The sequence below is a fragment of the Tamandua tetradactyla genome, chromosome 23 (genome assembly GCF_023851605.1).
Source record: "Tamandua tetradactyla isolate mTamTet1 chromosome 23, mTamTet1.pri, whole genome shotgun sequence".
NCBI lineage: Eukaryota > Metazoa > Chordata > Mammalia > Pilosa > Myrmecophagidae > Tamandua > Tamandua tetradactyla.
Genome location: NC_135349.1, coordinates 45,798,368 through 45,869,755, shown reverse-complemented (window position 1 = coordinate 45,869,755; position 71,388 = coordinate 45,798,368). Strand labels below are relative to the sequence as shown.

Sequence of the window (71,388 nt, the reverse complement as noted above, 5' to 3'; positions counted from 1 at the left end):
CACAGCTGCCAAGTGCCCAAAAACCCACAAAGAAATAAAGGGCTCTATTCAGAGTGTGCGCCCCTCGGGTTTCAGGAGATATTTGGTTTAGGAAATGCAACCCCACACCCCCTCCCGGGTGCCCCTTTAAGCTCAGGCTCACCACCTCGGCCTAAAACCAAAGTTAACGAAAGAGCAAAATCAGGCAGGAGCTAAGCCAGGTCCCTGCTTGCTGCCCGGGGTGAAGCAGGGCGGGCCGGCCAGCCCCGGTCCTCCTCTGCTCTGGGTAGCTATGAATGAACCCTGTGCACACAGCTTGGGCTCGGCCAGACACAGGCTGCAAACCAGGCTTGGCCCTGGGCTGGCCAGCTCACCCGCTCTCTCCGCCCCTCAGCAGTGCCCTGCCCCCAGCACACAGGCAGCCTTCTCCTAAGGTGCCTTCTCCGGGTGGAGCTGGCCCTCCACAGTGCTGCATTCACTTCCTCCGGCACTGCACACCTGGCTGCAAATCATGCAGGCTGTGTGCGGCTGTGGCCCCTGGCCCTGCCAGCTCTGTGGCCCCAATTTGGGGCAGCTACCCCCTGAACTGGAGGGTCCAGCGCAGCACGACCCTCCCTCCTTGCATGTGTTCAGCTGTGTTTCCCCACAGCTGGTGGCTGTGGTGCGTCCCCCCCGGGGCCCAGAACACATGGTGCCTCTAAGATAGGCTGCCAATCCACGAGAGCCTGTGCCCCCGCCGGGGCACGGAGCAGCACGCGCCTGGAGCACTCCCCCGGCCCTGGGGAGGCCGCTGGCCACAGGCTGGGCTTCAGAATCAGCTTTCCAGAGCCAGGCCTGGCAGGAGGGAGCACAGGCAGCTCCTCCTCGCTCCCCTTCAGCAGGGAGGGAAGAAATTCAGAACCGAAAAACTGGCAGAGGTGGGAAGGATGTGGGATGGAGGCAGAGTGGGGCCGGTTCCTGGCTAGGCACCTTGGCGAGAACCCTGTCATCACTATGGCCACAAACAACAACTAATAATAATAATAGCCATAATAATAATATGCCCAGTTACTTTGTATTGTGCCTTAACTATATACCAGGCACTGCTCTAAGCATTTCTCACAGACCATCATATTTTCAACATCAAAACCTCCCTATGGGGAGGGGCTACCATTATCCTCACTTGAAAAGGACACTGGCATTCAGAGAGGTTAAGCCAGTGGCCACTGGCCACACAGCCGAGGGCAGAGCAGTGATTCAAACCCCGCCATCTGTCTCCTAAACCCGCCCTGAACCAGTGCCCTGCACTCCATGGATTGCTCATTGGATATGTCACAATTAGCTCTCCAGAGGGAAATGAAAAGAGTCTTGATTGATTTATAGCATCTGCTCATTTCCATGTTGTAAATATACCCACCATGGCTGATTTCAAGCTGAGTGTGATCTTAGGGGAAAATGCATATTAGCCACATTTTATTTCCACCATACAGATAACACAGACGCAAAAAACCTCACATGGAGTCAAATAACTCACCAGTGATGGTTCTGTTTCCTGCATAACTTAATAGCAAGCTGACAGAACTTTATTTTTAATAATGGCTAGGTTTAACAGCCCATCTGCAGGATTCCTGGAAATCTAATCACTGGCTCTGGTGAGCCTGTATAAACCAGTCATACTGGCACACCCCTGTCTACACTGACTCTGAAATACCTGACTGTACACAGTTGGCATGTAATTAATGCTGGTGATCTGGGCTCCCTATTTGCAGAACACCAAAAGAGATTGTGAGCTGTGTCCTTTCCCAGGGGTTCTCCCAGGCAGGCCAGAGCCAACTGGGGGGCTTGTCTCTGCACCCTCAGATGTGGCTCCCCTTCTCCTTCGCCCCAGCCAGTGCCCTTGGCCACCCCAGCCTGCGACCCCCCACATTGAAATGCTCTGCTCGGGCCTCTCTGTGGATGGCTGGGCGGGGAATTTACTCTCTATTGAGCCCTGGTTTTGTTTACAAACCAAAAAACAAATCTTGTCTCCTGCCCACCAACAATGGGGCGGTGAGCTTGAGTCAAGCTGCAGCAGGAGAGGTCCATCCCCCCCCTCCCCCCAACCCCCCACCCTCACCCCCACCCCCCGGGCAACCAGCCACCACCCCACCCTCCTGGGAGGCTCAAGGGCTGGTAGAGCACACTGGGCATCTGAAAAACGCGTTTCAAAAACAAGTCCTCAGCGACCCCCTCCCCCCAACCCATCACCCTCAACCTGGGAAAGCTCCCGGGTAGGGATAATTTACTTCCTTTTCAGAGCCATAGACACAAGGCAGCCACACCGTGCACTCTGGGGCCGGCACTGCACACCCCACCGCGCTCCTTGCTTGGGGCAGCGTCTGCCAAGGGAAATGCCCGGCCAGGGGTTCAGGGCTTGCTCCTGGCTGGGCAGAAGCAGACAGCTCTACCCCGCAGCTTCCCACCGTTCTACCAAGATTGGCTGCAAAACGGCTGCAGCACAGGCCGCAGCACAGGGCTTCTCCCCCCGGGTGTGGTTCTCAGCCCCAGGGAGCATTTGGCAACCTCTGGGGACACTTCTGGTGGTCGCAGCTTGGAGAGGGGCATCCTACTGGCATCGAGTGGCTAAAGGCCAGGGCTGCTGCTAAACGTCCCACAGAAGGCAGGATGGCTGCCCATGGATCGCGCCCGAGGGGCAGTGGTGCCGGGCTGAGAGACCCTGCCCGGGAGCCAGGCGGCCTGGGTTAGCAGCGCACCCTGCCACCTACCAGCTGGGGAACTTTGAGCACATTTCCCCAATTATGCAAGTCTCCCTTTCCTCCTCTGTAAAGTGGGGGCGATGGTGAGAACTTCACAAGAGCTTTCCATTCACTGAGACGGACGAGGCCCTCCATGCATTATTGCCCGGGCATATAATTAGTGCGGGCTGATGGTGAGCTCCAAAAGGATATGTCCACATCCGAACCCTCGGAACCTATGACTCTCACCTTATTTGGAAAAAGGTTCTTTGCAGATGCCATGTAAGGATCACAAGATCATTCTGGATTATCCAAGTGGGCCCTAAATCCAATGCCAAGTGTCGTTATGAGAGACACACAGAGAAGAAGGCTACATAAAGATGGAAACAGATTGGAGGGATGCTGCCAAAAGCCCAGGATTGCCAGCAGCACCAAAGCTGGAAGAGGCAAGGAAGGGTTCTTCCCTAGAGCCTTTGGAGGGAGCCTGGCCCTGTCGACACTGTAATTTCTGATGCTTTAAAGCCACAGTTTGGAGTAATTTATGTCAGTCACAGGAAGCTAAAACAAAAGTGCATTTATTATTATTATTTCAGCTACTACTCCTCTTATATGGCAGAGTTTAGCAGTGAGAGGTCATGCATTCAATCAACAAACATTTATGGAGCATAACACGTGCCTGGCACTGTTCTAGATGTTGGAGATATAATTGGGGAATAAGAACAGGGTCCCTGCTGTCACAGAGTTCACACTCAGGGTCAGGTGGAGAGGAAGAGACAGACAATAAATAAAGCAAATAGGAAAGAATTTCAGCTAGTGATTATTGTTATGAAGGGAGGAAAAAAATAAAACAATGATGAGGCAGTGAGGGGCAGGGCAAGGCAGCCACTCGACAGTCAGCACAGGACTCTGGGGGAGTGACACTGAACCAGGACTGGGTGGGCAAGGAGGACCCTGCCAGTCAAGCCCTGGGGGAGGAGCTTTCCCTGCAGAGGGAACAGTATATGCAAAGGTCCTGAGGCTGGAAAGAGATTGGGGTATTCAGGCACAGAAAGAGAGGGCGGCTGACCAGCTTAGCTCTCAGCTCCTAAGTCTTCTGCTCTGGGAAGTTTCCCTGACCCCCTCGTCTCAAGTGGCTGGTCACTCTGTTTTCCTCATAGAATCATCATCCGCTGAAATCCTCATTTATTTGATACGGTTATTGTTCGTCTTCTCCACACTCGATTTTAAGCTACCTGAAAGCAGGGACTGATCTTGTCTCAATCATCACAAAGGCTGAGGTGGGGGGCCTGGCGCAGACAAGGCTTCACCTTGCTGCACAAACAGAAGAACTCACAGGTTGACCAGCCAGCCAGCCTGGGCCCTGAGACTGGTATTCTGTGAGCATGGAAGGTTCTATCAGGAGGGCAGTGGTATTAAGAATCAAGAATTAGGAATTAGGACCGAGACGCTTAATTTTCTTTTTCCAGGGAGATTGCCAACCTTCTCTCTTGAGCTCTCCTCTTCTGCCCAGGGGCAGGGCTCCACTTCAGAAGAAAACGGGGGGGGGGGGGGGGGGCACATTGTCACCCATTGTGACAGCCTGGCCTCGGTAGTCTCAGAGAGACAGCCAACAATCATGAAGGAGGGAGTCAGCCAGACTTCTCAGAGCCTTCTGAGGCTCTCCAGGCAATGACCTCCATGTTGTGTCCATCCTTCACTTTAACCAGCCGGAGTTCCAGGGGAGGCCTGCACCACGTGTTTCTGGCGTGGGAAGCCCTTCCACACTGAGGCCTGAACATGGCTAGAGGATTCCCAAGAGAGGTCCAGGACAGGGCAAGCCAGATCCAGAAGATTCGAGGTGTGGGTCCAACAGAGCTGCTAAATGCCCACAGACAGAGGAGAAGCAAATCTCTCCTCTGTCTGCCCCCAACCCACATCAGAGCGCATGGCTTGGCGAGTGAAACTCCAGCTAGATTTCCTCCCCCTTCATTGCCTTTGCAACCAGGCACATTGTGCAGTGCACAACCTGCCCAACTGTACACAGCAGGTTTGACGCCAAACATCTGGGAGGCTGGCCATAAAGTGGGGACCTGGGCAGGAAGAAGAGGGCATCCCAGGGACCCAGACCCAAGACAGAGTCTGGCCTGGGACTGGAAAAGCCGTTTACCCCAAAACTCATGGTCTGAGCCAGACACGGCATTGTGCTGGGGGCACTGTGGCCCAAGGAGCATCTCCTCCCACTTACTTACCAGGCTGCTCAGAGTCAGGTCTCCATCGTCCGGATCTGAGACGGGACGCGCTGGAGTGGGGTGACCACATGGAGGAACACCTCCTGCAGCATGCCGTGGGCAATGGGTGAGACGGGTCTGCACATGGAAAATTATGGAAACACTGCTGCTAACAGCCAAAGATGGGGAAACAACCTATGTACCCATCAATAGGGGATGGCCAAATAAACTGTGGTCCACTCATGCCACGGGACCTTGAGCACCCTTTAATGAGAGCAGATCAGCTAGACACAGTCCACCGTGGAAAGATCTCCAAGCAGTAAAGTGGACAAAGCAAGAGGCAGCAGAGCGCGTGGTGCCATAGGAAACAAAGTCCTAAACAGACACCTAAACGCATCTCTCTGTACATGCGCGGACTCTGTGTTGATTCTCATTCTTTGCAGTTTGTGGACTATAAAGTCCCGGCCAACACTGAATTAGCAAATACTGAACTGTTGCCCTGAGGTTTAGCTTCCTGTGAGTCTCTGGCCACAATATTTTTGTCAACTGATCAATACATAACCTTGTTGTATGGGTTTCTGTGTAAAGACACGGTCATTAATATTCATCGTTGGCTCATTAACATTGAACTCAACAGCCAATAGCGCTATGACTCACTCCCCAAACAAGCTCATTCAACACTCATCTCTTCTGAAAGGCACCTTCGGCCTCCTTGCACTCAGGAACACTGGCTGTTACTAAGCTTAGAGGCCATTTTAAACTGCAAAATCACCAACAGAAAGCACAGAAGCGTGGAACACGTGGCACTAAATACACCATGGAAAGGACACTTGTTTGGAGCACGAGAGCTGAAGCAAGAAGGCGGCGCCTTGTTCAAGCACAGCTGGGCAAATGCACGTCCGGAGCCCCAAACCCGCCACGCTCCGTGCACACAGGCGTGTGACCGCAAAGCGCCCACGCGAGTATTGATTTGGGGGTTACAAATAAATTTTAGAATGCAGGCAAATTCACTAATGTGAAAGCTGCAGATAATGAAGTTCAGCTGTATCTGGAAGAATACTCTAGAAACTAGGAATGGTGCCAGACTCTGGGGGATGGGGGGAGCAGAGTGGCTGGTGAACAGGACGGAAGGAATCTTAATTTTCTGTTCTGGGCCCTTCTGTACCAGGTAATACATCCCCTTGTTAAAAAAGAAATTAAATCTCTCGAGCACTCAGCCCTGTGGCCACTTCCCTAATGCACATGGATTACTGCAGAATCAGCTCCACTCTGTGCAGTCAGGATGCTAGTCTTTCCCAAGGCTTGCTCTTACCCTCTCGCCCCCACACCCCCACCAAAGACCTCCTCCGACTCCCCAGTCCACACCTCCTGTGGCCTTAGTAAAGGAGCCATGCCTTCTCCACACTGTACCATATGCCCTCCCTGGTTGCCTCCCAGGCCTGGAGACTTGCCCTCATCTTGTTCAGCTGTCTCCTCCCAGAGGCAGACCTTCCTCTCCTTCTGCAGACCTCTGCTTAGCCCTGCCTGGCTCATTCCTGCCCCAGGGCCTTTGCACTGCCTGCCTCCTCCTGGGATGTGCTTCCCCATGCCTTCCCACAGCTGGCTGCACCTCACCCTTCACCAAAACAGGCACCTCCTCAGAGAGGAATCTAAGTTACCTGCCATCACGTGACTGCTTCCTTTCATTCCTGAGGGTCTGAACCTCAGTGCCCAGACCTGCCTGGCACACAGCTTGTGCTTAGACAAAAGCCTAAGCTTTTGGTTCATGGGTGGCATGAACCAAAGCACAAGCCTGAAGAAGGCCAAGGGTCTTCAGATCTAGGGAGAATTCTCCCACAAAGGCTGGGACCCAGACAGTCCCCTCCCCCTGAGGACACCCAGGGAGAAAGGGACAAGGGCTCGTTCCTGAGTTGTGTGCTTTGGGAAATTCAGACTTTGCAAAGAAGGGGGACAAAGCGCATGCGGAGCCTCACCCACAGATGCCAATTGCCACAACCTCTGCTTTAACCACTTCCTTTAGCCCTCCCATGATACTAGGGGGTAAGGATTGGTATGCCCATCTTTTTACAGCTAAGGAAACCGAGGCACAGAAAGACGCTAGCTGCCCAAGTCACAAACCACAGAGCCAGGATTTGAATCTGCTTCAACTCTGTTCTAGTTTGCTAGCTGCCGGAATGCAATATACCAGAAATGGAATGGCTTTTTAAAAGGGGAATTTAATGAGTTGCTAGTTCACAGTTCTAAGGCCGAGAAAATGTCCCAATTAAAACAAGTCTATAGACATGTCCAGTCACAGGCATCCAGGGAAAGATGCCTTGGTTCAAGAAGGCCGATGAAGTTCAGGGTTTCTCTCTCATCTGGAAAGGCACATGGCAAACACAGTCACAGTTTCTCTCTCGGCTGGAAGGGCACATGGCAAATACGGCGCCATCTGCTAGCTTCCTCTCCTGGCTTCCGGTTTCATGAAGCTCCCTGGGAGGCATTTTCCTTCTTCATCTCCAAAGGTCGCTGGCTGGTGGACTCCCTGCTTCGTAGTGTTGCTCTCTCTGAATCTCTATTCTCCAAAATATTTCCTCTTTTATAGGACTTCAGAAACTAATCAAGACCCACTCAAATGGGTGGAGACATGTCATCCCCTAATCCAGTTTAACAACCATTCTTAACTAAATCACATCATCCAGGGAGATGATCTCATCACAGTTTCAAACACACAGCATTGAATAGAGATTATTCTACCTTTATGAAATGGGATTTATATTAAAACATGGCTTTTCTTAGGGGCATACTTCCTTTCAAACCAGCACAAACTCCAACCTTCTGGGGATTGGTAGGGAAAAGGTGAGCAGCTCATCCCTAAAGTGGAATATTACTCAGCCATAAGCAAGGGCTGAAGTTCTTGTTCCAGGCAACAATATGCAGAACCTGGAAAACACTACACTGAGTGAAAGAAGTCAGACACAAAGGACCACATGTTGCTTGAATCCATTTATAGGAAATGACCAGAAAGTGCAAATCCACAGAGAGAGGAAGTAGCTTAGTGGTTGCCTCAGGTTGGGGGAGGGGGGGAGGGGTGATGGCTGAGAGGTGCAAGGTTGCTTTCTAGGGCGATGAAAACCTTCTCAAATCGAGTCTCAAATTGATTGCACAATCCTGAATATATTAAAGCCCCTGAATTACACACTTTAAATGGATGAGTTGTGTGGTATGTGAATTATCTCTCAACAGGCTGAAGAAGGGAGGGAGGGAAAGAAACCTTATACAATTCACTGGGAGCCACCGGGTCCCGCAGGGGGGCAGGGCCAGCTGCAGCCTTGGAAGGTACCCCACCGAGCCAGAGCCAACCGTGGGGAACCCCAAGGCTTCGTTTCCCACCCACAGCGTGCCCCCTCAAGTGGTGCAGTGAGCTCAGCCTCACAAGAGGCAAGCGTGGTCAGCACTGTGGAGCAGAATGCCCGGGTTCAAGTCCCGGCTCTTCCTCTCCCAACCTGGTCCACGCACCTCTGTGAGCTTCAGTCTCTTCCTCTGAGCCATGTAACTGATAACAGGGCGCCCCTCATGGGATCCGGATGAGTGAATCCTTCAAAAAAACGTCAGCAAGAAGAATAACCTTTCTTATTTCATGATTAGGGGAAATAGCTGGGTTTCAAATATGAAAAAAGATCTTTTCATCCTTATGCAGGGCTTGCCTGTTCTTTCCACGCAAAGTTGTAAGATGGAGCTTCGCTGTGTATTGGCAAGAATTTCCTGGAAAATTAGGAAGTCTGAGTGGGTTTGCCCCCTGAATGAGCAGGTTGGGGGATCATCAGTTTAAAAGAAAATTCACCCACAAAATCTGGGGACCAGAAGATTTCTTCACCACTGAGGACAACCAGTGGAAAAGGGGCGAGACCCCAAGCCAGAGCCACCTGAGCCTTCAGAAAGAGCCTGGAGAAACTTCTAAAAGAGCTTGACTTTCCCGACCATGGCCATTTTCGGAAACGGTTCAGGGTGTCCACACAGGACAGGCAGGGGAGGCCAGCACCTGGCCAGGATGGTGGTCACCCAGAGAGGGTTTCAGTCACCTGTGGCGCTCGATGGGGGGCACTCCGGGCAGCAGGGGGGGTGAGGAAGGGGTCCGCACCGGCCCAGCACCGGTCTCCCGGGGGGGGGGGGGGGGCCCACGGTGTCCAGCTGGGTGCACCCGGCCTGGAGGCTGTGGCTGCGGGTCAGGCGGGAGGCCCGGCCCGCCTGCAGGACGAGGGGGAGAGGTGGCTCTGCGGGAACCCGGCCAGGGACCCCTGAAGCCAGGCAGCGAGGTCCCAGCCAGGGGGGCCTGAGGGCCACATTGGAGCTCAGGACCCCTGAGGAAGGCTGACGGGGGTCGAGAAGGACAAGGGGGGGCCGGAAAGTCCAGGCGGCCGTCACCCCAGAGAGAGGAGCGACAAAGCCTCAGCTTGGCGATGAAGGGCGCGGGCTGGCACCCCCCCCAACCCCGCTCCCCACCCCCCCTCAGGGTCCGACTCCCTCAGCAGCAGCCAAGGGGCAGCACGCATCTGGGGCGGGGCGCACAGCAGGGGAGGGGAGAGAGAAGGGGGAGGGGAGAGGGAAAGGGGGAGGGGGAGAAAGAAAGGGGGAGGAGAGACGGAGAGCAAGGGGAAGGCAGAGGAGGGAGGGGAGGGAAATGAGGCAGGTGGGGGAAGGGAAAGGAGGAGGAGGGGCCAGAAGGAGTAGAAGAGAGTGGGGGAGGGTGGGGGAGGGAGGGGGAGGTGTGGGGGAGGGAGGGGGAAGTGGAGTGGAGGGAAGGGGAGGGAAAGAGAAGGAGAGGCTGGAGGAAGAGGTTGGAGAGCCAGGCACGGGACAGAGGGCTCCCAGAGCAGTCTCAAGGTGTCCTGGATATCCCATCTGTTCACGCACCCCCACCCCCACCCCACCTGGAGGGTTCTGCCCCACCACGTGTCAGCCTCCCACCCCACCCCCCACCCCGGACTGCTTCGTCCCAGAGGTGACAGCATCCCTACCAGCTACCCACCCCCCCAAACTCACCTCCCTCCTATAGATCAGCTCCCAAAGGAAGCACCGGGGGAACCCCAAGTCCCTTAAATAGCCTTGCTTGCCTCTTCCCACAAGCTGCCCAGCAACGTGTGAGCCAGGGACCACCCAATACTTTGCTCAAGGCCACCCCATGCCTATCACAGCTTGGATAAAAAACTCAGGTGTAGGGCGGGCTTGCCTGCCATGCCAGAGGACCCGGGTTCAATTCCCGATGCCTGCCCATGTTAAAAAAACAAAACTCATGTGTAAAGTCTCTAAGTAATCCTCAGGTTAAAGAAATACATTTGACATCATTTAGTCCAGAATTTCTCGGATTCATTTGATCCTGGAATCCTTTGTTGGAGGAAGGCCTATCAACAGGATCTGGGAACATGCCAGGCAATATTCTTCAGGAAATTTCAGCTAAAATTACCTGAAGAGGGAAACAACTAATTCTCTTTGGAATTAACTGAAAGTGACTGATTTGATTTTTAAGTCCTCATAAATAAACATTTTTTATTTAAAAAAAAAAATGTGTGTGCATCATTTTTAGCAGAATAGGGCTGAGCTCGGGAGACCTTCCTGAGTGCCAGGTGCCCTGTGACGTGCTCTCCAGGAGCTTCTCATGTAATTGCAGTAACAAGCCCATCAGGACATCCTCCTGCCCAGTCCCCTGCCATTACAGACTTGCTCAGGGGCACAGGTGGGGTTCGAACCCCAGCAAGCTGGCTCCAACCTCCCCGGCCTCAGAAACTCTGAGCTGGAAAAGACTTGAGACAAGTCAAGAAGGCCCAGAGACAGGGAGCCACTGGCCCAGGATCACACAGCAAATCAGCTGAGAAGTTGGGACCAGGATTGAGCTGAATGCTTGTCCCGCCTACCCCTGACCTGGTAGAACAGTGCCTGTGTCTGTATGTCTGGGGGTGTCAGGGATTGGGAGGGTGGGAGGTGGAGTCCCCGCATCCATGTACCCCCAGAAGAGAGGGGTGCTCTAAGATGAAGGACCCTGAGCCCCACCTGACGGCCCCTACTTCTACCACCCCAGGAGGTCACTGTCACCTCTCCAGCCCCAAATAGGGACTGGGGGCCATCCCGGGGTCTCAGGCCTTGACTGGAGAAATGCAAATGGCTCCCTCCCGTTCCAGAATAACAAGTCATTCTAGCCTCAAGAAGCTCTCCAGTCCTGACCCTACTGACTTAGCATTTCTGATGAGGGGCCTGGGGACAATAGCCTCGGCTGCCCCTGGGCGGACATCCTCCCGGAGCCTTTCAGAGCAGATCTGTCTGACCCTCCCCAGCGTCCCTCACCCCAGTATCCCTGGACAAAGGCTTTATTTCTTAACAAATGAATTTGCAATAAAAAAGGAAGAGGAATCTGCGGCGATGGAGTGTCTTTGGGCCAGCTTGACTGGCTTTCAGAGCCACCATCCCCGAGTCCTGGGAAACAAGCTAGCAGGGTAATTCCAGGTAAGGGTCAGTCACAAAAGGGGGCTTAGCAGTGGGGACAACCAAAGCTACAGGCTAAGCCCCCAATCTTGGGGTTTGTTCATATGAAACTTAACCCCACAAAGGATAGGCTAAGCCTACTTAAAATTAGGCCTAAGAGTCACCCCCAAGAGAACCCCTTTTGTTGCTCAGATGTGGCCTCTCTCTCAGCCAATAAGACAAGCAAACTCACCACCCTCCCCCTCTCTACGTGGCACATGACTCCCAGGGGTGTGGACCTTCCTGGCAACATGGGACAGAAATCCTAGAATGAGCTGGAACTCAGCATCAACGGATTGAGAAAACCTTCTCAACAGAAAGGGGAAGAGAGAAATGACACAAAATAAATTGTCGATGGCTGAGAGATTACAAACATAGTCAAGAGGTTATCTCGGAGGTTATTCTTACGCAGTAAATAGATACTACCTTTTTAGCTAAGGCATAACAGAGAGGCTGGAGAGAACTGCCTGAAAATGTAGAGCTGTGTTCCAGTAGCCATGTTTCTTGAAGATGATTGTATAATGATACAGCTTTCGCAACGTGACTGTGTGATTGTGAAAACTTCGTGTCTGATGCTCCTTTTATCTACCTTATAGACAGATGAGTAAAACATGTGGGTTAAAAATAAAATAATAGGAGGAACAAATATCAAAATAAACTTAGTAGATTGAAATGCCAGTGATCAATGAATGGAAGGGGTAAAGGGTTTGGTAGGTATGAATTTTTTTTTTCTGTTTTCTTTTTATTTCTTTTTCTGAATTGATGCAAATGTTCTAAGAAATGATCATGATAATGAATATACAACTATGTGATGAAAAAAAGACCATTCATATTGTATGCTGATTGGTTTTATTTATTAAAAAAAGGGGGTACCTTCCTGGCAACGTGGGGCAGAGATCCTGGAATGAGCTGAGACTCAGCATCAAGGGACTGAGAAAAACCCTAGAATGAGTTGAGAATTAACATCAAGGGGTTGAGAGAACCTCCTCGACCAAAGGGGGAAGAGTGAAATGAGACAAATTAAATGCGAATGGTTGAGAGATTCCAAGCAGAGCTGAGAGGTTATCCTGGGGGTTATTCTTACGCATTAAGTAGATATCACCTTGTTATTCAAGATGTAAGGGAGAGGCTGGAGGGAACTGCCTGAAAATGTAGAGCTGTGTTCCAGTAGCCATGTTTCTTGAAGATGATTGTATTATGATATAGCTTTCACAATGAGACTCTGTGAATGTGAAAACCTTATGTCTGATGCTCCTTTTAGCTACTATATCAACAGAAGAGTAGAACATATGGAATAAAAATAAATAATAGGGGGAACAAATGTTAGAATAAATTTAGTTTGAAATGCTAGTGGTAAATGAAAGCAAGGGGTAAGGGGTATGGTATGTATAATCTTTTTTTTCTCTATTATCGTTTTATTTCTTTTTCTGTTGTCTTTTTATTTCTTTTTCTAAATCGATGCAAATGTTCTAAGAAATGATGAATATGCAACTATGTGATGATATTAAGAATTACTGCTTGTATATGTAGAATGGAATGATATCTTAATGCTTTGTTTGTTAATTTTTTTAATCAATTAAAAAAAAGAAATTGAAAAAAATAATAATAAAAAGGGGGGGCTTAGCTTGAAGAGGGAGAGGACATGGGTCTCCAGGAAAATGTCCATCTTGGCAGAGTGAGGCCTGGCGCCCCATCACCCAGTGTCTTCTGGAATGTTCTCGAAGATGATGCCAAGGGTGTGCTTGGAAGACAGCAAATCCAGAAAGAAGGGAAGAAGCCTGCTGGGTGATAGGGCAATATTGGCAAGAGAAGGCCACCTGAGGCTGTTTGAAGTTACCCAAGGCGCCTACTTCATGACAACTCCCACTGTCCTCATCGGCGGTCCCTGGCCTGGTGTGGATGCTTAACAAGTTCAGTCACAAAGATGGAACCATCTTCAAACTTCAGTCCAAGATGCCGTCCCTCTGGTGGGGCCAGGGGGTGGTCACCTGAACTGGGTTTCTCCGATCTGCCTTGGTGTATTCAGAGACCCCCCAGCCAGTGGAGAAAGTGTGGGTGTCACACCTTCAGCCCCTTCGAGACCCAGCCCCCCAGCTGGGCGTCTTACCTCTAGCCCTCCGACTCCTGTAGACCCCCCACCTTGGACCCCAGGATGGAGGCCACCTGGACGTCTTGGGGCTGCGGCAGAGAGCTCTGTGAGTTGGGGGCCTCCCCAGCAGCCACAAGGAAATTCAGGAGCTGGCATGTGACATGGCCAAGGGAGACGCCTTCCTTGGGCAGAAAGTTCCAGTTCCAGAAAGTCAAATGTCTCCCCTGGAAAATACGTGTAAGTCCATGCATCCACTGCTCCCGCTAAATGCTCAGAATGTTCTCACTGGCTTCTCATTCTGCCCCAAAATGCCCTGGACGTTTGGGTGAAGGATTCAAATGGCCACAACATAACCAACAAAACTACATTAGGACTGTAAAGCGAACCAAAAAAGGCTTTGCCCGTGAGGACTAAAGGTCTTGGGTGTCCTATTGTCATTATGGTCGTGTGTAAGTGTGTGTGTGTGCAAAACAAAAAAAAGATGGACTTTCTAAAGTTGAAAAATACATAAAATCACTCCTAAAACCTGCCTCCCTCACCCAAATGATTGTACTTTTTCAAAGTGACTAATCGATACCCAGTATGCTAAAACTCAATTCCTGTCATCCCCTCCAAACCAGCCCTCCTGCCCCAACAGGGCAGCTGTCATCTCCCCCATCACCAGGCTTGAGGTCTTGGGCTGCAATGTAGGTCCCCTTGGCACTGGCATGTTTTCTTGGACAACGAATCCCTCAGCAGTGTCACCGGTACCACTTACTGTCCGGCCATTTACTTGAAAACCATTCTTTGTACTAACTGATGACTCTTCCTATGGGAGGGTCTACATTTATGTTTCATTCTCCACCAGGGAGCTAGAATATCCATGGCTCAAAACCACTTGCAATTCTGTCTAAGCACAAATTTATGCAAAGGACACGCTTAGCTAACGAGAAAGGCCGATTTCCCAGAAGTTGCAGCTCAATGGCCAGTCAACATTTGGAAAGGTACTCATCTCCGCATTAGTCGGCAGGAAAATGTCAATTAAAATTACAGCAGGAAAAAAAATTAAAGCAACATGCGAAAAAAAAAAAAAAAGGGCAGGCCACAGTGGCTGAACAGGCAGAATTCTCGCCTGCCATGCTGGAGACCCGGGTTCGATTCCCAGTGCCTCTCACCCAAGGAGAACTGGGGTCTCAGAGGATGACAGTAACAATCAGCGCTTAATGAATTTTAGGCCTTCTTCCAAGAAATGTATCCTCACCAGTGTGTCCCCAACTCGGCACTATTGATGTTTGGGACTGGAAAATTCTCTGTTATAGGGAACTGCCCTGTGCATTGCAGGGTGTTTAACAACGCCCTTTACCTCTAACCCCTAGATGCCAGTAGCCATAACCCTCCTCACCCCCCAAGTTGTAACAACCAAAAATGCCTCCAGACATTGCAAAATGCTCCAGGGTCGGACGGGGGATGGGATACTCGTAACCCACCCAGAGGTGGGTATTCTTCTTTCTCATTTTATAGAAGAGGAAACTGAGGTTCAGAAAGGTTAAATAGCTTGTCCAAGGTCACACAGCTGGAATTCGAACCCTGGCAACCTGACTCTCCACCTGCTGCCTCAGTGGACTTGGGGTTGCTCTAGGAAGAGCTGATTTAGGGAGCAAAGAGGTTCTGTAAGTCTGGGTCTTCTACTTCAGCCGGGGAGACTGTGCAGGATTGAAATTGCTATATACACCAGAAAAGCCATGTTCTTTCCATCCTAATCCAATCTTGCAGGGGCAGACCCATCCTTTGAGAGGAGCCTTTTGATTAGATTATTTCCATGGAGATGTGGCCTTGCCCATTCAAGGTGGGTCTTTATTAGTTTACTGCAGTCCTGAAAAGAACCGACATGGCGAACAGAGAGGTGAAGTCAAGTGTAGACATTTGGAGATGTTTGGAGACAGACAGAAGCTCAGAGAGGAGGTCACTGGAACCAGTTGCTGAAAGCAAGGAAACCCAGGAGCAAAGGGCCAGCGGACATCACCACGGGCCTTCCCAGGTGACAGAGAAACCCCAGACGCAATTGGCCTTTCTTGGGAGAAGGTATCCTCTTTTTGATGCCTTAATTTGGACATTTTCATGGCCTTAGAACTGTAAATTTGTAACCTAATAAATCCCCCTTTGTAAAAGTGAGTCCATTTCTGGTATATTGCATTCTGGCAGCTTTAGCAAACCAAAACAGAGATCAGTTAGGAAAAGAACTGAAGTGTTAATTATGATGCCCTGCATATCTTAGGGCAGGCAAGCGAATTAAAATTTTCCTGTCAATTTCTCAAACATAACCATACCCCAAGCTCCCTAGATGCTTCTCTCTTTCCAAATAATTTGCCCCCAGATTCTCTCATCTTCTGTACCCCAAGATGCCAGCAATCATGCTGGCCAAAGATGTTTATTCCCCTGGGTATGTGGGAAAACACCCACCGTTTGAGGGGCTAGGAGGGCTTGAGGCTTTACTTCTGGATTTGGGTTTGCTTCTCTAACAGTTGAGGACTGGTGGCCTTTGCAGAACTGGCCTTGCTTCTCCCAATTGGCCTCTCTTGGGGCCAGCCAAGGGCCCCTGGGATTGTTCCAAATGGCACCTCATCAGCTTCGCCCACCACACAGCCCAGCCCCGTCAGGTCCCAGGCCAGGTCCTTTGCAGGTCCCAGGTTCCTGGCCCAGAGAGGTATGAGACACTTGTTTACCTGCACAGGCAGACATGCAAGGCTGCCTGTCCTGCTGGCGAATCTGGAATTTCTGAAATCACAAATTAGGTGGACCAGGAGGCATGGGGTAGCCCCGTCTCATTGGTCACTGACCTGCTTATGAAAGAGGACATTTAGGGGACCAGGGAGCTGAGGCAACAAGGAGAAAAAATGACAGCAGACCTGCTTTTCTCCATAGGGTGCTGGCACCATCACCCCCCTGATTGCTCAAGCTGGGAGTCATTTTTGCTTCCACCCTGTTCCCTCATCACCACCCCCAAACCCAATACATCAGCAAGTCCTATCAATGCTATCAACAAATACACGTTTCCATCTGTCTGTCCATCCATCCCTCCATTCCTCTATCCACTCATCCCTTGTCCATCCATCCCTCCTTCTAGCCCACCATCATTCCATCCATCCATCCATCCATGTGTCTTCATCTCCATGGCTGACACGCTAGGCTAAGAAACCACATCTTCTCTTGCTCAGATGACTTTCAGGAGCCTCCTAACTATTCTTCCTGTGTCCATGATTCATTCTCCACCCAGAACCAGAATTATTTTTCAAACACACAAAACAAATCATGTCACTGCCCTGCTCAGCGACTCCTGAGTCTTCCCTGCCCCCCGCCCAATGCCCTCAGAATGAAATCCTAACCACAGCCTGCAAGACCCATGCACTGCTTCTCTGCCTACCTCTCACCCCACTCTTGCCCTCTTGCCACGCGGGCAGCTCTGGGCCTTTGCACATGCTGTCTCCCCTTCTGAGAACATTCTTCCTCCTGCTCTCCACATCCCAGGATCCCTGACCACCGAGAGCTAGTGTCAGCCTCTATCTTAGCACCTTGCTTTCTTTATAACTCTTGTAAAGATTTTTAGTGATGTGATTATTTTGATTGTCTGAATTAAGACAGTATTCCTGATTCCTAGTCCCAAATGGAAACTGGAATGAATGACTAAGGAATGAATGCAACAAACATATACATGGCAATTACAGTGTGCCAGACACTGCTCTAAGCAATTTATGCATTCAACTCCCAACAATCCCGTGAGACAAGGGCTATTACTGCTCCCATTTTACAGAAGATGATACTGAGGCACAAAAACTTTGAAAGACTTGTCCAGGGGTCCGAAGCCAGTTAGTGGTGGAGCCAGGGTTTGGACCTCAAGCATTCTGGCTCCAGAGCCCACAGCCTTAACCACCGCATGGCAGTGAATAAATGAATGAGCAAAGGAATGAATGAGTGGATGAACCAACAAAGGCAGGACCCAGATCTGCAGCAGTTGGTGGTAGTGGCAGGTGCCTCTCTGAGTGTCAGTCGCTGCCTGGTAGGCTTGGTGACACCCTCTCATTTCTCCGGCCATCTAAGCTGCCGAGGACAGCCTGCATGTGGACAGGCAAGGACCACAGGCTGCTGAGGACATTCAGACCCTCCCCCCAGGAAGGGTTAATACCTCTCCCTCCTTCCACACATCCCAGCCCCCACCAAGGCTCCTGGATACCCCCCGACGCCGGAGTCCCCCTCACTTCTGTCCACTTCCAGTCCTCGCTTGTCCTGCCTTTCATCTTGGGTCTGGGACTTTCCAGAGCACTGACCATCCCTGAACAGCCTCAGCCAGGGGCCCATCTGCAGCCATTTTCAGATGAAGGCTTCTCAGTAGAACCACCCCCATCCTCAAAATCAACTACGCCTCTGAATTAGTTTGTTAAGCTGCCGGAATGCAATATACCAGAAATGGAACGTCTTTTAAAAAGGGAATTTATTAAGTTGCAAGTTTACAGTTCTAAGCCTATAAAAATGTCCAAACTAAGGCATCCAGGAAAAGATACCTTAATTCAAGGAAGGCTGGTGGGTCAAGAACCTCTGTCAGCTGGGAAGGCACGTGGCTGGCATCTGCTGGTCCCTTGCTCCTGGGTTCCATTCCTTTCAGTCTCTGTTCCTATGGGGGATCCTCACTTTGCTTCTCTGGGGCTGGCTTTCATCTCTCAGCTTCCCTTAGCTCTCTCCAGGTTCGTGCTTGCTTAACATCTCATGGGAAGGCACATGGCCACGTCTGCTGGGCTCCAAGTATCTCCGAACATCCGTGTCTCTGTTCTCTGTATGTCAACTCTGAAGTTTCTGTCAGCTCTCTCTATCCGCTCTGAGGTTTCTCCAAAGTGTTTCCCCCTTATAAAGGACTCCAGCAAACTAATCAAGACCCACCTAGAATGGACGGAGTCACATCTTCATCTAATCAAAAGATCACAGCCACAATTGGGCATGTCATATCTCCATGGCGATAATCTAATCAAATGTTGCCACTCTACAATACCGAATTAGGATTAAAAGAAATGGCTGATCCAAAAGATTGGATTAAGATTAAAACACTTAATCCCAGCTTTTCTGGGATACATAATACTTTCAAAGTGGCACAGCCTCTATAAGTACCCATGACGCCTGCCAACCTGTTTTCATCCCTTGACACAAAAAAAAAAAAAAAAAAAAAAAGGGGAAGAAGAAAAATTGCTTCCCCCTAGTGGGAGTAAAGGCATTTTATACTATTTTTGTTTAGACCCTTAGAAACAATAGAACATGGTAGGATATTTGGCTGCACTTTCTCCCCCATATATCTTGGCACATCTAGCAAAATCCAATTTGCTTTAAAGTACACACCAGTGGATTATACCACATTTCAATGACATTGAACCTGATCGATTTCCCTTCCACCTTTCTTTACCCTTTGAGAGCTTGGGGCCCGGACACCAACTCAAACGTGTTTATGAATGCACAATCACAAAGTCCCTCGGCAAAAACCCAGCATTTTGCTTCTTGTTAACAACCTCTACGTCTGCTTTACTGCCTGCCTAGGCTGAAAGCAGCCAAGTCTGTAAACCACCATCCAGCCTGAGCTCCAGAGGGTGGGAGTATTATCCTAAGAACATTTGGTAGCTCCTTCCCTTCCACTTCTCAAGCATTTAAAAAAAAAAAAGCCATTTATATAATAATGTTAAAAACAGTTTCAGAATACTAGCAGTCAATGAAAGGGAGGGGGATGGGGGATGGTATTATGAGTTTTTTTCTTTTTTCTTTATCTGGAGTGATGCAAATGTTCAAAAAATGATCATGGTGATAAATACACAACTACACGACAATATTGCAGCCACCAACTGTACAAAATGTATGAAATGTTTGTACGTTAAGTTTTAGCCATAAAAATATTGAAAAAAAAAAAAACCAGGAAAGAAGCAAAGATTCTCCAATAATCCTACCTAATAGAGCAATCACAGAGGGGAAAACACAGTTTTGAGAAGCAATCACTCTTTCACCCACTTCTAAAGAGAGATTGGAAATTCACTGAAATTGATGTCATCTCTGGATGAAGTGCAGCTGGGACCCTTTCAGCTTTGCCAGATGCCAGTTCTGACCGCTGCTCCTGCGTTTCTCCGGGCAGCACAGAATTCCCCGGTGCTTAGGCGGCACCAACCACCACGCTGAGTGCAAAGACCCACAGCAGCTCCTGGGCCCCTGAAAACCGGCCAGTGTAGTGGGGGGAACTTCATTTGAATGAAAGCATGGATACTGGTTCAGTTCTTGGGAAGTTTTAGGTATGTTTGAAACAACTGAAGCCTGTGAACCTACTTTTTCAATGGTAACTTTTAGGAACTCCAAATACAGATCGTGTATTTCCAGTGGAAATTTAGTATCCAAATTGAAATATGCTTTAAATGTAAAATACACACACTGGATTTCAAAGAATGTAAAATAATATCTCTAATAATTATTTCTTTTAGGTCGGTTATATTTTCTAATGATATTTTTCCATATATAGGATTAAGTAAAATATATGATTAAAAATGTATTTCACCTGATCCTTTTTTTTTTTTTTAACTTTCATTGACTGCAGCCACCTGAGGATTGGCTCACACTGGATTGTGATTGAACATGCTGCCCTAGACCCTAATGCGGTAAACAGACAATGAATAAAAATTCATACAACGCGTTACCCGTCACCAGAGCGCTGCTAAGTATATATTCAAAAGCCACCTGATAACCCTACGGGCAGCTCAGCATCCCGCAAATAGGCCTGGCGAGCTCAGAAGGCAGCATTCCATCCCCAGGGATTGGAGATCTTGTTTCTGCACCTCCCCAAACCCCACCTTGCCTCAGTTTCCAGATGATGTTGGCGGGAGATGCGCGAATCCACCTGCGATCCCTCCCCCAGGAAAGGCCTGGGCAGAGGAGGTACAGGCGACAGGCGACGGCCTATACAGACGCTGCCACACGTCCCCCCCCCCCCCACAGAGCCAGGGCTGCAGCTGCGTTACTGCTCCCCGCCCCGGAGCCCCTGCGCACCCCCCACCTCCCCCCAGAGCAAGGAGCCCCCCGGGCGCCGGCAAGGGCACCGGTCCCCCAGGGGTCCCACTCCAGGACAGCTCAGAGCAGCTTTCCTTTCTGAGGAGGAGGGCTCGGGGGTGCGAGGAGCTGAGGGGGGAGTGGAGGAGGGGGGAGGGGGATGGAGGGGATTGGAGGAGGGGTAGAGGGAGTGGGGGAGGGGAGTGGAGGAGGGGGCGGAGGAGGGGGGGCGCCCAGGGCAAAGACGCAGCCAATCAGCACTTAGCACCGGACCAGGAGGGAGGAGGCTTCTGACCAATGAAGGGGGACAGTCCCTTTTCGGCCTTGGCAGAAAGGCCAGCGGAGGTCTCAGGGCAGAGGCGTGGTTGCTTTTGGTTTCGTGCTCCCGACTGCTAAGTGGGCAAAGCAAACGAGCGCCTTTGGAAAGGGCTGTTTCCACCAGGGCGGCCCACTGGGCACTTTTTCGGTGCTTGAGGCCGGAAGCCTGGCCACCCCCACCCCCACCCCCACCCCTGAGCACACAGGCAGGTCCTTTGGGAGGCGAGGGGTCCGCTGGTGCAGCGTTCTTGGGCTCCGGCCCACCACCACCCCCCTCCCTTCACTCACCTCCAGCCCCACCTCCCCCGCCATCACCTCTCCAAGCCCTTTTCAGCCCTCAAGGTCCAGCCTCTCCTCCTGTACTCCCCCCTTTAATGTACTTTTTCACAAAACAGCCTCATTGAGATGTAATTCACCCAGCATTCAATTCACCCATTTGAAGTGTACAATTAAATGCTTTGGGTTTTTTTCTTTCCCCTTTTTTTTAGCGTATTCAGGAGTTGTGGGTCTGTTGCCACAGTCAATTTAAGGACATTATCACAACCCCAGAAAGAAACCCGATACCCCTTAGCAGCTCCCCACTCCCCCTCCTCCCAACCCTGGGTAACCACAAATCCATTTTCCATCTCTACGGATCTGCCTATTTTGGACATTTCATATAAATGGAATCATATACTATGAAGCCTTTTACCACTGGCTTCTTCCACTTTGCATAATGTCTTCAAGATTCATCCATGCTGTAGCATTCATCAGAACTTCACTCCTTTTTACGGCTGAATAATATTCTGTTGTAGGGATGTGCCATATTTGTTTATCCATTTATCTTTTGATGGACAGTTCAATGTGCTTTTGTTTTTCTGTAGAGAAACTAAATATATATATTTTTTAACAGTTGAATGCAAAACTGTTTTTTTTCTAATTAGAGAAGTCATGGGTTTACAGAAAAATCATGCATAAAAGAGAGTTCTCAGGTACTGCTCCGTTACTAACACCTTGCATTAGTGTGCTACATTTTTATCGCAATTGATGAAAGAACATTTTTGTAATTGTACTATTAACTATAGTCCATCGTTTACAACAGGATTCACTGTTGGTGTTACAGTGCTATGTTGTTGCTTTTTAAATTTTTATCCTGGTAACTTACATAGAACCTAAAATTTCTCCTTTTAACAGCATTCGCATATATAATTCAGCGCAGTTAGTTACAGTCACAGCGTGCTACCGTCGCCACCATGCATTACCAAAATTTTACAATCAACCCAAATAGAAACTCTGCATGATTAAAGCCTTAACTCCCCATTCCCTACCCCCACCCCAACCCCTGACTCTATGAGATTCTAACTCTGAGTTTACTAATTATTTCATATCAGTGAGCTCACACAATAGTTGCCCTTTTGCATCTAGTTTATTTCACTCAGCACGATGTCTTCAAGTTCATCCATGTCACACGTATCAGGACTTCATTCCTTTTCATGGTTGTATAATATTCCATTGCATTTACATTCCACATCTTATCTATCCTTGCTTCCACTTTTTGGCAATTATGAATAACGCCACCATGAACACTGGTGTGCAAATATCTGTTCAAGTTCCTGCTTTCAGATATTTGGGTTATATACCTAGTAGTGGGATGGCTGGGTCACACGGTAATTCTATACCTAACTTTCTGAGGACTGCACCCTTTTACGTTCCCACCAACAGTGAAGGTGTTCTTATTTTTCCATGTCCTCTCCAACACTTGTAATTTTCTGTTTTTTAAATAGTCCTCATTCTAATAGGCGTGAAATGGTGTCTCGTGTTGGTTTGGGTTTGCATTTCCCTAATAGCTAATGATGTTGAGCATCTTTTCATTTTCTTTTTGCCCATTTGTATATCCCCATTGGAGAAGTGTCTATTCATATCTTTTGCCCATTTTCAAAATGGGTTGTTTGCCTTTTTATTGTTGAGTCGTAGGATTTCTTTATATATTCTGGATATTAAACCCTTATCAGATAGATGGTTACCAAGTATTTTCTCCCAGTGAGTAGGTTGACTTTTCACTTTCATGATAAAATCCTTTGATGCACAAAAGTGTTTGATTTTCACGAGGTCACATTTATCCAGTTTTTCTTGTGTTGCTTGTCCTCTGGATGTATCAGTGTGCTTTTGCTGTAACTTTCTTTGAGTCAAATTAAGACCCAGTGCACTGGTTGATACATCCTATTTTATGGAACTTAATTACACATGTATGCTTTTAGACCTGGGCTATTTTCTTTTCATATTTTGAAACCAATAATTCCCCACCCCATCCCCCAGCTCAAACATGTTTAGCAGTCCTCAAAGAGCCCAGCACCCTGAGCCACGAAAAGCCATGAAAGGCTGAAGACATAAAATGCCCTTTAGCTACAGCTGCTTGAGGACCTACTATGTGTTCTGAGGTACTAACGAGGGAAGCAGAAAACTACAACCTAGAAAGGGCTGGCCTGGAGTTGCTAAAATCCCAGTGGGCAATGAGACCACGTAGGAGCTATGCAACACACCAAGGGACCCTCTGGTTCAGAGAGAGTAAGGGTTATTATGCCAGTGAATCATTGAGAGTAGTTTATGAAGGAGAAACTTTCTAGCAGTCTCAAAGAATAAATAATGTTGACAATAATAATATTGCTACTGAGAAACTGTATCAGGTGCTGGGCACGGCGTGCCATGTATATTAGTTCATTCGACCAACTCCCACTTCCCAGCCACAGTAGTGCAAGATAGAACTAGCATCATCCCTTTGTACAAAGGAGACACAGAGAGGTTAAGTTATGTACCCAAAGACACACAGCTGATGAGGATGTTAACCCAGCCGAGCTCCAGAACGTTTTGACCCAGGCAGCTCTGCACAGGGGGTTATTATTTCATTCTCACAGACCTGGTTTCCTCCAGTTTGCAGTCAGGAAGCTAAGCAAAACCCTTGCCATCTTTGAAATTGGTGGTTCTAACCGACACGGTGATCCCACAGTGGTATTTGCTAAAAACAGGTTCCCAGGACCCCTTCTAGACCCAGTGAATCAGAACCACCCAGGGGAGGCCCCGCTTCTGATGCCTGAATGGGTGTGCCATCACCCCCAGTCCCCCAGTCTGCCAGGGAAGGGCTCCCCATACCCCTGGCCTCTCTTCCCCCCATCAAGGCCTGGCCGGCTGGTCTGGTGAAGCACCGGGACTCCAGGACTCGATTCACACAGCGTCAGACCCTCTGCCTCCCAGAGCTGCTGTAACAAAGGACTGCTATTCACGTGGCTCGCAGAGGCAGCTGTTTCTTCTCCCGCAGTTTGGGAGGCCAGAGGACCACAATCCCAGGGGTCAGCAGGGTTGGCTCCTTCTGGAGGCTTTGAGGGGGAACGTGCTACAGGCCTCTCCAAGCTTTGGTGGCTGCTGCCATCCTTGGCTTGTGGACACACCCCTCCATCCTCTCCCTCTGCCATCCCATGGCCTTTTCCTCGGTGTCTCTGGGTTCTTTCTCTCTTATAGGGCTGCAGGCACTGGACTTGGGGTCCACCTTAATCCAATAGGATCCCATCACCAGCCTTACCTTAATGATGTCTGCAAAGACCCTATGTTCAAATAAGGTCACATTCGGAGGTCCCGGGTGGGCATAGACACGGGGCAGGGGGGACACTACACTACCCAGAACGCCCTTCTAGACACCTTCCACTGCAGCTTCCTCCTCCTCCTCCTCCCACCAAAACTAAGGAGGTTCCTGCTTCTTCTTGAAAGAATTTGCAGGACTGGGTTTGTCAGCAACTGGGACTTGAGCGTCCAGCTAACGTGCATTAATGAGCCAGAGAATGAATTAAGGCCCATCCCACTCAGGTCAGAATTACCAGAATAAAAAAAAATTTCTTTTTAAACCATCGGACGATGGTATTAGTTCTTCTGGAGCCAGCAGAGTGACAGTTTGGAAGCTTTGCAGAGCTGGGGCAACTGGGCAGGGGGTAGGGAGAGACCCTGCAGTACCGGCCAGCAGGGGGCGCACTGAGCTTTGTTTGCCCGGATAAGGGAGTTCACGAGAGAGGCGGATCTGCGTGGACCACTCCTGCCGGACCTTTTTTCTTTTCAAGCATGTCTTTATTTTACTACCCACGCTGGATAAAAGGATAAAGGGAGTGTCCATCACAAGGCTTTTACCATCACACAGTTACATGATGAAAGCTATATAGTTATACAATCATTACCAAACACAAAGGCCACTGGATTACAGTTCACCAATTCTCGGTATTTCCTTTTGGAAAAAAAAAAGAAACATCTGTATAATGATTCCGTAGCCATGCTCATTTGCTAAATACTAATTTCTCAGTAATGCCTCCTCCCTCCCATTTCATCATTCTCTCGATATTCAGGGTTATCTGGGCAATAAGTACTTTAACTTACCTGGGCTAGAAAGGGGTGTCGACCTTACAGGGTAGAGGAGTGAACCGGGTTCATGTTCTGAGAGAGACTGGTACCGCTTGTTTTCAGGGCTTATCTCTGCCAGCTCCTTATCTTTGCAATAAAACCATTTCCCTATTGATTCATACTAAGGTTGTGAAAAGTCATGGTGGGGAGGGGTAGTGAAAGAGATGGAAATGATAGCTCATCTCTTTACCTACCTGTTCAGTTGGCTGTGTGATCTTAGAAAAATCACTTGACTTCTCTGGACTTGTTAATTCACCAGCAAAATGAAGGGGTTGGAACTTACTGAGAAGTATCTTCAGCTCCAAATTGTGTTCAAGTGCAGGACAGGCAGAGGGGCCATCGAGGGACAAGTGCCCACCAGAGTTTAACACATGATGAGAGTAGCATCTCTTATCAGCAATGCAGACAGGCCAAGTATATGAGTATCTGTATATGAGTATTTGTTACGGACCAAGTATGAGTACCCAGTTCACAGAAAAGGACACACAGATAGATTCTCATCCTACTAAAAGAGGTTCCATCTCAGGCAAAAGAGACATGGGAAATAAAGCTGCCATGCGCATATCTTCAAAAGTTAAACAAACACCTGCCATATGCCCCGCCACCGCACACTGAGCTATGTGCCCAAGAGAAGTGGGAGCGCACGTCCATGTGAAGGCTGCAGGCGCGTGTTCACAGCAGCTTGGACTGGAGGAGCCCCAGACTGGAAACAACCCCAATGGCCATCAATGGGTGGTGACCCGAGAAACAAATGGTGGCACAGCCAAACAACGCAACACCACTCAGCAATAAAAAAGGAACAAACTAGGGATATGCAGAACAACCTGGAGGAATCTCAAAGTAATTATTCTGAGTGAAAGAAGTGAGAAAAAAATAAAGTACCTAGTGTATGTCCCCATTTCTGTAAAATTCTAGAAAATACAAGCTAAATCTTGTAGTGACAGAAAGCAGATCTGTGGTCACCTGGGGAGGGAGATAAAGGGAGAGGAGGAAAGGAAAGCTGACAAAGGGGTACTCGGGGACTTTTGGGGTGATAGATGTAGTCACCATCTTGATTGTGGTGATGGTTGCTATACATATATGTCAAAACTTCATTGGCATATTTTAAATATGTGCAGTTTATTGTGTCCAAATTATACCCCAATAAAAGTGTATTTTTTGTAACTATCATGTGATATTCTGTTCATTTCTCAGATTGGCAAAGATTAAAAAAAAATTGCAACGACACGGTGTTCTGAGCATGCGGTGGGGAAACAAGCTATCTCATACAACCATGTAGGGGGCAAAACTCGGCACCAGCACAAGGGAGGGACTACAGGAACTGCTGACATTTACCTACCTATTGAGCCAGAGATGCCGCTCCTAGGAACTTCCCTGTACTTGTTTTCTATTGCTGTCATACATTTAGTGGCTTCAAACCACACCCATTTATTATCTCACATTCCTGGAGGTCAGAAGTCCCGGCACAGCCCAACTCATCTGAGTGCCCGAGACTCTCCCAAGGCCACAGCCAAGCTGTCGGCCGGGCTGCCTCCCTTGGTGGAGGTTCCAGGAATGACTCCGCTTCCAAGCTCCTGCGTGGGGGGGCTGCCTCCTGTTCCTTGCGGCTGTGGGCCCGAGGTCCCTGCTTCCTTGCTGACTGTCCGCTGAGATCACTTGCAAGCTCCCAAGGCTGCCTGCATCCCTGTCAGGCCTTCCGTGTGGTCTCCCCCCAGCCACGTGGGGTGATTCCCGTTCAGGCTTCTAATGTCTCCAGCTCCTCTGTCTGCTGCATCTCTGTCTCCAGCCAGAGAAGGTTCTCTGCTTTCAAGGGCTCATATGATGAGACGGGAATACCCAGACGATCCAAGGTGCTCTGTGTGAGGGTCTGTAATCTTAATCCCATCCGCAAAGTCCTTTTGGCCAAACATGATCCCAGGACGAGTGGATCATTCTGCAACGCCTGTGACACCCTACAGTGACACTTGCACATGTGTGAGACAACTAATTCACAAATGCATACACAATGTCTTTGTAACAGCCAAGGATGGGAGAACACCTTTACTGGCTGGTTACATAAATGCCATGTTCTTTCAGCAGTGGAGTAGTATGCAGCTGTAGAAAAGAACACAGCAATTCCATGATATATTAAGTGAAAAAAAAAGCAAGACACAGACCATGGCAGGTATGAGGCCACCATTTTATGTTATAAGAAAAGATAGAAGGAAGAAAATACGTGTATTTACTTGCTAATGTACAGAGCTCTCTGGAACAACACACCGGAAACCAACAGCAGAGGTTTTGCCTGGGGAGGAAAAGTGGGTGGGGGCCAGGGCTGTGAGTCTGCTTGCACTGAACTGCTGGAATCTTGTTCTGGGGTAGGCATTGCTGTTTCAAACACTAACTTATTTTTAAGAGAAGGGGTCAAAAAGCCGAGATACAGTATTGGCAGCTAGTGAAGGATGAGGGCACAGCACTATCGGAGAAAAGAAAAGGTGAAAAGGCACTTAGATGTTTTTCAGGTGGAAGGTGGAAAGGCAGATACAGGCACGTGTGTACAACTCTTGAAAACAGGCAGTATTATCTTTACAAGGGCAAACACCCCACTGCCTTCTTGTACCACCCAAAGCACCTTTATGTCGCTTCCCTAATAAACGCTTGCTGGGCAGGGAGAAGAGGAGAATGCCCCTTTTAGAAATAAATCCTGCGGGCTGTCACACCCAGGCAGGTACTCAAAACACACGTGGAGCGCACTGAACAAATCCAATACGGATTTGGAATGAACACATCAGTGGGGCAGGGTAGAAATAAAAGAGACCCAGACTTAGGTTCACGATCAGAGATTCAATACTCGTCTTTGTATTACTTTTAAGCAAAATATTTGGGGGATCAGAGTTTAAATTCTCATGGCTCTAGGGGGCATTGGGAGTTCTCTGATGAACTGTACTCTCCTAGAATAGCTCATTTTTCTAGCAAGAGAGGAAATTTTGCGGGCCCTTGGACGTCACCCATCAAGTAGCTCAGCATCTTTTCCCAGCCAAGGAGCCGACCTTCCCATCAGGCAGGAAGAGATTCCTCCCACTTTCCGTTTTGAGGTACCAGCCTGGGTTCCACAGAGCCAGCTGAGCCCAGAGGGGCCAAGAGTCAGAGGAACTGGGATTTCAGGGCAGGAGGGAAGCCCAGACACTACCTACCGCCTCCCCAGGGCTCTTATAGTCCGAGGCTGCAGCTCAAGAGTGAAAGGGACTCAGCCAGCCTCGGGCAGTTGGCAGGTGCTAGCTCTGCTCTGTTTCTTCTTAACTGGCTCCATTCCCCACCACAGAGGGCTTCTGGTCAGTGTTTACTCAACACTATGCCACCAAGGGTCAACCTTGCCCAAAGAAAGGGTTGACCCTTGCCCTTGGCTCTTGGGAGGTCACCTCCAAGCCCATGGGGTACCCACTTGGTAAGAGTGTCTCTGTCTCCCCAGGAACCACAGCAGGTGGTCAACACCAACAACGTGGATTGTGGTGGGGGGTCTTGGACCACATGGTGTTAGCTTGACCTCTAGGGGCTGAAGACTAAGGTCAGTCATGCGGACACCCCCTGCCTCCATGTCTGAGCCCCAGTAAATATCCTGGACACCGGGGCTCGGAAGGGCGTCCCTGGTTGGCAATACTCCGTGCATACTGTCACCCATCGAAGTAAGTGCTGTTTGCACAACTCCACTGGGAGGGGACAACCGGTCTCTCCTGGAACCTGCCCTATGAGCCTTTTCCCTTTGTTGATTTTCGTTTGGCTCCTTTCACTGTAAGAACCTGTGACCATGGATGTAACAGCTTTTCTAGGTTCTGCAAGTCCTTCTAAGGAAGCACTGAGCCTGAGGGGTGGGGTTGGGATGTCCCACACTCTAGATGCTGTTTTAAGTGCTGGAGATGCTTGCTGGGGGAGCAAGACAGATAAAAATCCCTTTTCTTCGTGGAGGCAAACTTCTGGTGGGGGAGGCTGACCACCGACAGGACAAAGAGGTTTATTTGTCAGAGGCAAGCACGCCAATGAGCTCAGGAAGCCCCTCCGTCCCCAGGCTTGGCACCTATGGGCAAGTCTCAGGTAGGAGCAGGTGTGCAGCTTTGACAAGCAGGCTCAGAATATTGCAGGTAAGTGAGACTCAACTACAAGAACCAGCCACCATGTCCCCCAGCCCATCGTCTGCTCCAGGTGGGAGCATTTACATCAGCACACCTGGCTCAGGTCAGAAGAGAACGTGGCCACCTCTTTGAAAACTGGTGCCAGGTCTCAGCAGCTCCCATTTGCCTTTCCCAGGTGGGCCATGAGCGCTGCCTTCCAGAAAATAAGTAAAGTGCATGGTATGTGAGTGCCAAGAACTTTTCAAGCATAAAAAAGGGATAGGAAATGTTGGGTCAACATTTTAGCAAAGCAGTCTCAATTACATGGTACCATAACTGAACCTTTCATAAAGTTAGTCTCCCGATCTGTTCACTTGCCTTCCCCTCGGCCAGGTGAAAGGGACATATGATGACAGGTTACTGTGTACGCAGCATCCACAAGCCTACTTACTAATGTAGCTTTGCTATTTATTGGTTGACATGGTTTTGCAATCCAAGATCAGGAGTCCTGCCCTGGATTGCTTTAAAGCAATGGCCCACTTGGGCTGTCTCAGCCAGGTTCTGCTTATCCACGGCCCTTGCCTGGCTCAAGGGGTGTCTATAGATAGGGTTTGCCCAGGACACCCCCAGTCTATGCCTGTTGCCTGACCATAATCATTAATAGCCGCTCCTTCCATCCCCAGAAGGATACAGAAGAGAACTATCTAACAAACACAATCATTTTACTGACAAATGGTACAAAGCTATATTTTGAGCAGATGGTATGAGCAGCAATTATAGAACCATGAATTTTTAAAAAAATGGCAATGAGTAAATGGATAAACGAAATGTGATATATCTATACAATGGATCATTTTTCATAAAAAAGAATGAAGTACTGATTCATCCTACAATATGGAGGAACCTTGAAATTTTATGCTAGAATAAAGAAGCCAATCACAGAGCCCACATATTGTATGATTCCATTTATATGAAATGTCCAAAATAGGTAAATCTATAGAGACGGAGAGCAGATCAGCGATTGCTGAGGGCTGGTGGGATGGGGGAACTGGAGGGTGAAAGTTTAAGGTACAGAGTTTCTCTTTGGGGTCGTGGAAATGTTCTAAAATCAACTGTGGTGATGGTTGCACAATTCTATGAATACACAAAAAACCACTGCATTATGAGGAACAGCAAAGGAATGTCATTACTGCAGGGTGCTGAAAATAGATGGTAATTAATATTTTAAAATTTCAACTTACGTGTGAGACTAAAGCAAAAAATGTTTATTGGGTACAAAATTTATATTTTGACCAGTGCATTTCCTAATATAACTTATGTGGACAGCTTAACTGAACACCATAAGTACATGGAACCTTGAGTAGGACATGAGATTTTGTAGGTTTGCCCAGAGTGATGCCCCAATAAATCCCAGAGGGATTTGAACAGTGAATAAAAAAAGTACTTGCAAAGTCCCCTTTGGGGAATGGTGAGAACAGGGGAAAATTCAACTTCCCCAACTTGAATTCTTGATATTCTCACAAGCAGTGTGGACAACCAAAGCTGTAGGCTGAGCCCCCAGTCTTGGGGTTTGTTCATATGAAACTTAACCCCACAAGGGATAGGTCAAGCCTACTTAAAATTAGGCCTAAGAGTCACCCCCAAGAGAACCTCTTTTGTTACTCAGATGTGGCCTCTCTCTCCAGCCAACACAACAAGCAAACTCACCACCCTCCCCCTGTCTACGTGGGACATGACTCCCAGGGGTATGGACCGTCCTGGCAACGTGGGACAGAAATCCTAGAATGAGCTGAGACTCAGCATCAAGGGATTGAGAAAATCTCCTCGACCAAAAGGGGGAAGAGCAAAATGAGACAAAGCGTCAATGGCTGAGAGATTCCAGAGTTGAGAGGTTACCCTGGAGGTTATTCCTTTGCATTAAGTAGATATCACCTTGTTAGTCAAGATGTAATGGAGAGGCTGGAGAGAACTGCCTGAAAATGTAGAGCTGTGTTCCAGTAGCCATGTTTCTTGAGGATGATTGAATAATGATATAGCTTTCACAGTGTGACGGTGTGATTGTGAAAACCTTATGTCTGATGCTCCTTTTATCTACCTTGTCAACAGATGAGTAGAACATATGGAATAAAAATAAATAATAGGGGGAACAAGTGTTAAAATAAATTTAGTTTCAAATGCTAGTGGTCAATGAAAGGGAGGGATAAGGTCTATGGTATGTATAATTTTTTTTTGTTTTCTTTTTTTTTTTCTGAATAGATGCAAATATTCCAAGACATGATCATGATGATGAATATGCAACCATGTAATGTTATTGTGAATTACTGATTATATAGTAGAACGGAATGATCAAAATAGGAAAAAAATTAAAAATACAATAAAAACCACTGCATTGTATACTTTACATGGGTGATTGGTATGGTATGTGAGTTATCTCACATAAATCTGTTACCAGTAATAATTTTTTAAAAAGATCCCACCTAGAAATTCTTTGTCAGCAGCTGTTAATAGAGGAGAATCTATGGTGGCCCCCTAATGCCTCTCCCAGCCCTTCCTCCCCCACTTCCTAGCTACTTAGAGACCTGCCAACCCACAGCTGCTTCCAAGTCTGCCCCCCCCACCCCCCCAAACAGAAATACCTGTTCTGTATTCCATCCACACCGGAGGCTGGGGCCTGCCAAAACCAGGAACAGGCTCACGTGAGGCTCGTAACCGTGCCATTGTGCTCAGTCATTTACTTGTTCCTGCCACTAGGGAATGTGACCCAAGAAAGGGACACCACACCCTGGATCAGGAAATGCAAAAGACTCACCTGGGTGGTAGCCTTCTCAGGTCAGGCCCGAGAAGGAAAGCGGGGGCTGCTGAGGCCTGGCAGTGGCTTTCAGACCCATAGAGGTAGCCACAGACTGTCCTTGAGCTGAGCCAGGTGTGCCGATACAAACGCTCACACCTGGCAGCAGACAATGGGAAAGGGGCGCAGGTCACTCACTCTGCTTGAGGTTGTCTCACCTGCTTGACTTTTTTTGATGGGGCTCATCAAAGCTGACTGCTCCCTGGTCCTGAGGCTAGCTGTGAGGGGAAGCCCAAGAGAGCCAGCCCTATGGCATGTTCCTGTGTGTTTTGGCATGTTTCCGTGTGATTTGGCATGTTCTGGTATGTTTCAGTATGTCTGTAACTTTCCCCTGAACCCGCCCAGTTCCCATCACAGAATTTCTGAGCTGGAAGGAACAGCCTGCTTCCTCTTAAAGGCAGGAACTCGGGCCAGGGAGGTTTAAATCACTTGCCCCAGCCGCACAGCAGGTCACAGATGACTCATCTACGGTTCTTGACGGATTAAATGCTTTCAGTTCTTTTTTATTTTTCTTTTCCTCCCAAATTCAACAAGCATGGAACACTGGCACTAAGCTAATCGCAAAGATGGTGAAATTCAGTTCCTGCCCTTGAATTCTATCCTTTGCCTTTAAATATTATTTGAATAATTCTACATTATATTCCTATTAAACTGTTGTTTCTAACCATTGTTAATGGTTGACTGTCTCATATCAACATTCATTCCGATTGACACTGCAGTCACAATTCACTAGGCCCCCACTTGACCAACTGCCACCAGAAATCATACACATTGGCATATTTTTAACCAGGGCCTTGAAAATGTTAGCTTCACCCCATGCTCTTGTCTCAGTGGCTCTCAACAGGGACTCTTTTGCCCACGGGTGAAACCTGGGCAATGTTTGGAGACATTTTTAATGGGCACAGTTCGTGCATGTGCTATCGGCATTGGTGGGTCGAGACCAGAGACGCTGTGAAATATCCTGCAATGCACAGGACAGCTCCCAAAACAGGGAGTTACCTGGCTCAGGAAAGACCTCATTCCTTCTCCCTTGCTAATCTGGTCCAGAACAGAATTTCTCAAACTCTTCTTGCCTTTAGGAACCATCTGGAAGCTTTTTTAAAAATGCACCTTGCTGGGGCTTCTGAGTCTGAATCTCCAGATGAGAGGTCTGGAGAATCTGTATTTTAACAATTCCAAGGGGATGCCTATGCATTGCTGGGCGTCTGTGTAAATTGCACCTCTTCTGCACTTCCTTTGCTTCGCCTGTAAAATGGTGACGATGTTTTTAGCTCCTTCCTAATGAGAAGAGTTCTTGGCAGGACCATGGACTCTGCCATGCAAGGAAGCAGTTACATGCAAGACAATCCTATCGTAACGTGCGAAGCAGTATTAAAATAATGAAGGTGCTTTGGCGACTGGTTTTGTACGTTCCCATTTCCTTTGTTATTATTAGACCCCACACACACACAGAGTAAAGCTGAGGCTCCTGGTGCTCTGTCATCATTGCAAAATTAAAGGTTAAGAAAAAAGTTCTTTTTAAACAAGGAGATTCTTCTGTAGATCCACCAACGGATATTCCAGCCTCTGCTGTGTCCCTGGCCCACGTCATACACTCGATAAGTATTTGATGAACGTGCAGCAGTTTCGATTCCATCTCATCAGCAGTTGAGCCTTGCACACGGAAATCAGTCAACAGCCCCGGGCCTTGCAGGCAAGCTAGGATCCCACGGAACCATGTGCCAGCCACGGCCAGGGTATGACTTCCTGGGCCCCTTCCAGCACAAAAATATATTCAAAAGGATGAGTCATGACTGTGTTGGTACAACGGGGACTCAAATCCAAGCTGTATTCATTATTATTATAGTTAGGCTTTTCCTTCTGATCAAAAAGTGGTGATGCTGCATCTCTGTGGTCCAGTCATATAGCTGCTATCCCTGGGGGTAGGGGTGGGGTCACCCCACAATACCTGCTTGTACCCCCAGAGATTCAGATTAATTGGCCAGGGTGTGCCCTGGGCATCGAGGTCTCTAAAAGCTCCCCCAGGGGATTTTACGTGCAGCCAAGGCTCAGAAGTGCCCCCGAGTTCTCTGCAGAGGAGTCCATGTGTCTTTCCCACGGAATCAGCCTAACAGGAGGGCCAGGCCTGCGGCCCAACTTCAGTGTGCCAGGGCGGCCGCGACAAACGCCAGGGCAGCCACGGCAAATGCCACAGCGGCCTCTAGCAGCAGGACGTAACTGTCTCAGAGCTTTTGGAGGCTGGAGGTCCCGCGCGTTCCTTGAGGTCTGGAGGGCTCCGGCCGTGGCTCGCTACCACCTCGGCCTCCTCTTGCCACCACTCCCGGGTCCAAGCGCTCTGTTTATAGGGGCTCAGCGCCCTCCCTGGTTCAGTCCGGCCTCACCTTAACTACCAGCATCTTCAGGGTCCTCTCTACAAGTGGGCACGTACCCCCTGACTCAGGGCACCCCTGGAGCCTCAACACATCTTTGTGGGGAGCACGGCTCATCCCTGCCTGCCCGGATCCCATGTGTACCCATGCGCACCCATGTGCACACCCAGACACCCACATGCACATCCAGACACTCCCATGTACCCACATGCACACCAGGACACCCACACACACTCACGGGCACACCCAGACACCCACACGCACCCACGTGCACACCCAGACACCCATATGCACCCACCTGCACACCCAGACACCCACATGCACACCCACATACATACCTAGACACCCACAGACACACCCAGACACCCACATACACACCCAGACACCCACATGCACGCCCAGACACGCACACACACACAGTCTGGTCAGTGGTGAAGGCCGGGGCTGATTTACGATAGAGGGTCAGGAGGAAGCAAAAACAAGGAAGACATTTAGTTAGAAAAACAACAAAGCAGGGAATGTTAAACCAACACAGCCACAGAGAAGGGCTCTCGGGTGGCCACAGGAGAACAGGGACGATGGGACGGGGGGATGGGGCAGCCCGGGAGCGTCCCTCTGATTGGGGCGCCAGCCGTTTTCTGGGCGCTCACTCCTGTGCCCCCTGAGCACGGGAAACCCGGCCCGTAGCTCCCTCCCAGCAAACAATGAGCATTTTCCCACCACTTTAACTGTAGGTGTAAACAAGGAGTGCAAATCATAGCTTCCGCAGCAAGGACGCTAAACAGTGGTCTGCTCTGACCTTCCGCTCCCTTCTCACTCTCTGGGCCCCAGAAGCCTCAACGACAAAGCACCAGTAATATCCCATCAAAGTGATGTGAAAGGGTTTGGGGCCCGCAGAAGGTGAAGCCAATTTACCGTATGACTCAGCAGTCCTCACCCCACTGTCCCCAAAGAACTGAAAGCAGAACTCTGACAAAACCTTGCACGCCGATGTTCACGGCAGCCTTGTGCACAATTGCCAAGAGCTGCCAACAGTCTACGTGTCCTGCAACAGACACCTGGCGAAACAAAATGTGGTCTCTACCCACGACAGAGTATAACTAACTTAAAAAGGAAAAAAGGTCTGATAAAGCTGGAGCAGGCAAATTCCTAGAGTCCGAATTTAGATTAGAGACTACTGGGGACTGGGAGGTGGGTAAATGAGGAGTTAATATTTAATGGGTGTGAAGCTTCTGTTTGGGGTGAGGATCAAGTCTTGGGGTGAGGATAAAGGGATGGCAGTGATAGCTGCACAGGAATCTAAGTGTAATGAATGCCACTGAATTGTACACCTAAAAAATGGTTAAAATAGCAAATTTTATATATATTATATATATATACATAATATGAAAACAAAATCATATTTTTAAAAAGTTTTATCACTGCATAAAAAACATTAAAAAAAGAAATAGGATTCCAGGCACCTTAGTTTCTCAGCTGCTGTAACAAATATCAGACTATGAGTTGTTTAAACAACGGGAATTTATTGCCTCACATTTTCAGAGGCTGGAAGGCCTCTTTAATAGGCTTCCAGTAATAAGATTAAGCCCCAGCCTGATTCATTTGGGCCACACCTCAACCAAAAATGGCATCTTCAAAAAGTCCTATTTACAATGGGTTCACACCCACAGGGATGGGTCAAGGTGAAGGACGTGTATTTTCTCGGGTGCATAACTGTCTACAACACTAGGTTATAAAAAATAGTAACTGTCAAAGCATTTGCCTTTTTCTCTCTTTTTCCAAAATGCTCTTGCAGATGGCAAAGCCTGGCCAGATAGACTCAAGTTCAACAAGGGGGTCCCCACTCTGATGGGCAAATCCCTGGGCAGAGAGGGGCTGTGCACACACATTCCAAGCTCATCCCAGAAGCTCAACCTCTGGCCCCCTGGGCGGAGTTGGGGACATTTTTCACTGATCAGGGGCAGATGTGCAGCTCCAACCCTGCAGGAATCCACCCACTTACTGGAAGCCAGTAAGCCTTGCCCTTCCTGCCTATCAATGGGAAATTGAGAGACAGACAGCTGGAGAAAACATTTCAAGGGATGCCACTCCTTAGAAGAAACTGAGAAATCCACTGATTCCATTGAGAGAGAATCTGTAAATTACATCACACAAAAGCAGAGCAGCCACAGATATTCCTGATGCTTTCCGACTCATCTGGCACCAAACCCAAGGGACTCTCTTTTAACCAGGGGAAAGAAAGTGCCAGAATGCTATGACAATGGAGGTCTGTCTCTCCCCCTCGCAATCAGCTCCTTTGCTGCTGCATCCCAGGCTGGGCACTGAAATGCAAACGAACAGGCCTGCTTTGACTCCTTGAACAAAAACAAGTCTTCTTGTTTCAAATTCAGAGCTCTGGCTGCCTGAAATGGTTCTCACTTGAGAAGATGGCACAGGATGGCAAAGTTCTCCATGCCAGGGTATTCCAGATGGGTAGCCCCTGCCAGACACGGATACCACAAGGCAGCTTCTCAAAAACCAGAGAGTTACCATGTGACCGAGCAATTCTCCTTGGTACGTACCCCAGAAGAACTAAAACCAGAGACACCAATAGATATTTGTCCACCGATGCCCACAGTGGCATTATCTGCAATAACCAAAAGGTGGAAACAACCTAAGCACCCATCAACAGATGAAAGGATAAACAAACTGCAATATATTCATACAGTGGAATATTATTCAGCCCTGAAAAGGGGGTGACGTTTTGAGACATGATTATGGACAACCTTGAAAACATCATGCTGAGTGAAAGAAGGCAGATGCAAAAGTCCCCGTACTGTATGACTCCGTTAACAGGAAATATGCAGAACAGGCAAATCCACAGAAACAGCCCATGAGAGGTCGCTGCTGGGAAGGGGTAATGGGAATGACTGCTCAATGGGTATGGCTTCCTCTGGGTGTGATGGAAATGTTTGGATCTTGATAGAGGTGATGGTTGCACAACATAATGAGTGTACCAACTGCCACTGAATTATGCACTTAAAAATGATCAATCGTTTATTATGTGAGTTTTACCTCAAGCGATAACAAAAAAAGCCTCTAGAAATACTGCACTTCTAGCAGCTCACGCTTCCCAGGCAGGGCTGTTTTGTACCCCGTCCTGTACTAGGCTAAAGAAAGTAAAACCACGCATGCGCCAGACCTGGGGCTTCCAAATTCTTCCCTGAACACTCGCTTGCACACACATACACCACTATATATCCGGAAAAGAAGCTTCACAAACAGTACTTAGCTCTATTACATGTGACATGTGATTCTAGAAACACTCACTAAGCTGATTTTTCCCACGTTGGAAAACTATGTATAAAATCATTTAAGAGATGCTACAGTACATTAAGCATTTTGAAACTAATTTAAATGCATGAGCATTTCCCTAAAACCGCAGAGAATACTCACAAGACTGTTAGCTAAAAGCACGGAACTGCATGCTTACTTCGAAACTGGGGTTTGTGTTTTATCTTCCGGTGCCTCCGAATCTTATTTCTTTAAAATACTCAGATTAAAAAAATAAAGTAAGAAGAAATCTTGTTTCAGATTGTAAAACAAGAAGAGACCCTCCTGATTTCCTCTCTTTCATTGTGCTTTCTGGATCTACTTTCAATTCACCCACATTCCAGTGGGAAAAAAAGGACGACTCATTGTAAACATTTGAGTAATAAAAGCAGGCCATAGCTTTAATAGGATCCAAAATGCAAATCAGAACTCTGTAAGTAAAATTCCAACATCCAGATGTACTCCCCCAAAAGATCCTGAGCCCACAGGGTCGGAGAAGTATTTTAACACCCTCCCACCGTGAGGTTCTCCTTTAAGGCAATAACCGATGCCAGTGGGAATGTCTGAAGCCACATTTATAAATAGTTCAGTACGCAACAGACGTGGTCTTGGTAGCGAGCAGGAAGCCAGCTGTCCCGGAGAAAATATCTTCACGGGCTCGGATGTGGTCAGCAAATTATCAGTCATGTGCTTAAAGTGGCTTAAATAAATGTGATAAGCGAATATTGTTAGGAAGACACAAACCGACATTTACATAGAAGGCCATCTCGTCTGGGCAGCCCAGAACAGCTTCTAAGACAAACAGCTAATTTTGGTTTGAAATCGGTGAAATTCTTTGAGGTACAAATAGGTATAATAAAGCCCTTTCTTTCAGCAACTGAATGTGTCAGTGTTTGCAAAAGACTTTTGCCAAAGTCCCCAACAAACAGCTGGCAGAACAAAAGGGCCTTTTCCATTCGTAAAAGATACGAGTGAGTCTGTACTTTGCACAATACAATAAATGAATGTCCAAACCAGGACACATACTCCAGGCATCTGATAGTTTTGTTACTGTCTTTTTTTAAGTTCCAGATATTTTATGTATTTTGCGGCCTCTGAAATGAGGCTCTTGTTTTGAGGATTTTGCATATGTGATTAATAACAGCTTGCATTTTCATTCTACCAGCTGCACGAAACTGCTAAATATGCATGACCTTGGATCTTGCCAAATGAAAGCGAAACACACGACCGGGGCTGGGCAAGCAGCAATTTTTCAAGACCATAAGTGAGGGTTTACATGACAACGTAAGCCCCATCAAGATGATATTATTTTTCCTGCACCTTCCAAAATGAAGCTCCATCATCAGGCAGGAAATGGGGGATGGCATTCACATATTCCTGGCAGGTTCAAAGCCCGCCTTCTAGGATCTCACAGCCACCCCAATCAATTAACAAAGCCTGTTTTGTTCAGGGAAGGAATGAGGCCAGCTTTCTTCTGTGCATTTTATTAAAACTTGAAAGCTAAGGCTGGCCGCCACTGATGGCTTCCAGTAGCCTGACACTCAAGTCTGATTCGTTAGCAAACCACCCAACATCCCAGATGTCATCTTGACAACATGAAATCCCGGGACACTGAGCAAGCCTGAAGTCTTTATCATGGGTCTCCTACGTTATGGAGCAAATAAAAGTTCTTTGTAGCAACGGCTGGAAACATGACAGGAGACCTTTCTTCACACCCTACGAACTGTTAATTTTTCACCAAGTGAGCCAAAGACTTTATTTTTTAAAAGCAGATAAAACCAACGCTCTATGTAGTATCCACATCCACTGCAAAAATAAGTACTGGAATTTTCAAAACATCAAATGAATAAGCTGAACCCATGAGTAGGACAATTTTTAACCAATATACAGATTTCGTTCAAGGTTTAGGCTTGATTTCTACATAATGTTATTCATATGTCCCTTATGCCAAGATGCTATCAAAATGGGGACTCTGGAAAGTGAGCCCATCAGTGTCTGGGTTTCAAAGATGACACAGCAGCCAACCCAGAACCCTGGCTTGCCGCTTGAGTCCTAGAAACCAAGCCTTCCGATGTTATACAACAAATTGCATTTCTGAAAAATAAAATCAGGCTTTAGAGTCCTTGGAAACAGGCCAGGTCCCTGAGCGTTCCAGCATCCCGGAGTCCAGACCAAGCTCAAACCCCCTTTCCCCTTGTCTTTCCAAACACAACCCCAGGAGCCCAAAAGGGGCTCTACTTTGGGGGTTCTATTACAGATGTTTTTAAGAACCACCCTCAATCCAATTAAAGCTGGTAGATAAAAAAAAGGGTTTCTTTTCTGTTGCTATTAAAATACAAGAAGTGAGAACAGGTTGGCAGAGGAGACAATGGTTATTGGTCACGTGGCTATGGAAAATAGTTCTACAAATCCATCCCTCCTTTCAAAATTATGTTCAAAGGTATTTAAGACCAAAGGAGGTGAGAAAAACTGTTAACACACAATTCCTGCACGAGCAAAGAGCTCTCCCGTACATGGTGCTGACGCTGTGATCTGTCGACCCAAAGGCAGACCCGCAGCAGGTCTGTTGTTCTAATATATATTTAAGACCTCATAGATATGTGTCTGGTAGGTAATAAAAGTTTTTTATTTGTACTTAAAAAAGAAGAATTAAAAAATTAAAGTGAATTTGTGTGCTAACGAAAAGGCTGCAATGGACAGAATCTGAGAGCCAAGCCCTTAAAAGTCAATAAGGCGAGATTTTCATCATCGGGGTGGGACGAGATGGAGAAGGTGGTAAGCACTAGAGGCTGGTCCAGCCTAACTCAGGCCAGAACAGTCCCCAAAATAAGGCAATTTGTGGCTTCTCCGTTTGAGAGCGCCACCAGAAGGGCCCACTGAGGCAGGAAAAGGAGCCAGCCCGTGGCAAACATCACCAGACAGGGCAACGACCACAGCTGGATGGCTCGGCTTGGGGTCACGGATGGTGGGTGGAAAACCCCTGAACCAATACTCAAAGGTGAAAGTCTCTGCACGTCCCGTGCTGGTCTCCAAGCAGCAATTTCTGGGGTTTGGAGGCTTGTTAATTTTGCGAGACACTTCCCCCAAGAAAAGACACGATGATGGGACCCTGGAGAGATGAGACCACCAAGGCAGAACCTCCGCCAGGGTGGGGCTGGGGGCGAGTCGGAAAGCCAAGTCCTACAAACGCTTATAGGTGCCCAGGAGAGCTTTGCAGTTTGGACAGTAGTGGTCCACGTCCTGCAGGGCGTCCACGCAGAAGGGGATGAAGCAGCAGCCCGCCACGCACCTGCGGAAGAGAAGAGCCACCCACGGGACACGTCAGAGACAACACTGCGTCCAGTGGTGGCCCCCAAATGACACGGTAAGTCCTGACCCCCGGCACCTGTGAAGGTGACCTTATTTGGAGAAAGGTTCTTCGCAGGTGTGATTAAGGTAAGGATCTTCCTGGACCGAGGGTGGGTCCTAAATCCAGCGACAAGTGTCCTTCTAAAAGGGAGCCAGAGGAGAGACACAGGGAGAAGAGGAGACAGCCACGTGAAAACAGAGGCAGGAACTGGAGTGACGAAGCCACAAGCCAAGAACAACTGGAGCCCCCGGAAGCTGCAAGGGGCCAGGAAGGACCCTGGAGCTTTCAGGGGGAGCCTGGCCCTGCTGATACCTGGATTTCGGACTTCTGGTTTCCAAACTGGGACCGAATCAGTTTCTGTTGTTTTCAGCCCCCCCCCAATAAGTAGTAATTAGTTACAGCAGCCCCAGCAAACAAAGACCTCCCAATGCCAAGGACGGCTTTTCATATCTCAAGTTCAGTTCAGGGATCTCTCAAAGTGTTAAATCAGGGGTGGGCCAATATTTCTGTAAAGGGCCTGATAGCAGATATTTTAGGCTTTGCAGGCAATGTGGTGTCTCACAAGTATTCAACTCTGCCCCTACAGGCTGGAAGCAGCCATAAGCTACTTCAACTCTGTAAACAAATGGGAGTGCCCGGGGGCCAAGGAGACCTAGCACAGGAACTGGGCTGGATTTGGCTCTGGGGCCACAGTTTGCTCCCCTGTCTCAAACTGCCAGGTTTCTTGGATTCTTACTGATCTTTTTCTCTGTCATATGGAAAAGCCATTTCTTACAGCAATGGTCAAGTTTTCCAAGTGACGCCTCTCTCAGCCTATGTAAACCACCGTTGGCAAACACAGGCCAGACCTTCACACAGCCTTACAACCGATGTCTGCCAAACACACAGCTAGAATCAACATTTCGGGGGAGGATACTGATTTACAGTAAGCAGAATCTGGAAACAGTCTGAGGAGGAAACTATATTGCGAAAGAAGTTTCCTCCGGTTACCTAAGTTTACCAGAAGCCCAAATAAGGGGCAGCCAATCCACCTGGGGAGAAGCCTCACCCCATCTCATGCAGGCAGGCACAGCTCTAGGCTCAGCCCCCCTCCAGGGTTCTGGTCCCCCTACAACATGGGTGACCCCTGAGAACATGCTGCTGAGTCAAAGAAGCCAGGCACTAAAGGATGTATGTTGTATGATGCCACTTACATGAAATACCCAGATTAGGCAAATTCATAGAGGCAGAACGTAGATTAGAGGTAACAAGGAGCTCAGGGGGAGGGGGAGGAAGGGGTACAGAGTTTCTGTTTGGGGTGATACAAAAGTTTTGCTTATGGATCAAGGTGATGGGAGCACAACATTGTAAATGTGATTCAAACCAAAGAACTGTGCACTTAAAATGGTTAAAATGGCAACTTTTGAGTTGCAGATCAGCTGCAATAAAAAGCTCATTAGAAAAAAAACACAAAACTTGAAGCAGGCATCATTATTATCTTCCATTTACAGATGGCAGCACAGAAAGGTGAAGTCTTATCTACAGTCACACAGCCAGGGAGAGGCAGGATGGAACCCACTGGACGACATTTAAAGAAGGAAAGGAGGGGACAGCTGCCTCAATTTCAAAAGCCACATCAGCAGAGATCAACACTCAATATGGTCTCCGTTCCACCTTTCCCTGATTTCTAGACAAAAACTAGTTTTAACAGCAATGCTCAAAGGCAATTCACTTATTTCGTGTTTTCTGTCCCAGGAACAAAAACCAAAACCAACAGGGCAGTCTGGAGGGCGGAGCAGGGAACTGGGGGCCAAGACACCTATGCTGGGTCTCTTTTCTCCCTTAGGTACAGCCTGACCTGGGCTCTCTGGGGGCATGGAGCCTCTCTTTAAAATCAAGAAGAGAAATACTGTTCCTTCTTGCTCTAACTCACAGGAGGATGATGGGAAAGAAGGGACCAGCTCTACAAAACCTGAGGGCTCCCAGCAGGAAACGGACAGACAACTTTCTTCAAGGAAGAAAATGAGAGGCTCTCGTGATGAGGAAGAAAAAGAGGCAACTTTTCATAAAAAGGAGTGAAGTTCTGGTATGTGCTACAATGTGGAAGAATCTGGAAGACATCACATGGAGTGAAATAAGCCAAGCACCAAAGGACAAATACCGTATGATCTCACTTTTATGGAATACCTAGAAAATGCAAATGTATAGAGACTGAAAGTAGATTAGAGGTGATCAAGGGCTGCAGAGGGGGGAATGCGTTTCGGTTTGGGGTGATAAAAAAGTTTTGGTAATGGGTGGCGGTGATGGGACCACAGCACTGCGACGAGTGAATGCCACTGAACTGTGCCCTTAAAAATGGTTTTTTAAAAAAATGACAAAAATAAAATTAAAATTAAAAAAGAAGCTACTTAGCCTGCTGGGTGAAAAAAAGAGTCTATTTCTTCAAGTTTCTCTCCCAGAACAGAAACTATTATCTCTTTAAATACAATACCCTTGATGTAGATATAAATATTTATTCAGTTTCCCTGCGCAGGCAATGAGGAAAACACTTGAAGTCATAAAAGGATAAGACATTTTGAAGGGATTACTATGAAGTATTTTAATGGACAGATTGTTTAAAGCTTCCCTCAGAGTCAAGCAAACACTTGATTATTCAGGTCCTGAAATTCTAGAAGGAAAAGAAATCCCTAAGGGCAGCGCCCAACATGCATGCAAGCGGCTGCATGCCTGTCCCCAGCGCTGCCCAGGGGGCGAATAGAAAAGCAGAAGAAAGGATGCAGGAGCAACTTCCAGATGCTGATAACCTCAAAAGCAGTGGTTCTAACCCGGGATGAGGGTGGGGACAGGGGCAGAGTGGAGTCATCCCGCCGGGAAGGGACCCGCCTGGCCTCTACTGGGGGGTGGGTGGAGGCCAGAAATGCGGCTGACAGTACTGCACTGCACAGAGCCGCCCCCCCCAGGGCAAAGGATGACCCTGCCCCCGGGGTGGGCTTGCTGGGGAGGGGGGGGGGGGCCTCGGCGGGACTCACCCCAGCAGGCAGAGGCTCCCGCAGGACAGCCAGGTGAGCGCGCCGGCCGTGTAGGAGAGCCGCGTCACCACCATCTTGTTGCAGGAAGGACAGCACATCTGGACCGGGCGGTCGAAGAAGGACACGGGCTGCTGGACGTACACGGTCTGCACGGCAACTGCGGGCGGGGAAGAGACAGGCAGGCTGCTCAGGCTGCGAGGCCCAAGAGAGGGGCGGCGGGGAAAGGAAGCGGCCGGGTTTCTAGAACTTTACCCCAAGGGGCTTGCAAACCCTCCACCGCCCCCGGGACACGAGATGGAAACCAGAACTGTAAGTGCCTGGATGGGGGGGGGGGGGGGGTTCGGCCGGGCCAGACCTGGGGTACAAACGTGTCTGTACATATCATCCCTTGCAGGGAGGTTTGCAGGGAAATGTAGATTCTGAGGTCCTGCCCCACCCCCCACCCCACAGCCTGAGTCATTAGGCCAGGGGCAGGGTCCCCAAAATGCTTTTTTAGGCTCCCCAAGTGATTCTGCACGGGGTCATTTGAGAAAGAGTCACAGGCCCGGGAGAAGCCTCAGTTTCTTCACCCATGGACAAGAGACTGCCAAGGGCTGGGGGAACTGGGGGGCAACAGGGTTTCTTTTGGGGGGTTAGGAATGTTCTGGAATTCGATCACGGTGATGATTATTGCCCAACCCTACGCATATACTCAAATGCACTGAATTTTAACTTTGTCATGTGAATTTTAGCTCCATAAAGCTGTTATTTTAGAAAATGGAAGTAGGGGGCCTCCCTCACAGAGTGGCAGCAAGGACAGCCTGCCCGGGCTGGCACCCAGCAGCCCCCTGCCCCCATAAGCAGTCCCCCCAGGGGTGCCTCCATGGACACGCACGACCCCGGGCGAAGGCAGAGCTTTCCGAGCCAGGACACGCTGCCCCAGCTCTTTAGGGCGAGCCCTGTCAACACACGAAACGAGAATATGAAATAACGCTAAGAAAGGAAAACTATGTGAAAACATGTATGGACACTCACAATAATCAGAAAATCTAGAGTGAGGGAAGTAGTTAAGCACTCAGCGTTCAGCGGATTCTGGTGCTTTGGCCAAGTGGCTTCAGCTCGTATTTCTGTTGAAGCGACTTCCTTCTGTTTTTTTACGTGGTTAAACCGCCATTTCTATGAGCCATGGGCTAGGTGAACTCAAAACTCAGAGTGAGATTCTCCCTCCACCATAAAGAGGCAGGGCTGAAGCAATGCCGAAGCAGTTGCATGTAAATATTAAGTGTTGTCTGCTGCTGTTCAAGAATAGGTTTTCTATTACTGCTTTCTGTAAAAACAAAAGCCCTTTTTGCCTCACCCTTGAGTTGCTTGCAGATCTCACTGCAATAATCCCTTTCTCCCCCTTGCAATAATTCTTTCAAATAAAGCCTCTCCTTACCCCAAAACTAAATAAAAACAAAAAATAATTAATACCAGTGTGATCCAAGATAGTCTAAAGCTATTTCCTTGTTCTCTTCCTCAAGGAGCCAAAACAACTCAAAGCCAGTAAAATGATTCCTCAGTGCCCACCACCCTGAAGCTTCTTCTTTCACCTTGACACGTCCCCACTGCAGATTCGCAAGGAGCCTCGTCTCCTCATAAGGCCACCGAGGACGGGGAGGTTAAGTCAACCCGGTCTGGGGGCCCAGCCCACTCTCTGAGCTGGCGGTTTCTTCCTCAACTGCTCCTGACCCTGCACCGGCTACCTGGGCACACCTGGGCACACCTGCGCAGCATGAAGTGCCAAAGGGCAGAGGGGCGGCCGTGCCCCTGTGGTGAGTTTATGGTGGACACGGGGAAGATGTCAGCGTGCAGGTCAGCAGGACCCAACCACGAGCCCGGCCAGGGCGGAACCCAAAAGACCGGCCGTGGCATTTCAGGAGAAGGGGCCCAAAGCTCGGGGCTGGCTGGCACTTAAGGGCCCTCTGCTCCCGCTCAAGGGAGGGACCCCACCCGGGGGCCGGGGGTCAAGGGACAGCGAGGGGGCACCGGGCGGCCGCACGTACTGGCATTGGTGTTGGGGGCGGGCATGGGCTGCGTGTAGTAGGCAGGGGGGTGCATGCCCTTCCCGTCGGAGCCCGACACCAGCCCCGTGGTCGGCCCGGGCACGGGCGCCGGGGGTCCGGGGAAGTAACTGTGAACGGCCACCGTCTCCTCGTAGGACGGGGGCGCGGACGGCATGGAGGAGGGCCCAGCGGCCGCCTGGTACGCTGTGGGATCCGACATGTCACCTAGGGCGGAAACAGAAGGCAGGGGTCAGATGATCCACCGACAGGTCGCGCCCGCTGTCCTCCCTCCTCCTGCATTCTCCCCCAGATAACAGAAATCGTGAGGCTGTGACCCGTGTCCCGGCCCCACCCGAGCTTCAGGAACCATCACCCTAACAACCGACTTCCTTAATAAGGATCGGACGACCATAATTATGACCGAGAACCAGTGAAATCTAGAACATTCGTCAAATGAATCCGAATGGGAGATCCTTCACACCTCAAACCACCAGCTCAGCCAGGCCTCGTCGTTCACATCCCGTGCTCCTTTTTACTTTTTCTTCCTTAAACCACTGTGGTTTCAGGTAAAGGAAATGACACAGGCATTCAAAAAAACCAACCACAGACCACGGCAAATAAAATGCTGAGCAAAAGAAGCCAGGGATCAAAACAAAAACACCCACACACTGTACGATGACATTTACGTCAAGTTCTGAAATTGGCAAAAGGAATCCAAGGGCCTAGAAGGCAGGTAAGTAGGAGTAGAGTCTGGAAGGGGGGTACAAAGGGGGGTACATGGGGGGGCTGCTCGAGCTCTATCAGGGAACTGGTTATTTGGTGTGTTTGCCTCCTTTGTAAAAATTTGAGTTGTGCAATTAAGATTTGTACACTTTTTTTTCTACATCCGTTATGGTTTAAGACATACACAGTCACTACTTCCCATCTTGAAAAGTGAGCCTGAGACAAAATATGAAATGGTACAGCCACTGTGAGAAGCAGTTAAACATGGAATTCCCATAAAGACTGGCAATTCTTCTCCTAGATATATATACCCAAGAAATTGAAAATAGGTGTTCCCAGCAAAACGCACACACCGATGTTCATTGCAGCATTATTTGCAATTGCCTAACAGTGGAAACAACCCAAGTGTCCATCAAGAGATGAATGGATACACAAAATGTGCTATATCCATGCAATGAAATATTACTCAGCCATGAAAAGGAATGAAGTTCTGAGACATGCCACAACACGGATGAACCTGGGAAAAAACTTCATACTCGGTGAAATAAGCCACACACAAAAGGTCACTCGTGCCGTATGACTACCACGCACACCAAGGGTCTAGGCAAAGGAAATCCACAGAGACAGAATTAAGTTGAAAGTCTGCCAGAGCCTGGGGGCAGGGAGTTTGGGAATCTTGTAGCTTGATAGTTATAGTGTTGGTAAATCTTGGGAATTTTTAAAATACAATTAATTTTGCAAAGAAAAAAAGTGAGTTCAAGAGCTGACAGGCATGTATCTGTTCTTGTGAGGACAAAGAAATGGCTTTTCCTTCCTCCCTCCACCCCTGCAAAGCTGTGCCCGCCTAGAATTCCGTCGCCTGCGCCCAGACCCTGCCCCTGCCCACCGCTCTGGTCCGCCAGCTCCAGGGGACACAGTCCCATCCTCTGTGTGGCCCCAGCTTCCCCACCGGGCAGGATGGCCGCTGCCTTACAAGGTCCATTCAAACCTGTCTCGGGAGAACCGAGAAACGAGAGCCGAGCGCAGAGTGCCACAGTCCAGGGGCTCCGACAGGCCTGTCGCCCCTTCGCACACATTCGAGCTCCTTTTCCCCAGCCCGTGAGGCAGAGGCAGCATTAATTCTGTGCAGGACCGAGGGAAGACTCCTGCAAGGAAGCCCTGTCTTTATTCCAAGTTCGACAAGGAGATTTCTCTGAGGGACAGAAGAAAGGGCATTTGAAAGTGGAGACAAAAAGTCAAGTCTATGCATCAAGTTAGATGGGTTGGGACCAAGTTCTAGAAAATTTGGAAAGCCTGCCCTTTTGAGGAGTTTGTACTTGATTCTATAAGCCGCAATTCTCCACTAGAACTTTCTACGATGGTGGAAACATACTATATCTGAGCTGCCTGATACAGTAGCTGCTAGCCACGTGTGGCTACTGAGCCTTTGAAATGTGACTAGTGCAAATAAAGAACCGAATTTCTTATTTGCTGCAATTTTGATACTTGATTCAGTTATTGGAAAACTTCTAAGTATGTTTGGAACAACTTGGGCATGTGGATGACAACTGCAAGTAAATATAATGAAATCTAAATCTAGATCCAATATTTCCGGTAAGAATTTGTTATCCAATTTGGGCTATGAAGTCAATGTAAAACATACACTGGTGTCAGCGGGCAGTGGTGGCTCAGTGGCAGAGTTCTCACCTGCCATGCTGGAGACCCCGGCTCGAGTCCCAGTGCCTGCCCGTGCAAAAAAAAAAAAAAAAAAGCCACTGGTTTTAAAGACTTAGTATGGAAAAATTAGTGTAAAGTATCCATCACTTTTATAAGGATTGCATGCTGAAATAATAGTATGGGTATGCTGAGTTAAACAAAATGTTATTTAAGTTCATTTCGCCTGTTTCTTTGTTTTTTTTTTTTTAATGTGGCTACTAAAAAATGTTAATTACCTATGCTGGCTCACCTAATGGTTCTGTTGGACCGCACTGATAAAGCAACGGGGAGCCACAGAAGGTTATAGAGGGGAAGAATGGGATACATCAAGAAAGGGTGGATACAACAGAAGGTCTGTGAAAGTGGAGGAGGGAAGGGAGTGAGTCAAGGCCAGGTTTATAGAGGATGGTTTATGGGCACAGAAGACTTTTGAGACAGAACAGGTTCAGGGTTTAGTACTGAGACCAAATGTGAAGGGTGGTTCATTTAAGGCCCTAATGCCAGTGTCCTTGAACATACCAGAAGGGAAATGCAGAGAGGGGGGAAAGGGCACAGACATCCAAGCAGGTCCCTCGCGTCACCCGGCTGCATCTCGCTGCTGAAGGCAGCTACATCCTCTCCCGCCTCCGACACTGACTGGGCTGGCAGAGACACTCAGTAAAGCAAACAGCACGAATGTCTGGGATTTACTTCTGCGCTGGCGTTGAATGTCAAGGACTTGCTGACCCTTTTGGTTTGGGGAAGGAAATGCAAAGGCAGGCTCAGCGCTGACTACGAGGATTTTTATAAAAATTAAGTTATAAAAAAAAAAAAACAAGACCAGAAAACACAATGCTTAAAGAAACCCTAAAAGTGGACTCTTTGCCATGGATGCACAGATTGTGTCTTAGAAGGGAAAATGAAGGTTTCAGGACACCCAACGTTGTACAAGACGTTTGGGTCAAACTGCTGAGAGGCAGAGGCGTGACTCAGTGGTCGACCTCCTTTTCTTCCAAAGCCGGCACTTCTCACAAGGGCCTGAACTTGTCCTGGAGGTTAAGGCACACGCACCCCCGACCCCATCACTTAACAACTGGTGATCATTTTTTATGACTCCCGGCCTCACTTCCGGAACTTTGGGACACGACCTCTTTACTGCGTTGCTTTTGGAACCAACAGTCACATAAGCATGTTTAAAATTCTGAAAAGAACAAGATCAACAGACCAGAATAGTAAAAACCCCATAATGAGCCGGTTTGAACATTTTCTAAATACATTCCATGGCTTCCCTTCCCCCCACCCCAGGCCCCAGGCCAGGAAATGCCAGTCCAGTGGTCTCATTTCTTTTTAATCTGGCTGTGCCTGGGGGCAGGAAGCCCTCTTGACCAACCCCTGACCCACCCTTCCTGACAGTCCCTGCCCGGACCTCCTCTGTCTCCTCATTCCACCCCATCCTGACACCCGAAACGCTCAGGAATAGCCGTAAGTCCCTGCCACGTGTCCCTCCCATAAGACATCCAAGTCCTAAGCTCCGTCCCCGTGAATGTCCTATTTGGAAATAGGGGCTTTGAAGAAGTGGCTGGTTATGACTAGAGTGGGTCCTAATTCCTCTCGGCAGGTGTCCTTATAAGAAGGGGACAGAGTGACAGGAGAGCAGAGGAGGCCCTGTGACAACAGACACAGGGGCTGAACGGCAGCAGCCGCTAGCCAAGGACTGCTGGCCAACGCCAGAGGCTGGAGGGGGCTAAGAAGGTTCCTTTCGTGCTGGTTTCAGGGGCAGTCCGGCCCTGCCGACACAATGACTTTGGAACTCCAGCCACCAGAACAGGGAGAGAGGGTAAATCCCTGTTGCTTCAAGTCACCTGGTTTGTGGCACTTTGTCACGGCAGCCCTGGGACACCAGGTCAGCCCACTGCCCACTCCCAGCCCCCCACCCCCGTCCCCACTGCCAGCCACAGCGGCTTCACCCACCCAAGAGCAACTTCAAACCAAAGAACTCGTGAGAGTGGACCTAACAGTTGTCCCTTTTTTCTGGGACAATCAGGAAACCACAGGGAAGCATTTCCAAGTTTAACAGACCGACAAGGCTGCAGTTCTGCCCCATAAAAGAACTGAGAGAATCCCTCCAAGGGGGCAGGGTGGGCTCTGCAGAGGCAGTTACAGGGAGCTTTGTGGGGGGAAATAAAGGAATCAAAAGGAGATCCCTGTCCTGACGCCCCAGTTGTTTGACTTTGTTATTGAGCCACCAGAGAGAGGCTTTCAAACGTTCACTTAAGAGATTCTCTGCTCACCTCCCACTAGGCACCAGAGTCCATAAAGAAAACGCTGAGAGGCAGGAGCTTCTGTTTTCACCATCCCAGGATGGCTTTTTTTTTTTAATTACATAATATAAAATATATATACAACGCAAAGAAAGACAAAAGCAATAGTTTTCAAAGCACTCTTCAACAAGTAGTTACAGGACAGATCCCAGAGTTTGTCATGGGCTACCGTACCATCCTCTCAAATGTTTCCCTCTAGCTGCTCCAGAATATAGGAGAATAGAAGGAATAAATTTTTTTTTATCACAATCGACTTTTTAATGAAAAATTACGTATGTACAAAAAAGCAATCAATGTCAAAGCACAGCACAACAATTAGTTGTAGAACAGATTTCAGAGTTGGGCATGGGTTACAACTCCACAATTTTAGGTTTTTAGTTCTAGCTGCTCTAAGATACTGGCGACTAAAAGAAATATCAACTTAATGATTCAGCAATCACATCTGTTTGTTAAACCCTACCTTCTCTGTGTAACTCCACCATCACCTTTCATCTTTCTGTCCCTCTCTTTAGGGGTCTTTGGGCTATGGCCATTCTAACTTTTTCATGTTGGAAGGGGCTGTCACTGATATGGGGTAGGGAGATGGAACTATCTGATGTCCTAAAGAGGCTGGGCCCTCTGGGTTTCAGGACTTACCTGGTCCAGGGACCCATCTGGAGATTGCAGGTTTCTGGAAAGTTACACTAGTGCATGGAACCCTTGTGGAATTTTATATATTGCCCTAGGTGTTCTTTAGGATTGGCTGGAGTTGGTTTGGGTTGAGCCAGAATGACTCTTGACTAACGATTTCCAACTCTAAAGGGAGGAGTTCCAAATCCACTCTTTAACATGGAAACCGCCAGCAAGGGCAGCTGCGCGGGCGCAGTCTGGGAGGCGGCAAAGTGCCCTGTCCCCAGCTTGAAACCCCTCCTCATTTATCCCCGAGGGGCCCCGCATTCTCACGTGGCACACGTAGACAGATATGATTATTGTTCACAGAAAAGGTAAAGACCTTTCCGATGCAACTGGAATACCGGGGTCCCCTCTCGCTGAAAATCTCCCTCCTTCCAACTCTCAGTGCAAGATTTTCTTCTAAGGTACCACCTGATGTTTGTCCTGGGCCCCCCCCGGGAACGTCTCCAGGATGGTCACTCATCCAACTCTGGGGTAGCACCAAATTTTCTCAACCTTTTTTCCATTACTGCCCTATCCCAAGGAGAAAAATTGAATTATATTTAAATTTAATTAATTAAACTTAATTTAATTTCTCCCCAACAAGAGAAATTAAATACCAAGAAATAAGATTTCACAAAGCGGACTTGCGCTCTGGAGGGCCACACACCATTGTGACATCCAAAATTTCCGCTCCCCAGCCCCAAGGATGAAACCTTGGGGCCCCCATGGAGAATGCAGTGTGCTTGGTGAGGGGTCTGGGCCCAGGGAGTTTTCCCAACCACTGACATTCATTCATTTAATATTTCTGAAACGCATCTGCTCCTTTCTTGCCATCTTAAACACAAGCGTCAGGAGGCATCTGAACCCAGGTCTGGTGTCCCTTCCACCTGGACGGGCTTTGCAGGGCATGCACCACCCTCCATGTGATGTCCCCTTTGGAGCCAGGGTGAGGGTGACCAGCCCTGGGCACGCTCCCTCCTGCTGCACGAGCGTCCTCCTGTCACAGGTCACTCCTCGGTGTCCCCTCCATGCCCAGGTCCCGGGCCCCTGGCATCAAATCTGCTCGGTCCCTCAACCCTGGGAAGAACTGCAGGGGCCAGGGTTCCCTGGAGAACTGAGCTCGCCTCAGTCCTGATGTGGCAGCTATTTTGAGACCACAGGTTGTGGCCGAAGCAAAGTCCACTCTGTGTCTCTCCTCTTCCACCCTCCCACGATGCAAAACTGCAATAAGATAGGGGAGTCTGGGTCATGAGTGGTGGAGACTGGAAGTATAATCACCGCCACCAAACCAAATACTTGAAAATGGTTAAAATGGGAGATTTTATGTTGTATATATGATACCACAATAAACCTTTTATAAAAACCCATAGGACAGTACAACACAAGCAAGTGAAGCCTCATGTAAACTGTGGACTTTGATTAAAAATATAATTACATTGGTTCGTCAACTGTAACAAATGTTCTGCAATAATGTAAACTGTTAATAACAGGGAAAACTAGTGGAGGATGGTAGTATGGGAACCCGGTACTCTCTGTGTGATTTTTCTGTACACCCACAGCTGCTCTAGGGACATTTTTTTTTTAACTAATAAAACAGCATTAAGATGATCTGTGATTTATTTATCCTAATGTGGGTCACATCCTTATCTGGATCATTCCAGGTAATTCCCACACCATCGAGGAAGGAATCATCATCATCATCATCCCTCAAAACAAAAGAAAATACCCAAGGTTCAGAGAGGTTAAGCCACATGTCCAAAGCCACACAGCCAGAAAGCAGCAGGGCTGGGATTCAAACTTGTGTCCAATGAACTCCAGATGGGCCTCACCAAAACACTGCCGGGCTGGGAAAGTCAGACATGACCAGCAGCCCACGTGGCACACCTTGCCCCCGAAATGGCCCATGAAAGGAAAAGAAATTCTCGGTGGAAGCCTCACCTCTGAACCCCTGGCAAGACATTCCCTCCCTCTGCCTTCCCTAACACACGTGAAGATGCGTATATTGCAGATTTTCCACATACCTAAGTGAGGAAAAAAAAAAAAAAAAAACCCTGCCACTTCTGGATCCCAATTAATTCTGTCACGGAGTACCTATTCAGCAATTCAAAATGACCTTTCTTCGGTAAACGGGCTCAGGATTTTAAAGGTCAACCATGGGTAGACATTCCTAAAGCTCTACCAGTTCACTCTGGGGAGACAAACCAGGAAGGGGAGAGAGCAAGCCCTGGGAAGTGTAACGAGTGTGCAATGCTGCCTATTTAAGGCAAGGTGTGCAGAGCTGGGGCACCTCAGCCACCTGCCCCAACACCGGGCGACAAACGTCCCTCTTCAGCTCACAAGGGCAAGTTAGCCTCAGCTTTTTAATGTCGTTCTATCGGAAGGGAAGGAAAAACCCTTGAAATCTTGGAGAAAAGCCACCTGGTGGCATGGGAGGGTGGGGTGGTCCCCGGGCGCCCTGCCAGGCTGGGGACGGTGACCCTGAACTGAAACTAACAAGCCGAACCTGAAACCTGGGGACCTGGGACGAGCTCCACACTGGGCCTTCACTTTTAGCAACAGATGTGCTCCAAGAAAATCCGGCCTGAGAATTCTCCAAAATGCACAGCCACTCTGCCTCCTCAACTGCAAGCTCCCAGGCGGACAGGTTCCGGGTCAGCAGCTCCACGCCAGGCCCAAAGCGCTTCAAGGTCTCTAGAAGCGGCTGGATGTTTCTGGAAGCGGCCCGGAGGTCCAACTTAAAGGGGTCTCCCCCGAATCCTCAAGTTAAAGGAGCCAGTCTGACTTCCGGAAGGCCTGGAGATGGTGGACCCGGCAGCTCCACCCCTAATCATTAGGCCTCTTGGACGTGGTTGGAAATCTGGAGTCTCCCTATCATAAGTCAAGGCCTCTAATTTGAACCTCCAAATTCGGCTCGAGTCTCAGCCTAGCCCACCCCACGCCCTGCCGCACAGGTCCTTCCCCACCCCAGCCATACACACTGCGTACCTCCCACTAGGGTGACCAAACGTCCTGGTTTGCCCAGGACATCACCCTTCTCCCCTCCACTTCTCCCTCTTCACCTCCCACTGTGCCTGCAGGTCTGCTCAGCCTGCCCAAACGTGCTCCGGGAGGATGCACATTTCCCCCTCTTTGCCCTCTCTGAAGGGGCCTGCAGACTCCTCTTCCTGTGTAATCCAGCCTGTGACTCACCTCCGTCAAGAAGTCTGCCGGCCTGCCCCAGGCAGAACTAATTCCTCCCAGAACCCCCTTCACACAGCGCGGAGATGAGGAAGGGTGCAGGGTTCCAGCCCACACCACCTGAGCTCACGCCTGTGCCCGTGACGTGACTCACTTTTCCCATCTGTAAAATGGGCACCTGGGCAGCTTCTTCCTCAGGACGGACCTAGGTGGAGTAGATGAACTCACTCACGTAAGTACCCAGCGGCAGGCGTGCAGCACCGAGGCCGGGTGAGTTTGGTTACTCACCCACTTTTCTTTGCTGAATCTTTGGTTAACTCGTCAGTCTTTCTGACTGTATTGCAATTGATTAAAATCTGCACCCCAGTACTCAAAATAAGGCCCAAAATATCATGAGTGCTTCGTAGTGTGACCTGCCATCTGTGGGTCTTTTGGTGCTAAAACCAGGCAAGTCCTGGGCAAACCAGGACACAGCGGGTACCCCAGGGCTTCACCAAGTGTTTCTAGAAAACAACGCCTAGATATGAAAAGGACACTAAAATCCCCGGTCGATGCCCCACGGGCATTAAGATTTGAAGGCATTAAGATTTGAAATCATTAAGATTTGAATAAAGGAGAGAGGGTTAGCCTAATGGGCCTGACTTAAAACCTACAGGAAACAAAGTTTCTAAGGAACATGCTTATGTCACTGAAGAATCTCAATGCAGATGGGCTCACAGTTCAGCCTAAGGTAACAAGAAGATTTACAGTTCGATATGCTCCAGAATTGGAATCACTTAATGGGGTTTGTAATCTCCTTGTTTCCTCCAGGATTCCTGGGGGGGCAGTGGGGTGAGGGGAGCACTTAGTGCTTCTCTAAGGGCATCCTGGGGCGCCGCAGCCAGAGATCAAGTCAAGATGTGGGTGGAAAGGAAAGAACTTGAAGAGGGAAGTGCGGGGTATGCAAACAGGAATGAGATAAAAATCATAAAGGAAAGCAAAGACACACTCTCCCGCCTTCGAGACTTGTTCCGTTTTTCTCTTCAGGGTAAGCCCCATGGTGCTGCTCATCTCACCACGCCGTGGAGTGAACCCCTGGATTTTGCAGATATCCACTCTCAGTTGTAACTAGCTCAGGTTATGGGAGTGGGTAAAGAGAGCGGCCGCCTCGACTGTATTATCCATTTAGGACCCGGAAGGGCCAGCACCATGCACAGACACATCACATCCGGTACGTGGTCCCCCTGGCGTGGCTGAAAAGCTACCTGGCCAATGGGGACTGGGTGTCATACACTCCCCAGAACATCTTTTTTGACATGAGCGTCAAATAAATTATGAGGTTCTTTCCTACTACCCCAGGAAGCCACAGAAAAGAAGGAACAGAACTCACGCTTTTCCAAGCATCTCCAACCTCAGTGTCCCAGCGCAAGGACTCTATCCAGAGATTAAAGGTGCCAATGAGGGATTTAAGGAGTCTCTGGTTGCTTTTCCCTCCCACCCCATTCCTTTCTGGGGAAATGACCAACAGGCAAGCAGAGCAGAAAAGGGAAGGGAAAGCAAAATGGAGAAATGACATCCAAATCTGAGAATTCCCCATGAGCAGAATCTGACCCAGTGGGGAAACTGAGGCCACAGGCCATGGTCATCGAGCTCAGAGATGATACAGGTGGGACATCGCCTCCAGGGACCCGTGGTATCATAACGGGTGGGATTTTCACAGACACTCGTGTGTGCACTGCCCTGTCGTTTACAAAACTTGGGGGCGGTGGGGGGGAATTGTCCATCGCGTGAAGGGCGGCAGAAAAAATGACATGGTCCGTGGCCTGCTGAACCTGAATGACTATTTGGAGAAAAAAAAAAAAAAAGAAGAAGGGGAGTAGGCAAAGGTTGAAGAATGAGATGAGAAAGGACCGAAAGAATTAACATGACAGAAATTTCAAGGTAGGTCAAATGTTGAAGAGCAGAAATGCAAAAGGAGGCCTTCTCAGCTCAAATCTTAACTCTGCCGCTTCTGGGTTGTGTGACCCTGGGTTAGTCACCTAATTTCTCTGTGCTTTGGTCCTCTCATCTAGAAAATGGGGCCAACCATAGAACTCACAGTGAGAATTAAAGGAGGGGCTGTACAGAGAACATTCGTTATGTGGGTTACTATGAGAGTGTGAGCTCTGATTATTGGTACAGAAGCAGAATAAAGTCCAGAGAAGGGGTGGCTCACTCCCTCTCATCTCACAGCAGCTTCAAGCCTGGCAGAGACCCCACCACCCCACCTCCTAGGTACCCACTCTGCAGCCATCACCCCACCCTCACGGCTTCACAGGTAGACATTCACATGTTTGTCTAAATCCCTACCTCTGACCCTCCTCGCCAGCTCTTCCCACTCCTACCCCCAATGTGACAGGCAGAATAATGCCCCCTGCCCACCCCACCCACCCAAAGATGTCCACCTCCCAGTCCCTGGAGCCTGTGAATCTGTGAATGTCACCTTCCAAGGGAAGAGGGATTCTGCAGGTATGATCAAGTTAGACCCCTTGGGATGGGGCATTAACCTGAATTATCCGGGTGCCCCTAGTGTCATTCCAAGGGGCTTTACAGGAGAGGAGAGAAGATGCCACACTGCTGGCCTCGAAGCTGGAGCCAGGGAAAAGCTTCCAGCTTCCGGGAGCAGGAAAAGGCCAGGAAGCGGCTTCCCCCCAGCCCCCAGGAGGGACGCAGCTCTGGCGAAGCCTCATTCTAACCCAGTGAGACGCCTTCCAGACTTCTGACTTCCAGAGCTGTAAGGGGATAAACTTGGGTTGTCTGAAGCCACTAAGGTTGGGATTATGTGTCAGAAACAGGCAACTCAACCTGCAGGCTCACAACAGGTGGTTCCACATCCCCTCTCCGGCCCTGGGGACCCTCAAGAGGGGGTGCTCCTCCCCTCCCCCAAAATGATGCACCCCCTCTGCACCCTCCGCAGGGACCTGACCATTCCCCCATCAGCCTCTTGCCCTCCCCCAGGCACCTCTGCCCACCTGTCCTACACTCGGAGGCAGCCCTTTTCTGGCTTAAATTTAACTTTAACCCATAAGTGTGGCCACCCCGTCACCCCTGGGTCTCTCACGGACAACAGCCCCCTCTCAGCTGGTGGCCAACCCCACCCTCTAGGCTGCCTCCTCCCCTGAGGCCTATGAAATGGCTCAAATCTCTCCCTACTCAAACCGGGAAGCAAACGCAGCCCCGCCCCCGGGTCCTAGGCTGCTCGGGCTCCCGCCTTGCTGCAAGCGCCCCCAGATACACCCCTCAGCTGCTTCTCACCCCCCACACCGGCCTCCTTCCTCCTGCAGCAGCTACGACACCCCAAGACTACTTCCTGTTTTGGGGCCCCAGACACTTACCTCCCACCCTCTCGCTTCATGCCGCCCTGCCCCTGCCCCCCCCACCCCACTCCTCCACGGAGGGCTCCCAGGCAGCTCCCAGGGTCCCGCCTCACCCCTGCACCCCCAGCCGTCAAGCCGCACCCTAGACAGCAAACCTGAGGCTCTCCACGTCTCTCGAAATCGGGGAGCATGAACTACACCATGCCAGGTCAGGGGGGTGGCACGTCACAGAGTCACTGTCAGCCCCGCGGGCTTGGCCACCCTGCTGTCCAGCCCAGGTCCCCCCCCTCCCCCCAGCTAACCAGGAGGAAACAACCGGGAGAAGGTCTACGGACACCCGTCCAGGCCTCCTCAAGACGTCCAGGCCGGGGGATGCAAGGGGAGATCGAGGAGCGGCACTGGCCAGAGGAGACGAAGGAGACACGGGACAACTAAACCCAACATGGGACCTGCAGGGGATCCCGGCACCCAAAGAGTACAGCTCGGGAGGAGCTGGCGAAAGCCCACGAGCCTGGGGCCGGCTAAATAAGAAGGTCCCAGCGTCAGCTTCTTGGCTGTGATGACGCTGAGGTAAGATGGCAGTGAGGGGCACCCGGGGACCCTCGGGGCTCTCTTGGCACCTTTTCTGCTCCTCTAAAACCAATCTTCAAAAAAGTTGATCAAAACGACGACGACGGTGACGATGACAATGCCGGCTCGGCATTTTCCGCCCATCGGCGGCCGAGCAAAGGGCGACGCGTCTGCTGGCACGGAGCCGGCCTGGGCGGGGGTCAAACGACCGCGCGCGCCACGTGCCGTCCGGAAGCAGCCACCGCATCGAACGCGCGTGGGTCCTTCGGTGGGCAGTTCCGCCTCCGGCAATTCAGGCGAGGGCTAGTCTCATGCACGGACGAGGGGGGAAAGACCCAGCACACGGGGACACTCACGCCAACACCACCAGTAACGGGACAAGATGAGACAGTACCGCACGTCCATTGGCTGGAGGCGGGGGACTCGGCCCGGACCTGTCCTACCCCCCACCCGCCCTGAGATGGAAGAGCACAAAACAAGGGCATTTTAAATACGGAACAACAACTGTCTCCAGGACCCACCGCTGCGTGAAAAAGGCGGGCCCGTGTTTGCAGTCTGTCGCCACCATCTGTGTCTGGGGAGCAGGGGGCACCTCCGCGCTTCCTGATGAACAGTCATAAAATTTCTCGGAGAAGATAACATGAGAAACCGAGCAGCAGCCCCCCTGGAGGGAGACGGGGAGAGGGAACACTTTGCAATTCTCTGCCCTTGTGGGTCTTTTGCACACTGAGCCCTAGTAGCACTGCAGATTTGAAAAATAAATTAAATCTCATTTTTATAATCAATTAAAAAAAAATTCTTCTTTGCAAACCCATCTCCCCCCTCCCGTGTCCTCCTCATGTCTGGGTGAAAGTGGCATCATCGTAGTCTTTTGTCCCATAAACTGTCCCCGACCCTGCCCAGCACCTGCCCCTGGGTCCCCTGGTCCCCTCTGGGGGCGCTGGCAGAGTAAGCAAAGCTTCGACTCTGCCTCTGCTTGGTGAGAAGAGGAGCACGCTACCACTCCCGCTACGTCAAGCTGAAACTTGAACATTAACCTATTTGTCAATATAAAGTCCTTCTTTTCTCATTTTGAGTCATGATCCATTTGCCCCCCTGTAGGTGCCGAGGGTCGGCGGTGGGCAAGGGGCTGGGGCTGGGGAGCATGGAGGAAATGGAGACCTCACTGCCCCACCTCGCTGGCCTTAAGGGACCCATCTGCAGAGGCAAAGTTAAGGATACAGGGTGATCGGGAGAGGATGACCAGGGAAAACTGCGATCAGAGTCCAAGGCACGTGGAGGACCTGCGCAGAGCAGGAGGCAGAGAAGAGGGCAGAGGCACGCCTGTGTCCAGTGGGCGGGCAGTGGCCTCAAAAGAAGACTCACACCACCAACTGGCCAGCCGGGTGAGGGGGCACCAGGCTGGATGCCTCTGGGTGCCCTCCACAAGGGTCCTGTTTAAATACCCAGCAGCCCAAGAACCTGAAAATCCCCCCTAAAAAATATTCCAACTCCTGCAGAGAATGAGAGTCCAGATTCTAAAAATAAGCCTCCAAACCTCAGAGACCAGGTGAGAAAATCACCCACAGCAGAAGCAGCTGGCAGACACACATCAAAGAGGCAACACCTGCAGCCAAGGGGTGCCTTCACCCCCAGTCAACAAAAACTGTGTCTGGACAACAAAAACTCCAGTCTCCATAACTTCTGGGCGTGATTCGTTCTGACCGACAGCCTCTTCTAAGCAGCAAAATGAACAGCATTAGAGGGCGCACAGGTGGTTCAGGGGTAGAATGCTGGCCTTCCATGCCAGAGACCCGGATTCCCGGACCATGCACTAAAAAAAGACACTTTCTAAAACAGATCCCGTGGGCGGGCCACGGTGGCTCAGCAGGCAGAGTTCTCGCCTGCCATGCCAGAGACCTGAGTTCGATTCCCAGTGCCTGTCCATGCAAAAAAATAATAATAATAAAAATTAAAAATAAATAAATAAAACAGATCCCTTATTTCTCTGCCTTCAACCTAAGAAAATGCTTGCACTTCTCCAGGCTGCCAACAGTCCATCCTGCGTCCAGCAATGGACCCCAAACCACAACTCTCTTTGCTGCTTCAAAGCTCCTGTGGACTTGGAAGCCAGAACCAGGTGGGAAAGAACTCCACGTAAAATAAGAGCTAATAGTTTCCCCAGGTGCCTCCTTTGAGCAAGGCAAACAAAAGCCTGGGCCATGAGCCTTTATGATAAATATCTACTTTACTTGGGAGTCATCTATTTGCTTATTTTTCAAGCCTGGCCACGTTCCAAATGACTGTGGGTCTTAAAACTGTCACGTCTTTGAAAACCATGGAAAAGAACAGTCTCGCCTTTAGCGAGGCGAAGGTAAGGTGGTAAGTGTCACCTCCTGTGCCTTTTAAGGCCTTGTCCTCCACAGCCCAGCCTTGATGACATATGTCTTCCTGCCGGCTGTTCAGGTTCCACGTCCCTGGCACAGTGCATCCCACGCGCTTCCCCGGACTCACCACGAACCCGGTCACGCGGGAGACTCGAGGCAGCAGGGTTTCCTGTGCTGAGACCCAGGCCAGAGAGAGCTACAGAGAAAGCTCATCAGGCGTGTGTCTTTTTAAAATAGGGTCAGGGACAAGTCTTCCTTACAAAAGAATTCCAAGTAATATATGTGGACACTCCCCCCTCCCACCCTCTGCAGCGAGGGCTGGACTCAGCAACTTGCTTTCAATGAACAGAGTGTATGGAAAGGGAAAAAGAAGTAAGTTCCCAGGGGAGGTACCTGGCAGAAGCTTCTTATGCAGGTGATAGGCCAACACGGTCATCCCCAACACGGGAGGAAAGGGACTCGTGGCTTTATCCCCAAAACCCATAACCCCAGGCCAATCACGAGAAAATAGGAGACAAGTGGGATTTGAGGGCCATTCTGCAAAACACCCGTCCCCTAAATCTCCACACCATTGCAAGGTGGTGTCTGGGAATCCTGTATTTCATGCATGATTGCTCTGTAAACCCACAGCTTCTCTAATAAAATTATAAACAAAAACTGTCAAGGTCATGAAAAACAAGGAAAGGCTGAGAAACTGTCGGGGCCAAGAAGAGACCTGGAAGAACTAACAGTTAAATGCAATCTGTAAACCCGCAGCTTCTCTAATAAAATTATAAACAAAAACTGTCAAGGTCATGAAAAACAAGGAAAGACTGAGAAACTGTCGGGGCCAAGAAGAGCCCTGGAAAAACTAACAATTAAATGCACCATTGTGCACTGCACCAGATCCTCAAACAGAAAGAGGGCAGCAGAGAAAAAACTGGGGAAATGCAAATAAAGTCCAGAGTTGCGTCCATCATCGTGTAGCTATGTCGGTTTCTTAGTTTGACAAATGTGCCCTGGTGATATGAGATGTCAGCAAGGGGTGGGGGAATTGGGCGCACAGTAAGCGGGAACTCCCTGTACTGACTTTGCAACTTTTCTGCAAATCGGAAAATTAAAAAGTCTATTTAAATCCCTCTGGAGAGCACATTCATCAACCAGACAATCAGGCGATGCATAAATAGGGGAAACTGAGGTTAACTGGGCCAGACAGGTTTCACCCAAAGGCACTCAAGTTCAATTAAAAAAATGTTTTTAAGTTCATTTTTTTTTTAAAGTGTACTTTTGTTAAATGCCAAAGATGAAGCAGGGTGAGGGAGTTTGGAAAAGGGAAGAAGATTGGAGTTTCTACTATTTCTAACCAGGGAGGTGAAAAAAGAGAAAGAAAAGCGTCCCCCAGAATTTCTGCAAAAGGACAGACCTTAGAGAGCGCTAAAGCTCCTTCCAGGCAAATAGCACTTCTGCCTGTCCACAAATTGCACCCCTAAGCCCTTTAACCACATGTGGGTGGTAAACTCTTCTAAAAATACATCCTCAAGCTGTGTATAGAACTGTTTTCTAGATTTAGGTATCAGATCAGCACACGAAAGGACAAGGTCCTAAGAGAGAAAGATAAAGCAGCTTTTTAACTACCAACTTAATCCCCCAGATTAACTCTTCCAGAAAGAAAAAAGAAAATATTCAATTCCACATCCCAGGGCCCCAGAAAAGAAACACTAAGCAGGGTCTCCATGAATATGTATTCTCAAAGAAATGGCCCCAGAAGACAAGGAATCCCTTAGGCAAAGGGGCACTCACATGTAAATTGTCAGGCCTCTGAAAATAGCCAACTTTGTAAACAAGGAGAAGAGGCCAGGGAAACCAAAAAAATGTCTTGGTCTTTTGGGTCTCTGGGGAAAAGAGTTCTTTATATTAAATATGTGGGCATAGCGAAATCTGGTTACAATAAACCCCAAGGAACTCTCCTGAGTATATGCATTTATTAAATCAAATATCGCTTAAAATTTTTAAACACTAGCTGGCTATCTTTAAAGAAACCAAGACTTTACAGCAGTGTTGTTGGAATTTAACCCGCATCTGGCTCCAGAAAGCGTCCAAGGTAAAAGGGTGAATCTAAAACCCTAAATTAACAAAGGAGGAAGAATTTAGTCGAAAGAGGAAACTGGATTTCCAGCCCTCTTTTGGGGGAAAGGAAGCAAGAAACTGTACTTCATTTTTTAAGCTATTTGATCCCACACAACTCAGCAAAAATACAGAAGCTCGTGGTGAAATATTTCACAGAAATGTTTTCAAATTCCGTATCTGAACTCAGTCTGTTTCGAGAGGGGCGACGTGTTCCACCAGTCGGAGATAAAGTTACCACAATCTGAAAGCCAGGTTGGAATATGGAGTAGCTACAAATTACAGTGATTTGTGGAATGGAAAATGTTTCCACCGGGGAGCTGGGCTGCTCCCCCAGAATCGGAGTGGGCAATTTCCCTCCGGATTCCTAGTGAAACCACATCCCCGTCGCCATAGGAATGATGGTTTTGATGAAACAGCACAGCGAGAACATTAATAGGACTGCATCGCGATGCAAAAGCGTGTGGACCCTGATTACAACTTCACAAAAACAGGCAGAATGACAAAAGACAAAGGAGAAAAACCGATGCCACTTGTTTCCTTCGTGCGGTGAGATTATGCCTGATGTTCTTCTTTGTCGTCCACACTTTATGTAATATTGTTATATATTTTATAAACCTTAAAATAGCAGTACATCCAAATTTAAAAAATGTTTTTGCATGAGGAAGAATAAAGGAATGTCATTACTGCAAGGGTGCTGAAAATAGAGGGTAATTAATATTTAAAAATTTTACCTTATGTGTGAGATTAAAGCAAATATGTATATTTGGTACAAAATTTATATTTTGACTAGTGCATTTCCTAATATAACTTATGTAGACAGCTTAAGTGAACACCATAAGTACATGGAACCTTGAGTAGGACATGAGATTTTGTTGGTTTGTCCAGAGTGATGCCCCAATAAATCCCAGAGTGATACGAACAATGAATAAAAAAGTATTTGCAAAGCCCCCTTCAGGGAATGGTGAGAAAAGGGGAAAATTCAACCTCCCCAAGTTGAATTCTTGATAGTCTCACAAGCAGTGTGGACAACCAAAGCTGTAGGCTGAGCCCCCAGTCTTGGGGTTTGTGCATATGAAACTTAACCCCACAAGGGATAGGTTAAGCCTACTTAAAATTAGGCCTAAGAATCACCCCCAAGAGAACCTCTTCTGTTGCTCAGATGTGGCCTCTCTCTCCAGTCAACATAACAAGCAAACTCACCACCCTCCCCTTACTGAGTTGTTTGGGATCAAATAGCTTAAAAAATGAAGTACAGTTTCTTGCTTTCTTTCCCCCAAAGAGGGTTGGAAATCCAGTTTCCTCTTTTGGCTAAATTCTTCCTCCTTTGTTAATTTAGGGTTTTAGATTCAGTAGATTTAGTCTACGTGGGACATGACTCCCAGGGGTGTGGAACTTCCTGGCAACATGGGACAGAAATCCTGGAATGAGCTAAAACTCAGCATCAAGGGATTGAGAAAATCCCCAGAATGAGCTGAGATTTAGCATTAGGGAATTGAGAAAATCTTCTCACCCAAAAGGGGAAAGAGAGAAATGAGACAAAATTAAGTGTCAATGGCTGAGAGATTCCAAACAGAGACGAGAGGTTATCCTGGAGGTTCTTTTTATGCATTAAATAGATATCACCTTGTTAGTCAAGATGTAATGGAGAGGCTGGAGGGAACTGTCTGAAAATGTAGAGCTGTGTTCCAGTAGCCATGTTTCTTGAAGATGATTGTATAATGATATAGCTTTCACAACGAGACTCTGTGATTGTGAAAACCTTATGTCTGATGCTCCTTCTATCTACCTTATCAACAGACGAGTAAAACATATGGAATAAAGATGAATAATAGGGGGAACAAATGTTAAAATATTTAGAGTGAAATGCTGGTGATCGGTGAGGGGGAGGGGTGGGGGTAATGGTATGTACGAATTCTTTTCTGTTTTCTTTTTATTTCTTTTTCTGAATAGATGCAAATGTTCCAAGAAATGATCATGATGATGAATATGCAACTATGTGATGATATTGTGAGTTACTGATTATATATGAAGAACAGAATGATCAAAAGTTACGAATGTTTGCATTTGGTGGTTTTTTTGGTATTTAAAAATTTTTTTTAATTAATTAAAAAAATAGCAGTACATCATCAACAAATAACCTCACTGCACTAGCCAAGTCAATGCTAAGCACTCAAATTTACTTTTAATTTTAGACTGTCTCAAGAAACACTCAATTCTAAAGCTCCGTGAGCTGAATAGCTTAACTTCTGCACCCTTATTTTCTCTGAAGTTAAGACCGACAAAAAAGAAAGTGCTCTGGGCTTAGGATGCAGGTGTAGTAACTTCCTACCTGCTAGGAGGTGAGCGGGGAATCACAACAGCGCTGACACCTGCCATAGATACTTCCTTTCTTCTGTCAGTCCCTTAAACCCTGTAAAATTACAGTTTTTTTCCCACTGAGGTAGACACCTGTGGCCAAGGGACAACTCTGTTAGCTACAAAGGTGTTATCACGTCTGTCCAGAGCGTTAACGCTAGCTCGAACAAGGAGATGAGATTGTGAGGACCCGGGAAAGTTCCACCTGACACCACAGAACCATTCCAAGGAAAGGAAACACCAATCCTGTACAGAGCAGGCGATAGGTGGCGACCTCAAGCTGCCTCGCCCACTGGGCTGTTTTCACAGCAGTAAAAGCAAAAGTAAACAGAGGACAAGTCAGAGTGACAGGCCTCTAGTACTTCCTCGTATGGGCTGTGGATCCCCACTTTTCCACCCTCACGGTAAGCTCTGGGGAGATTCATCTTCGGATGGGCACCAAATTACCCACCCATCAATCAGCAGGGATGGCAGTGGAAGCAAAGCAGGTGCCAAGTATCTTCTGGAAGATTAATTTCAGCTGGAAATGCTTCCTAGTTCCTTTCACCTCAGTTGGTTCCCCTTTTACTGACCCCAGCCCCAGGGCTTGCCTGTGCCTCCTCTGCAGCTGTGCCGAGATTCTTCTGCCCCTCTAGAATGCTGCCCACCACATCCCCACTGCCAGATTTTGCTGAAGGATCATCTTTTCCATGAAGCTCCCCCTCGTTAACCTGGCCCTGTGCTCAGAGCAGCCTTTTCCCTCCTCTCAATCTCCCTCCAGAGTTACAAGAGCATTTGTGAGCACAAGCACCAGCTTTTTCACTTGTGCCTGTGTTTCCACTTTCCACACACAGCATAAGCCCCTCAGGACCAGGAGCCATTTCTTCTGCATCCTCTCCAGGGCAAATACAGTGCAAGATTTCCCCACAGTCAACCCATAAGAGCGGCTGAAGGAACAAAGGGAAATTTACTCATCAAAGCCAGCAAATGACTTCAATCTAGTATTTTAGAGACTTAAGAAATTGAGTTTTCGTTTTAGATCAATTACTGAGTCAATTAATCCACAAAAACACTCAACAAGGATACTTTCTGCAAATGTGAATAAAAGCATCTATTATTAATGTCATAGAGTAACAGGGAAGAGGAAAGATCGGCCTCTCCCATAGTGGCTCTACCATAAACGTTACTTAAGAGTGTGATGCACATTCAGGTCCCAGAGCAAAGGCTCGCTGAGAGGAGGGCAGCACAGGAATTATTCTATGCCAGGAAGAGTGAGTCACACGCCCTCTGGATCCTGATCCAATTATGATAAAACCAAACACCATGCTGATGTCCCAGATATCAGCTTGTACCTCTCTGTACTCATCATCTGGGTCAATCTGATTTTAAAACAGCCATCGAGCAGGCTGGGGATCGAGGTAGGAGGGCAGGTGGGGCAGCTATGCACACAGGTGCCAATCGTGAGTTTCCTGAAAAGGAACCCAGGGGGAACTGTTGCATCCAAATCCGGGTCCCAGGCAGCTCTTGAACCAACATCAGCTCACTGAGGCCGAAGGGAGGAATTTCCTTTGGGAAGACTGGTGGAAGGGAGGCCCGGTGCCTTCCAGAAACTGAATTTCTCAACAACCAAAGCTCAGTCCAACAGCCAATGACATCATCCGGAAGCACAATCCCTAAGAGAACCGGAGACGGTCCAAGTGACTGATCCCTGGAATGCACAGTCCTTCACGGCACATTCACTTCCCCGTCCCCTCTCTCCCCGGCCCTGGCCCCGAGCTGCGGGAATACCCGCCCCACCGCCCAGATCCGCGGAGCTCTGGAAACCGGAGGGTGGACAGGACTTGCTCGGCTTAGGGACAGGCGATGTCCACCCACTGACACCAACTCCCGGGGGCCGGGCCTTTCCCACGACATCTACGCGGCACCAGCCCGGGGCTGAGCTAGGCCACCCGCGAGAGGCTGAACCCCGCGCTCCAGGGGCTGTGCCCGCAGCTTTCACCTAGCTGGGGGCTCCCCAGGCCCTCGCGTGTCCACAGAAGCACCCGTGGATGGCGGTCCTGGATCCTGCGTGGAACCCCGGGGACACCGGTGAAGAACCGACGCCCGGAACCCTCAAGGTTCGAGGGAACCGGTGTCCAGAAATTCTGGTTTGTGTTTGTTTTTGAATCCCCAGGTGATGATCCTGGGGAATCTCAATTCTGAGTCCCGCGGCCACTACTGAGAACGGCGACTTTCCTGAAAAGCTGCCCACTCCGAGAGAAGGGGTCACCGCGGGCGCCCACCGCCCCCCGGCGCGCACGGATCCCCTGCCCCGAAAGGAAGTGATGCCCTGGAGCTCCCGGGCCGGAGTCCCAAGCAGGTGCTAGCGCCCCAGAGCCCCCCACAATTCGCAGCCGCCTGAACGCGGGGCCCCCACTCGCGCCCCCGCAGCCCCGCGCGCCTCACTCACCGCCGCCAGCGCCGGAGTCGAGCCGGGAGGTCTGAGCTGGCCGCGCGGGCGGGACGCGGCGCCGAGGACGGCCCGGCGGGAGGGGCGGGGCCCGGCGGGAGGGGTGGGGTGGGCGAGCTGGAAGGGCGGGACCCGGCGGGGTGGGCGGGGCGAGCCGGAGGGGCGGGACCGACGGGGTGGGCGGGGCCCGGCGGCTGCCTCGGGGTCTCAGTTTCCTGCCTCTCCCGCCTCCGCGCGCTGCGGGAGACGCGGGGGCCGCTTTCCCCCTACCCCAGGCCGTCGCCCACTCCCCACCTGCTTCCGGCGGGCTCGGAGTCCACCGATCCTTCGGATTCGACCCCGAGCCCTCCTCCCCTCCGATCGCCCACTGCCCTCGGAACACCCCCAGGGTACACCCCCGACCCCACGCGCTGACCTCGGAGCCCCCGCTCCCCCACCCCCACCCCGGCCGCATCCTCGCGCCTCCCCTCTCGGATTCTGCCCCTGCAAGTCCAGCTCTGCCCCGTGCCCGGGACACCCCACCCTCCCCTGATGCTTTCCCATCCCAACCCCCCAGCCCCCATCTCCCACATTCCCTCCCCACCTTCAGACCCCGCTCCCGCCAGCCTGAGGCCCCATGTCCGGGGCTGGCGTCCGCCCTGCCCGCGGAGCCGGCCATCTTCCACGCGTAATTCAGTTCAGTCCGTTCATAAGCGTTCGCGCAGCCCAAAACACCGCCTGGGACTTGGGCGAGCCGCTCACCCTCTCGGGGCCTTGGCCTCCTGTCTGTGAAATGGGCACCGTCACAGCATCTAGGGCTTAAGATCTACTTACAGAATTAACCCAGATGATGCAGATTTGGCCCAGGGTAAGGGTTAAGGAAAACCCATCTGCTGTTTTATTGCTTTGTCCCCACCCAGGTGTCCCTTGGCCCCTGGGAAGAACTTTCAGTCCTTCACGGAAAGCTCTGTAAATCAATAACTCCTCAAAACCTCCACTAGACCCCTTGCCCCTAAAGGGCTGCCCCCTGCCCCATCTACCTGCTGCGGGAGGGACAGGAGCCCTGGTCCCACTGGCCCTCTGGGAAGTCTTATAGGGCATTGATGAGTGCACTGGCTTTTAGGGTACACGGAGTCTTGGCCATGGGGAGCAACTGAGCCCCATGGTGGATGCAGAGACCTGGTTGGGAGACCCCTCAGCTTGTACAGTCACCTACCTTGATCTTGAGATATGAAAGACACTGAGATGCAGAAAGGAAAAATGACTTGCCCACTGTCCCACAGCAAACTGGTGCCAGGGCTGGGTCTAAACTGTCCCCTCTGTCCCAGCCCAAAGCTCCCCCCACCTTTCACCATTTCAACCCAGCTACCATCAGCCCAGAAAATATTACTAAATTGGAGGAAGGGGATTGCAAAGATCTCCCACACCTGGGGAGTCATCAAGTAGATGTTCTTAAGTGAAGGCACCCATTTATTATTTTACAGTTATAAAGGAAGCCAGATTATGCCCAACCGCTGCCCTTCTCCATTCTCAGAGTGCACTCGTGACAGGCAAAAAGATGGATTATCCAGAAATTAAACCAAAATATCACAGACCAGGGCAAGTGAGACACAGGCCCTACAAAATATGCCCTAATAAAATGTTCAAGAAAAAGCCCTCTAAGAATTCTTGGGAGTTGCCTGATTTCTTTCTTTCTTTTTTTTTTTTTTAAATTCTGCAGAGAGAAAAGCAACCACCAACTTGAATTTCGTTTTTTGCTTCCGGAATGCTACCACATCTTCATTCATTTTTCTACCCCCAACTGCTGAGCCACAACAGGAGCTGGCTTTCTCTTTTCATCTATCCTAAACACTTAACATGGCTGGGAGCTCACAATTATCTATGGTGAGAACTGTCAGAGTGTGACTCTTTTTAATCTCCCAAAACCACTGAGATTGAGTTTACAACCCAAGGGTTACAAGCAGGACATAAAAGTAAAAACAGCTATGCGATCTTGTCGATAGATGCAGAAAAAGCCTTTGACAAAATCCACAACACTTTCATGATAAAAACACTCAACAAAACCAGGAATAGAAGGGAACTTCCTCAAACTGATAAAGGGCATCTATGAAAACCCACAGCTAACTTCATACTTTGTACTTAAACTCTAAAAGCTTTCCCTCTAAGATCAGGAACAAAGCAAGGATGCCCACTCTTGCCACTCCTATTCAACATTGTAGTGGAAGTTCTAGCCAGAGCAGTTAGGCAATAAAATTAAATAAAAAGCACCTGGATTTAAAAAGAAGCAGTAAAACTGTGTTTGCATGACATGACCTTATATAGAAAAAACCCTAAGAAATTCACATCCACACAATGATTAGAGCTAATGAATGAGTTAAGCAAAGTTGCAGGATGCAAGATCAATATACAAAAATCAGTTTGTGCTTCTATACAGTAGCAATGAACAATCTGAAAATGAAATTAAGAAAACAATCCTATTTACAATAGCCTCAATAAGAATAAAGTCTTGGGTTTAATTTAACCCAAGGCACGCAAAGCCAGACTCTGAAAACTACAAAATGTTTAAAGAAATTAAAGCTCTAAATAAATGGAAAGACGTCCTGTGTTCATGGATTTGGAAGCTTAATATTGTCAATATGGCAAATCTCCCTCAAGTTGACCTACAGATACAATCCAGTTCTGTTATCAAAACTCCAACCGCCTTTTTTCTTTTTAGAACAGTTGTAAGTTTACAGAGAAATCAGCAGAAAGTTCCCCCCATACATACACAGACACAACTTTTCCTGTTATTAACATTTTGCATTAGCATGGTGCATATATTTGATATCACTGATGAATCAGTGTCCAATTTCCTTTTTTGCAGAAATGGAAAACCTGATCTTATGGAATTGCAAGAGAATGAGAGTGACTGCTAAGGGGTATGGATTTGGGGGGCATATATGGGGAGGTGATGAAAATATTCTGGAATTAGTGGTGATGGTTGCACAACATTCTGAATATACAAAAAAAAAATGTATCCTTAAAATGGTCAATTTCATGTTTTGTGAAGTTTATAAAAAAAAAGAATCGGGCATCTAGTGTATTAACTCATATAGGACTCTGGGAAGGTGTCACGCAGGCCACGCAGGGTTACAGGACAAACTGTGAGCATCTTGCCTCCCGGTGAAGATTTTTTTATCTGTGTTGTGCCTGGGGTGAGGAGGGGGTGGGGGTGGGACCTGGGAAGTGGACTCACCACACACGATACCTCTGCAATCGCACAGACCAGACAGAAAGGAAGAGACTTTTCCTCTGGGTATATTCTGAAACTTCAGAAATGACAGGTTACCTAAAATAATGCAGACTATGAGCCCATTTTTTGTCAAAAAAAAAAAAGAAAAAATTATATACAAAGGCACACGCTTAGAAAAAAGTTTTCCAACTTTTTCCAGCAGACAGAATGCCATAAA

At 48.9% G+C, this 71,388-nt stretch overlaps 1 protein-coding gene and 1 long non-coding RNA gene across 3 annotated transcripts; one reads left to right on the top strand and one right to left on the bottom strand.

The window, feature by feature from the left end:
* Nucleotides 1-38,244: 38,244 nt before the first annotated feature.
* Nucleotides 38,245-68,042, bottom strand: LITAF (lipopolysaccharide induced TNF factor). 2 transcript variants are annotated; one of them, XM_077141795.1, is made up of 4 exons: nucleotides 67,961-68,042; nucleotides 46,252-46,476; nucleotides 44,228-44,384; nucleotides 38,245-41,159 (listed from the first exon to the last, which is right to left on the bottom strand). In XM_077141795.1, exons 2-4 carry the CDS (start codon nucleotides 46,469-46,471, stop codon nucleotides 41,051-41,053), a joined length of 486 nt encoding a protein of 161 aa, XP_076997910.1. In that variant the 5' UTR covers nucleotides 46,472-46,476; nucleotides 67,961-68,042; the 3' UTR covers nucleotides 38,245-41,050. The 2 variants fall into 2 exon arrangements, with proteins under 2 accessions (XP_076997910.1, XP_076997911.1); XM_077141796.1 differs by lacking the exon at nucleotides 38,245-41,159 and adding an exon at nucleotides 41,166-43,866.
* Nucleotides 66,624-71,031, top strand: LOC143667502 (uncharacterized). Its single transcript, XR_013168069.1, has 3 exons — nucleotides 66,624-67,870; nucleotides 69,660-69,823; nucleotides 70,803-71,031. It is a non-coding gene; the product is annotated as an uncharacterized LOC143667502 (long non-coding RNA).
* Nucleotides 71,032-71,388: the final 357 nt, after the last annotated feature.

What these genes read in the sequence shown, in the direction of transcription:
- LITAF (XM_077141795.1), bottom strand. Translation starts at nt 46,471, where the DNA reads ATGTCGGATCCCACAGCGTACCAGGCGGCCGCTGGGCCCTCCTCCATG. An exon ending in CGCCCCCAACACCAATGCCA is followed by an intron (nt 44,385 to 46,251) that starts GTACGTGCGGCC and finishes CCCCGCCCGCAG; the next exon opens with TTGCCGTGCAGACCGTGTAC. An exon ending in GGGAGCCTCTGCCTGCTGGG is followed by an intron (nt 41,160 to 44,227) that starts GTGAGTCCCGCC and finishes TCTCTTCCGCAG; the next exon opens with GTGCGTGGCGGGCTGCTGCT.